Genomic DNA, 72089 nt, shown 5'->3' on the forward strand with positions numbered 1-72089 from the left:
AATATGGTGTATACTGCCACTAGAAACAATTTAATTGAGCAAGGAATCTACTAAGGACAAATAAACCATAATCTCTGTCGGTGATAACCATATGGACATTACATCTCCACTTACGTCTACTGGGCAAAGTGAAGCTACAATCTTGGGGATACGAGTGCCACCATCTTGAGAGTATCACCAAGATTCACTCGCTTTTAATTAGGGAAAAAAGTTGTCAGTTGCTAGTTTAGAGCATTTCCAATCTCACAAAACAAAATTTTAACTTACCAAAAAACTGCAAAGGTCCTTAAGAACTGTGGAGTAGGTCAATTAATTTAATAGGTTTGTAAGACAAACTTCTATTTTGACGCTTACTTTCATGTTCGTGAGCGTTCTGCTCAACAGCATCATGACGTCACGTCCTGTTTTTATAGCGTCAAATAGGAAAACAAAACTGAAAAGCAAAAAATGGACACTTGAACATGCATCTACACTACATGAAATGCATTGAATATCAAAAAGCATCCTTTAAAAAAATAGATTTGACACGTACTTTAGTGTTTCGGTTAGGCCCTATCCCAATTCAGTAACATGGAGAGGTGCTTTAGCTTCACTTTAGCAGAGCGGCCGTGCTAACGGTGCAGTGAACACAACCACTCCAAAATAAATAAAACAAGTGTATAACCTGGAAAGGCTAGCCCGAATATCAACAGATTCATTCATGCTGCATTCAAATGGACCTCGTTAATATGTTAAGCTGTGTACACAAAGTGATTGGCTTTCAAGAGGTCACAACAGCTGAAAGTGACGAGAACGCTGTTGCTAGGCAACTGCTGGCGCCCGGAGGCCACCGAGGCTAACAGTTTAACGAGCCAACAACTGGGTGCCTCGGTACAGGGCAAGAAGAGCTTTAATGAAAGGATGAGGTCGTTGCCCATATCAACATTTTTCTCTGACGAAATGACAAAGAAATCGGTATATTTCTGAATTACAATGTATTAGCTTAACATTCTGTATCCACTTCACCTTTTCTGAGAACGTCAGCGAGCAGGCGACGAGGTGGGAGGGGCCAAAGAAACCAGGAAGCAGAACAAAAACAACAGATACTGACATACGTAACTCGGAGGCTTTTGCCAGATCCATCCACAACACAGCTCCGAGCTATAAAAAATATAATTAGTCTTGAAAAAAATGTTTTCCAAAATATGTTACTGTTTCACTGAAAAGTACTAACATTACTGAGAGTGTGCATGGCGTTGCACAGTGGCCAAAAGTTGAAACTGCAAGTTAGGCCACCGCTGTTGTCAAACGACGGTGTAATTTATTAGATTAACTATAGTAATGAACTGCTAATATAAGGTTAGCGTAGCTAGCTTGCTTCAGTGTATATTTGGTAGTAAAATGTATAAAAATGTATCTATATTTATATTTATGTGTAATTGTCGTATAAGAATAGATAACACTAGTCCACATTTAGTTTACGTGACATTACATTTTCTTATTTAAAATGCCCTCGTCAACGGCATCACAGAAATTTTTGTTAAAAAATAGCATCAACTCAAGAGACTTATCTAAAACTTGGACTGACACACTGGCTGCTCTGTGCAACATTCATGAGGTTTCTTGACCATGTCATGAAAAATAAAGCAGTGGCGCTCTTGCATTCAGAGTGAAACCATCCTAGCTGTGGGTAGCAGCCACCGCAAGCAGCTCTCTTCACCCTCTAATTTCTGTGAAGAGCCCCGGCACTTTGCTGCATTTCAGCGTCTGCAACCCGCATGAATCATTTCCTTCTGCAGTGAGGCCACAGCTCACACCACAGCACTGGCGGCAGCGTTGTCACCACCGCCGTCCTGATAACGTTGTTCTGGTCGAGTGTGTGTGCGTGCCATTTCTTGTTCTTGATTACTTGGAAAGCGGGGTCAGCTTTCACAGAACCAGACCGTCAGTCACCACCGCCTGAACCCGCTGCCTCCGGCCTCACACCTGCTGTCTGACTGCAGGGAGACACAAAGATGTGTGAGCCGCGTTAACAGGCCTGACCCCGCTCCCGCCCAATCCCCGGCCCGGGCGGGAAATCGGATCCAGAGGTGGCCGACAGCTGCGCTGTGGTTTTTCAGCACACAGTTTTACTTCTCTCTGGTGGTGTCTGATGTCTCATGGATGCAGAGGAATTCCCATGCAAACTTCGCGTTCAAAATTAAAACAGACTACTCACCAGTGACACTGTGGTCGGGAAAAGTAGACGCCAACCCTCACACATGCTTAGTTCCCTGACCAAATTGTAGTCAATGAAAAGAATCTGCACTGTTTCTGCACGCACAATAAATACAGTGAATTGTGAATCCAACATGTGAGCTGCAGTTGCAGCCATCTTCCCCTGAAGACATTGACGATTTATTGTTGACACCCAGAAACGTTGACGATGAAAACAACTTTATTTGAAGCCTGCACGCACTGCTGTGATGAAAAAGCCCGCACCAGAGTCAACCTGCAGACTGTGAAGGGGGCCGGTCGTCTCGCTGTTGACTGATTTCTCTTCGGCAGCACAAATGATCCGTGAGTGAAGAATGCTGGCAGTGCTCTAAATTGAAAAACTTTGGGGTAATTTGGCATCTGATGAGATCCACACTGCCGTTGTTATACTCCCGCTCAAACACTGACACAGAACTAACTGGCCAAGCAGATCTTTGCTGGTGCGTAATAATGCAAGTGTGACATGGCTATAGCTTCAATATTTACTCACCACACATAAATTAGAATTACGTAAGTAAAACAATCCATTTTAATTAATTTTGGTGTCATTTATTCATAATACTTCACATAAGAATCATAGTATTAGACCAACTTTGTGTCTAGATGGTTCTCAGACATGTATTAATATTCTTAGTAAACCAATAAACCCATAAAGAACTTCTTCATTTCTTAGTTTCACATCCCTGCAAACACAGTCATTCTGTCTCACACACACACACATATATAAAATATAAAAAACACCAGAGTCTGAACAGTTCACATTTAATGCCCTGGGCTTTATTGTCTTATTTTAGTGAGAGATCTGTCACATTTTTTTTTTTTTTTTTTTTTTTTTAGTCTTTTCAGCCTCCAGGTGGGACAAGTAAACCTCAAGGATATATCCTGCCATTGGACTGGGCATTCAGATTCTGACAAAGACAAAAGCACTACTATGTAATGCTGCCTTTGTGCCTAACTCTTCACAGAAGAGAGTACATTAAATTCCCCAAAGGAAGGCACCCAATACTTGTGGTTTTTGGCCTTGCAGCCGTCTGGAGATTCATTTTTCAAAGAAAAAAAAAAAAAAAATAAGAAAAAAAAAAGGAACTTAAAGAAAATGAGGAAGAGACCTCTTCTTCTCACAACCCCTCCTTCCCCTCGTTAGCATCTTTTGTATTTAAAAACTGGAATGATGAAACACGTACAGCGATCACTGCCCATTCACCTCCCTTATCACCTATGCATGAACAAGTAACAAATTAACAAAAGAATGAAGTCTTTCAATAAACGAAGAGCTTACAATCAAGTTTACCACAAGAAAAAAAAAATAAAAATAAAAACAAATACAAAAATAACTGAATTCTCGTTTTAGAAAAATGTTTGTTGGATAAAACAAATAGAAAGGGGACTGCGACCCCTTTAAAAACTAAATACAAAAGCAGCATTGATAGTTATCAAAACCATGACAAAAAACATCACGAAAAATAGTGCTTGGATCAGAAGCAGCTGACGCTTCTGGGAAGAGACTTCATCCCTGTTTTGTTACTTGTGTTTGGGACAATGTTAACGGAAGCTCCCTGGAAGAGAGGAGCGCCTCTCTACGAGGGATCCAGTCACCTGCCAACACACCACCGCCTCTCCATCCTCCTCCCGGCCTCCTGGTCTGTATGTATGTCACCACTGATTATTCACATGATCCACAGAGAGAAGCACAGGGACCCAAAATAAACATGGGGGGAGGGAACCTGCTTTTTGTGTTCACAATATACAAAAATACCCAGGAGTCCGTAGCTACCTAACATTTACTACAGCACAGGAACCAACGAAGGTACAGTGTACAAATAAAAAAAAAAAAAAAATTTAAAAAAAAAAGGAACAAACCAAACCAAAAACAAAACAGGAAAAAAAAAAACTGTAAACACAGCACAATAAATAGATAAAAACAGCAGGCTCCGCACCATGCACATGATGTGATAAAACTCTTCTCTATACAACTCCCACTTCTTTCCCGCTCGCCACAAGTTACTTGGCTTTCTTTTTTTTCCTTTAACTTTGACTCCCAAGTGCAAAACATCACAAATGGACAGTTCTGTATTCAAGTAATATATACAAGGGGGATATTACAAATATGCAGTTACTGTACAGATACTAATTTTGCCATATTCATAATTTACACGTGTCAATATTTTTATTTTTAACAGTAACAAAAAGCGAAAAGGAAAAACGGCTTAAAAAGGATGAGAGATGAGAATAGTGAGCGAGCGGCTGCGGCCGCTCGTCGTTCTGCCGCTCCGAGTCCCGCTGTCCCTTTTGCATTCCCGATGCTACGATGCACAGCACCTAAAGAGTGGACTCTTCACTGCACCGCTACTACGTCACCTCCATGGCCACTGTGTTGTCTGCTATACTGTTCAGTGCAGGCTTGTCTTCGTCGTGGTTTTCCCTGAGGAGGAGAGATTTGACACGGTTTAACTTTTTATCCTCCTCTGTTTAGACTGCAGTTTTTAAACTGCCCCGGATCTCGGATGCTTCGGCTCCGGTCTCGGGCTGTTCTTGCGGCGATCTCGGCTTGCGTCGTCCCTGGCAGACGCTGAGCTGGCGGCGTTGCGATCGCGTGCGCCAGGACCAGCTGACTACTTAAACCAGGGATTGCGTGTGTTCATGCGAAGAGCTTTACTGCAGATTATGCAGAATAAACAAGAATCTGATACAGCTACAGCGATGACAAACTAACAATAAACTTCTCTCGTCGTGCTAGCGTGTGTTATTATTTACAGTCGTTGCTTTTTCTTTTTTAATGTACGTTTACTTTTTGAGACATTGTTTCAGATGAAAGGAACCAAAGTCTTTCGCTCTGGTTCTGGACTCATTAGAGCCTGTAGCTCAGTGTGAAGTCAATCAAAAGAATCTGTCGTTTTTCTTTGAGATCAAATAGCCGACAGAGAAAAGGTGCTATTGCTCAACTCTATCCTAACTATGAACTGTGTAAAGCTACAGACGGTTAGCTTAGCGTAGCATTTTGGGATAGAACTCGTTTGCTGATGTGTTAGATGAGTGGACTGATAGCGCTGTGGTGCCGTTCTGTTAAATATTAGGCTACGGCTGAAAGCCTGTTTGCTTAGCTTATGCTGACTAAGCTTAAACCTGACAGGAAAAAAAATCTTAGGATGTGAGAGACCAGTTATTTCACTCATGGGTGACGTCCCGGTTGTCCCTGCACTCAATCACGAAATATTCAACCAAACCATCATTGTGTAAACTTAAAACTCAAAGATTAAATAAACAATGAGATATTATACACTATTATACACAGATTATGTCCTCACCTGGAGCTCATGTCCATGGACGACGCTCCAGAGACTTTGGGCATCTGCAGGTTGGTGGTGGTGGACAGCTTTAAGGCAGAGGGTGGCACATTGCCGAGGGTCCGGGGGATGTGGCGTCCAGGCAGGCTGGCGGCCGACGGCACGCTCAGGCAGATGTTGTTCCCGATGAGGACCTGAGTGGTGGCGGGGGTGGCACCGGCGGCGCTGCACCCCAGGAGCCCCAGCGCCGTCGCCGCCGCGTGAGCGCCGGGGGTGGAGTTGAGGGAGGCGGGGACGGCGCTGGCGGGCAGCGGGGTGGCCGAGTTGGAGGAGGGCTGGAGGAAAGTCGGGGCGGTGGTAGTGTGTGACGCCGCGGTGCTGGAGAGGTGCAGACCTTTGAAGACACCTGGTGGGCGGAAATGAATGCGAATGAAAAAAAAAAAAAAAAAAAAAAAGCTGAATGCAGCAGGACGGCTACGGAGAACTGGACGTTTTCCAAAAACATTTTGTTTTCGGCGTTATTCATACAGCAGGGGTGACTTTAGTGCGCGGCGAAAAAAAAAATCTAAATAAATTTCAGATAACAGATGCACCTGCTCAGTCTAATGCAATCCAATACAACAGTGCTGCAATAAATCCCATCTTTGAAGCCGGTTGCGTTTGTTGACACTGTCAGAGACGTGTTGATGCAACACTATGGTAATTGTGAGGTTTTGGTTGTTTGTGTAAGGCAGTCAGTGTTTTCTCTAACCTTCATTTACATGTGAGAAGGGAGAGGGCTGCTGTAGGTTTGTATTTGTGAATATGAACTCCTAAATATATGCTTTTCTTACCTAGAAGTTGATTTAAGGTTATTGCTCTAACAGGTTAATGACTTCCTTGCCTTGTTTTTGCATATTTGCGGCACCACAAACTACATCAGGGTACAAAAGTAAATTATACAGTTGAATCAATGCCTTTGTTGAGTGTGTAATGACGGATGTAATCAGGCTGTCTTATTGTGTGGCTGTGATTGACACAAATAAAAGAGGGGAAACGGTGAAACCCACCTGCCCCTGCCAGGACCCCGTTGACTCCACTCGCCAGCACAAGCTCATCTTTGGACTTGGGAAAAGTCAACAGCTGATCCGTGGTGACGAGAGCTGAAGCAGCGAACTGGGCGCTGGCCTGATCCAACGTCTTGGACACGAGCGCCTGCACAGAAAGCGACACGCAGATTAGAAACGGCGCGGGCCCTGCGCCAAAGACTTGACCGCTCTGTTAAAATGCCCCGAAACGGCTGAGCTCAGCACCCGCGCTGCCAGACAGGAACCGAGCCAGAGGCGTTAATGCCGCTCATGGGAATGAGGATGTGTTCCGTCTCCTATGGATGGGTGAACTGACCTTCAAAATTGAAAATGACTTCCATATTGTGAGAGCTTTGGCTCGTTTAGGTTTTTTGTTTTTGTTTTTTTTTTTGCCATTTACGTTTGTTCGGTCCCGACAGCATTAAGAAGCGCTACGAAATGGCAGAAAATTACACAAATTGAACAAATGGATTCCATCCAGGAAGGGATGTGACACCTGTGGGATGAAACCTCCCTCCTCCTCTAATAATATACATCCATAACGCTCACCGACTTCACTACAAGAGCGCAGACGCAATCCCATCGCCCCTGAGGTGAGTACACGTGTACTGTGAAGGCGTGTCTGTCACACTGACCTGTGCGTTGGTGGACGGTACGGGGTTGCTGGCTTGTTGCTGCTGTTGGCTCTGCTCCAGCTGCTGTTTCTGCATGAGGGCCAGCTGCTCCTGGTGCTGCTGGTACTGCTCAGCCGTGAACACTGATCACAGGACGAGACACGCGAGTCAAAAGCGGGATTCGGGATCGTTACCAACGCGACCGAATTTCGACCTGACGGCTTTTAGCTTCGGCGTCTGACGCGGCCTGCACGGACGTAACTACACGTGGAAATGTGATTTCACATTTGGGAGAATCTGGTATTGAACTAGAGCAACCGTCAGTTCATTCTGGAGTCAGGGAAACACGTTATTTTGAAGCTAAAAGCATTTTTAAACCCATGAGAGGAAACTTCCGACGCCTTTAAAACTTTGCAGTTGCACATGCCTGTACAGCATTAACGATAAAAAAGTTTTCAGACAACTAAAGCGCTGAGGCAAGCTAAAGGTTCGGCGGGTGTGGGTGTGTTGACTGAAGCTTAAGAAGAATGAATAATGCCCTGGAAGGCGCAGACTGACGGCTGAGCGTGAACTCACAGTGACTTATGCTCCCGACTCCTGCGTGACTGCACATCCGTAGCTCATGCCCCCGTAACGGTACGAGGGCCCCGGCCCGTGAGCCGGCCTCCCCGCTGCGCCAGCTTGCACACTTGACTCGTCAGCACAATGCGCTGCTGATTAAACCCAACAAGTCACATTGTACAAAATAAAAGCGCGCAACGGGACGTTTTTACATATTTAAAATGCTTCTATTGTGCAGGTTATTACACACTGTCTAGTGGAAAATCAGTTTTCAAAGAACGAATTTACATGCGGCTACTCGTGATAAAGTCTGGTTGAAATGAAAAGGGTCCTAGTGGAGACGGGCAGCGGCAGACTGACGGCGTTACAGGTCTTTTTTTAAAGCAGGGATTCAAATCGCTACAGTAGACACGTTTCTGATCGATGTTGTTGTTCTAGGGGCTGAGTCTGAAGACTGACAAACTAATGACAAACAAGGATCAGGCTACAGAAACCTTTCAAAAGAAAAGCGCAATAAAGAAATCAATGCAGTTACAATAAAAGTTCTGTCACAACACTGACGGGAAATAAAGAAATGCTGAATTCAAAGGAGGTTATGTGTGTCATAATTGGCCCTGTAGAAACTCAACGATTCAATACCCAATCGTGTCTCCATGCTGTGAGCATAATCTTCAAATTATATATATTTTCACTTCAATTATTTAAAGAGCCCTCGAGGTGGCAAGTTTTCTAGTTTCCCAAAGTTAAGGCATCAAGTTAACAAACTATGGCAGCATCCTCACTACATAACTTCTCCAAACACCTTAACAGAAAACACTCAAAACGCCTACAGGTCGATGTATAAGTGAAGGATTGTCCAAAGTAATTTAAACCCAATTGCTCACAATTCAAACACCTGAGCGGTGACTATTTAGGAATTGTAGTTTGGCATCTTAAGCCCAGACTCACTCAGGCACATACGAAACCATTTGCAACGTTCTCCCCCAAGCCAGGGACGGGGCATGAAAGCAGATGGTTCATGTGATTTAGCAGCAGCATGGGAGGCCAGACCGGGGCAGAGCAATCTGACTTTGAGGTGCCTCATCGAAAAGTGTTAAACGAGAGCAGCGGTAAACAGCGTTGAGATGGTTTTCGAGTCAAACGTTTGCCCCTCACCACTGACTATTCAGAGAATAAAATCTGTAAAACCACAGCTAACAGTATTTTATGCGTGGAGATATTTTTAAATGATGCTGCAGAAATGAAGTGAAGTTTGGTTAATCTCTCATAGTGAACGCCAAATTATGCGTAAACCAAAATAATAAAAAAAAATTCTAGTAACTAAAAAATCCACGAAAAAAATCTATAATTAATAAAACAAATAAACCAAAGATACATTTCAGAGAAAGTAAGATTCCCTAAAGACCTCACTTCATAAAAGTCTCCAGGCTGCAAGAAGATGGATGTGACATCAAACTGATGCAAACTTAATGTGATTTCTTTTACTATTATTCTTATAGCAGACGGCACAAGTCTACGTATCTTTTCGACATTTGATTAAATGACGTCCTTGTGATGCCCAAAAAAAAAGATGGAAAAGGAAACACTAAGCAGCCAACAGAGGAAACGACTGACTCACCATGGACAGGAGTGGTGGCCGACCCCATGCGGTTCTGGGCGCTGGCTCCTCCAGACAGGGTCCGTGTTAGTCCTGACACCGTGCGACTAAAATCTCCAAAACCCCTACGAGACATGTCTCCCCCACCCGAAGGGTGATGGGATAGCGTCCGTGGTCGGAAGTGCCTCCAGCGGCTAGCTTTAATGTTCAAAAGAATCTGGCTGAGGTCCATAGGCGTCGACGACGACAGGGGCGAAGACGAGGGGAGGCGGGTGGAGCGGGTCGGGTCCGAGGTATTGGTTTCTGAGGTACTGGCGTTGGAATTGCGGAGCGGAGAGCTTGAAAGTGGTGAGGCGAGTGGTTCGGGCTCCGGGTCGGAGTCCAGGCAGATGCCGTCTAGATCTGTGTGCGCTCTGTCCAACAAGACCCTAAAACAAAAGCAAAAACCATAACAAATCAATCAACTATTTAAAAACCGCGAGTCGCTTGAGGTCCGTCGACGTGAAAAAAAAAAAAACGCAGTGGCCGTTAGCGGGTCATTAAAATATCTTTTAGTCACGACTGGAACGCTGCGGTTTAGCGCGGCCATTGCTTGCGCGCGCCCTCCGCGTAATTACCATGTCCAGCGGAGCGGCACCAAATATAGCCGGGCATTGCACAGAAAACACAGAGTTCTGCTATGACGGCTCGACGGGACACTTATGTAACAAAACGAGTTTACCGTCACAATATGGCCTCGTGAATCCACCTCATTTAAACCCAGAAACCAGAGACAGCAGCTTTGCTTTTTTAAATAGTTTACAGTCCACATAAGCAACCGTACATGTTAAAATATAGTAAATTGTGTTGTGGGAGTTAATAACACTCCTCATGTCTGGGCTACATTTAAAAGTATTGCCACCATAAGACTCTCTCATTCAGAAACTGGGCAATCCTTCCCCGTGCGCCTCCCTCGGGGCGGCCGATAAGGCCGGCGCAGACAGAAACAGAAACGTTGCTTATCTCGTGTGCGGCCCGTGAAACGGATACTGCGTGACCCAGTTGGTCTCCTTCACAACACCTGGCACTGACGAAGCCACCGGCTTACTCCTCCAGCCAGCGAGCCTTATTCAATCGTCTGCGTAATTACTGAAGAGATATCAGACGAAGCTGCCGGGCAACACTGACGCCGGGGCCTGACTGGAAGCTACGATTTCTGATTCGTCTGCGAGGCCTCGGTGCCAGGTGAATCCCAAAACGGGATTGTCGTGTTCTTCGTTTTACCAGCCGGCTCGATATTTATAATAGGAAGCGTCTGCCAAACGGTGGCTGGTAACCTGCCAAGGAGCTGGTATGGTAAACAACCTCGGCAGATACGGCCAACACTTGGCTGAATTTCTCCTGCTCAGTATTGGCGCTGGCAGCATTCCTAAACACAAATTCACATTTCTACATTTCCTCTGAGTTTGTACATTTTTGGTATTATGAGCATGATAAATGCAAACAGCACCCGGGCAATAAGTTGGTCACGCGTGTCAGAAATGACGAACGAAAACATTATGATCGAGAGCTGGAGACGATCGCGTCGGAGCGCGGATACGAACCCAAGCGTCACGTGACGGAGCTCGGCAAGCGTGACCGAAAAAAAACAGCTCACCTTCCCCCTCTGCCCACGCGACGCCGCGCCAATCCTATGCAGCGTCGTGGCACGTTCAGCGAGGTCAGACAGTATCGGAAACGAGGGTCGCCGAGCCCTCCCTCTGACGGGCTCACCCAGGGCCAGCTGCCACTCTGGTCTGGACGAGACTGACGGGCGGGAGACAGATCAAGAGAAAACAGGAGGGAGACAAACAGCAGATATTAAAAACTCGGAGCCAATAAATAAACTGGGGAAGATTACGGCGGGTTTATTGTTGCATTGTTCTGTCCGGCAGAGTGTGGAAGACTAACAGACAGGGCAGCCAGACCGGCCAGTCTGCTGTTGGCGCTATAAATAGAAGCCTGGGAGTCACAGGAGGGCACTCACAGCGTAGTACTGACAGCCGGCCTTTCTCCTGAACGCATAGCAGCCATCTGGGTCATTCTCCTCTTCCGCCTCCGAGGAACCTGAATAGATCTGTACAGCATAATAAAAAATAATAAAAAAATTTAATTAGCGGCTTGATTTGAACTCATGCGACCGGGTTTATAACTGAGCACAGCGTGATTTTAATACATTTAATAATGTGTATTCATGTGATGACGTTGTGAAAAAGCGACACTGAATCGTCTGAAAACAAACGTCGTCACCTGTGAGAACGGTTCGTCGTCCGAGCTGGGGAAATCGTACTGGTTGAGGTCCTTGGGATTGAACACGGACGGCCCTGAATGCTGCGGCGCTGACGGTGGAGGGATTTTGGGCTTCTTCTCGTATTTCCTTTTGGTTCGCACTGCTTCCGTCTTCTCAGGCTTTAAAGGAACGACAACATGTTTGTGCGACTGTCTGTGTAATCAAAAAGATATTTTCGAATGCGAAACAATAGCGCCGGTGCTAATTGAATGTTGGAGAGTCTGTTCGCAGGCGGCAGAAGTGTGCGCGGCGACAACAGTGAGCGTAAGAGGCATTGATATGCAGATGGAAGCACGTGCCAGATGCCACTGCCTGGCCAGATGGCTGCCCCCCACATCCCCCCCCACCCCCCCCCACCCCCTTCCTCATTCCACCCCACGCCACCTTTCAACTGCAACTTCCCCAGTGGGACGACCCCTCCCTGTCTGAACAGACTCCAACTCTACAAGGATTAGTCAGATTCTATTGAGTCCTTACACTCGGGGGACAAAGCAAACAGAGCGGCAGAGGCTCTACAGTGAAGAACTGCTGCGTCAAATCAATGGAAGGAACGAGGGTTAGAGCGACGAGGGAGGAGGAGGAGGAGGAGGAGGAGGGGCACGGTTAAACCGAAAACGAGCGCCTGTAAACAAAAGGGAAAAAGTCAACCAGCTGGTAGGAGGGGGAAAGAAAGAGGAAAAAGGAGGAAATAGATGTCTCCCCGCAGGGCAGGAGGAGATTTGTTGGACACTGGAGCTAATGAAGTTATAATGAGAAGAGGTGGCGTGGAGTTCACGACAGCGCGGCGTAATGAAGTGCGACGGTGCTGAGGCACACAAAGCTGGGTTTGAAGGAGTCTGCGCATATAACTGGAGGTTCATCATAAAACATCTACCTTTAATATTTACTGCCTGATGGACATTTAAGTATTCGGAATATTCATCAATATAAAAGTGAAGTCACACTGTTTGTGCTTCTTTTCCAATCAAAAGCCAGTGATGGGCTAAAGCGATGCACCTTTTCAAAAATGCCAAGGTTGGATTTGAGTCCGTGCACAATGGGAGACTCGGAACTCTGCATTCAACGGCCGTCATTTATGTTTGAATTGACTCAAGCGAAGGACAAATACAGAATCAATAACATTTGCCATTTCTGTAGACTCTGTTCCAACACCCACACATTTATTCTGGGCTGAAAGGAGAGGAATCATTTCTCGTACTGTCCGTGCTGCTGTCAGGGAGGGGGGGCGAGTGTACTTACTTTCTTGTAGTCCTTCATGTCCAAGTGGTCCTGGTGTCTGTACTGGTTACTGCTGGACAGGGGAATGATGGGGATGGTGTAGACAGGTTTCACTAGAGCTCGCTGCGCCAGTGCTTCAGCCATCACCTCGCTGCCAAAGTCTGGCATCGTGTTCCTGAAGGACGGAGGCAGAGGAACAAAGTTTAGAACAAAAGGGATTTTAGCAATTTTGCTAAAGCTCAACTACCAACATGGCGCCGTCGCCAACGACAACTGGGAACTGGACTCCGGTGCAGCGAAGACTCCACTAAAAGGCTGCGCGCGCACCGAACAGTACACCTGGGCCGCTCCGCGGCGACGTTAATATCATGAAGTGGTCCAGGGAAGCTATTTACTGGGAACAGAGCGGTCCAGTCTGGAGTGAGCGCTGGCTGTGATGCGCAGGCAGAAACCAGGCTGGGATAACAAGAGGAAATTGAAATGTCACTACAAATCAAAACCACTTCAAGGAGAAGGGTCCAATTTAGGCTCACACTGACAGCTACTTTCAGAGGAAATTCATTCCAGGCGGACGTCACGTTTAGATGGATCGCAAAGGCTCCGCCGGGACAAAAGAAAAAGAACAATTCAGAGCGGAGCTCGGAGAAAATCTCTGTATACAAACTTATATTGTATATAACAAACATATTGTCTTCTATAGTGCACTTCACACTGGGGAAAAATGAAGCCAATGAACCAATATCCTGAACTCGGAATTAATAATGCATGAAAAACAGTGTATACAACCGTGCCCCCAATTAACAGAAGCTGTGAACCCTGAAGAAAATATGAGGTTGACTTTGATACAAAGTCATGCAGACAAGTGTTTCCACGCTTTGGATTTCAACGCGATGGGCAGACGCACACGTTCTCCGCTCATTAAGGGTCAGTGATGCAAAATCAGAACAAACAAAAAATAAAATCACGACGTTGGCCCAGTGTGACTGGTTCATAAACATCACATGGGATCAGGTGATATATAAAGCTTTGACGCATTCCCTAACGACCACAAACAAACACTTCCTACCTCTTTTCTACTATTTCCAGTGTGAGGTGCAGCAGTTCCCTCTTGCTCTTTTCCCTCCTTTTGATCATCTCCAAGATGGTGACAGCTCGGCTCAGGTCCCTGCGCAGCTTCAGCATCTTCTCATATGACGCCTCGTCATTCTTTCGGTTCTGAAAGTGGAACGGGGACGATTCGGTGAACTGTTTTCTTTTGTACTGAAACTTTTTTCTGAGACTCTTTTGTCACACAGTATTACAGGGACTTGGAATTACTTTAAGGGTTCCTCAAAAGACCTCCTTTTGTGGAACCCATTTTCAGTCTATTTGCCTTCATCTCCCTCGTTTTCTCACCTTCCTGGTCTGCATCTTCTCGGTCCGTCGGCGGAAGGCCACGTAGGGGTCGCTGGTGCTCGAGCCGTCCCTCTTCTCCTGCTTGACGGTGGGGATGAGCCAGCCGATCTTGCAGGTTTTCCTTTTGCGGCTCCAGTAGTCAAACACCTCCTTGATCAGCTCGTCGTCCTCCTTCAGCAGCAGCTTGGCCTCCTGGAGGCTGACGAGCTGCGGAGCAACACAGGCTTAGTGCGCAGAACTCTGACATAACAGTTCGTAAATTAATAATATAAACACGCAGAAACGAGATGTTTCAACCAAACATTTTAAAGACACAAAGGCACGATGAAAACTAAATCTGACTCTGTGCGCTTTGTTAAATCAAATACCTGCTGTCCGCTGCCTTTCTCCAGTCGGTCTATCATCTCTTCAAACTGCAGGGCCGTGATTTCCATTTTCTTCTTCAGCTTATTCACAAACGTGTCATCCTCCGAATCTAGGTCGTAGTCTGGCAGCTCTGCATCCAAACTGAAAGCTGTGAGATAAAGGAGTGTGAGAGCAGGAGGCATTAACGGCGCCGGATCCATACGAAATAACGGCTTTACTTTTAGAAGGCTAACTCAAAATTTTGGATAACATCTCCTCAGACTAACATAAAAAAAAGTGGGTTGTTGGGAGAGGTTGTTGAATTTAATGCGATGTCTTTCATTTGTATTGCCCAACAGCTCATTACAAACAAAGTCAATAAAAACGGGCCATGTGGTCTGGATTGCAGAAGCCTTCATCACCAGGAAACAGCTGCCAAAGTTTGCACAAATAAACATGACAAAACACTCCGCTCCAGTTTATTTATACGCCTTTACTGGATCTATAAAGTAGTGCTTGAGGATAAACACACTAGTATCAAAGCTGTTATCTCAACCAATCCCTTGTTCATTATTATAGCCTGTGGCTTTATGTTTTCGAACCAAACCAGTCTGACCAGAATTTCCAGAAACGGCCTGGAGAGCCTCCAGAGAGCAGTAAAAGTAAGAATCTGTCAGTTACGGTTATCCGTCGGTTAAAAAAAATATATCCACAGCACAGTCAGTATCAGGGAACCACCGTAATTAACACATGAACCTGTCACAAGTTAAGGCATTTAAAAATTATGCGATATTCAGTCCCGCTGCTCCATTTTTAAGCGATTAAATAACTAAAAAAGATCTAAAAAAGAGCCGTCACGTTATAGTGAAAAATCTGAGCGGTCGTTTAACTTCACATTTTGCATATTTAAACACAGCGTTGTGATGGCTGCAACACAAACCTAACAAATGGAATCTGGTCTGATAATTTTGGTGACAAATTCAGTTCCTTCTTTCTTTCTTTCTTTCTAAAGATGGAGAATATCATATACAAACACTGACCAGGCATAACATTATAACAACGGCATAGATATGATTGTTTACTTGCACTTATACCTTTCAACTGATTCCAAACTCATTTTTACGTAACTGTTTGTATTGTAACTATGTATGCCTCTTGTAAAGCACACTGAGTCTGCTTGTGCATGAAATGCGCTTTATAAATAAAACTGAATTGAACTGAATTAATAGAATATAGCCTTGTGCCTAACAGGACTGTTAGTTGGGGGCCTTGGGTTGAGGATCCTCCCACAGATACTTGATCAGTTTGGGGTCTAGTGAATCAACACCTTGTATTGTTCTTCATGTTTACTGTATTATTCCTAAAGCATGTCTAAGTAACATCCAGATCAATGCCACGTCCGAAGGTTTCCACAAAATGTCACAAAACAGTGTATGTTCTCCACTTCTCCTGTTAGCGGTCATAATGTTATGCCTGATCGATGTATACTGTCATCGTAGCATCTTAGCAAGTCCTTTAAGTGTTTTAATTAGACAGTTTCTCCTGTAAACCTCCAACTGAAAGGCAGCAAATCTCTCAATCGGCAGGATAAACCCTGTAAAAGCCGCGTGGCGCGTCTAACGACGACAACATCGCCACGTGCTCACAGACCACTAACGCGGCTAAGAAGATAATCCGGTTGCGAGCGGCCCCCCCCCCGTTACTCACGCTGTATGTGAATAAGCTGCTTTGGCATTTTGAACTCCCCGGGGTAGAGGGACTCGTAGTGCGTGATGTTGCACTCTGCCTCGGGCACGGGGATGACCATGTTGTCCCGCTTCTCTCCGTACACCTGCTGCGCCGAGATGGCCCGCTGGAGATGGTGCTCCTGGAAGACAGGGGGAAAACAGCTGTTCAAGCTACGCTGTAACGTGAGGGAGCAGAAAGACTTTTTTTTTTTTTTTTTCGATACAGACATTTACACACGAGACATGCAACGAGTATCGGGATGCTGTAACATGAACAGACAAATGCAGTAAAAGATGTGCAAGACTGGTTTAGCTGGTGAAAACAGATTCCTGTTAGACATATATATATATTTTTTTCACAGAAGACTATTAGCTGCAACCCATCCAGATAAGCCAGCCATTAAAACATGATGATGATTCATGTAATTTGCAGCGCATGGCCATTTTACACGAGGCAGAATACGGTGGCAGGAAAATGTCACCTCATGTTAGTTGATCGCAATCTGCTAGTGTCGCACTGGCTACACGAGGAAGCTTCTGCAAAATGCCACGTGATGTAAAAACATGGTGTTAAACAAACTACAAACACAACAACGATGTATCTCAGACAAATGACTCACGGTCGGAGGAGTGTAAGGGATGTCACGGAGCTTACAAAAGCACAATCAATCCGACCGTTCCTTGAAACACTTGCTCTCTGGCCACCGTGTCATTATAAGCCATGTGCATGAAAACCCCACTATCATTCAAAACAGTGAGTCACTTTTTTATTTGCGGCAACGCTCCGAAACAACGCGACTCATAAAGAAAAGTTCAGAGAGCGGCTGCAGAATATTCTGAGGCACGGGAACACGTGTGCAACACCTGCAACTTTCAGGTTCGGCAAATATGTTAAGGGCAAACTTGGCAACGCAAAGCGGGGCCTCGGGCATGAGTCAGACAGTTTGACTCCTGAATTCAGAAAGCACAGGATGTTTATACAGCACATAATCTGAGAGACTCTTTATCTGCTGGCATAACGTCGGCATCAGAAACTCTGCAGCTTATTACTTATGTATGCTCACTTTGTATTACAGTTTTTCCCTCGGTGGTTGATGCAACAGATGGCCAATCGAGTCCAAACGATTTGAGGCCAAACTTGCTCTGACAAGTCTTTTAACAGAGCTCCTACTCACTTTACTTCTCTCGCAAAACTCCCGTTTCTTGGCCGGATATTTAAATGCGGGTCAGTGTTCGGTGACGGCAAATATAACCATTAGCAGATCCGCATTTTTGCTCAGCCAATTTGCCATCGCCTGGAAACGATTCAAGAGTATATCGCGTAGGAAGTGATTAGGGCCCTTAAGTACGGTCCGAAGCCATGAGGGGCTCGGCGTGGAGTAACAGGAGAACCGTATCGGAGCGGTGCGCTAGCATGAAAGGACACGGCGTGCGCAAAGCTGAACCATCTGCCCCCGGTTAAGCTCATCAAGCCGCGCGTAGTGCGCTTTCTCTTCAACCAGTGCGCAAAGAAAGCAGCTCGTTGTGTGTTCGCCACAGACAAATCAGGCAACATCCATAAGCTATTTCTGGAAAAACTTAATCCGCCAAGTTACTCCCAATAAGACTTAACGTGGCATTCGTACTCACGCAAATGTCAACTCACAGGTTTGGGACAGAAACAAAGTGCTGCATTTGGCGAGGTTCAGACTGCCCAGTCACACTTGTCAAAAGTTTTGTGCAGCCATGTTCGCTGACCACAAACACACAATTTCCTGCAGTCAGGCAACTTCTATGAGTCATCGTACACTTAACGACGCCTTATTTAGCGAACCTGTTGGTCTAAAGCAGCAGGCTGTGGTTCTCGAGCCCAAGATCCAAGTGACAAAAGACTTCAAGGGAAAAGGAAGTAACAACTTTAAAGAATAGACTTCACCCATGTCTTATTTGCATTGCACGTTCTGATTTTTGACTAGATTTTCAGCTGTAAAATACTCTCTTTCGAAGCATCTATGCGCCATTTCCCCGTGGACGTTACCTGGCACGGCTATAAAGCCAGCAGATACAGGACTCTGTCTGCAGCCACAAGGGCAGACCTCTTCATCAAGCAGCTGTCGGCAGACATGACACGACCTTACGTAAACTCTACGCACCGATGCTTACCAGACACAGCGAAGGATCTGTCCTCGCGTGTAAACACATCCACAAAAACTGCTCCCTGTGAACCCCGGGCTTTGAGAGTTAAGGAACCTGCGCGAGGAGCGAACGCACTGAGCCAATTAAACCTCAGCCCGGCCCAGACCTGCCTTCGCAGGCTTCTGCGGAGGATATCGCGGCGGCGGTTTGAAGAAGGCTGCCCTGAGCCTCCTCTGACCTAAAGATATCCTGATCTTTCACAGCTGCGATCCTCAAAAACCTTGGTTCAAAGCCAGGGATTTCCTCTGTTGAGGAATTGGATGAGTGGGCATAAAGCGCTTTTGTGAATGGATTGAAACAAGTGAACTAGGATATTGTAGGTCGCTATGCAACCGCGTTTTTTTTTTTTTTTTTTTTAAACCAAACTATTAAGTTGACAGGACAAAATATGCTGGATCCAGACTTTACGGATCATTTTCATCACCTTTCTTTCTTTAAAAGAAAAAAAAAAGAATATATTAATGGAAATATTAATGCACAGCGTTAATAGAGTAGGCACAGATGCTAAAAAGTACATGGCGACAGAACGGTGCTTAACAGCTCATGCTCCAGACAACGCGAAACTAATATCGAGCTTCCTCCGATCCCCCCGTTCCTTCAACACAAAATGTTCTGGGACTGTGGAGACGTCACGGCGGCAGCGACGCTGCGTCGTGTCACGGCCGCAGATGCAGATAGAGCGGAGAGACAAATGAAAATCTATTTTTCACAGCACCACACGTTCCTTCCATTAAATGTTCCCAAGAAAAATAGATGACTCCAATAAAAGTTGCCATGGCAACGAAAGTATGGCCTCCAGCAGGTGTTTTTTTTTTTTTTTTTCCAGCTGAAGCCGACCAGAGGAAGGAAAGAAGTCTGAGGACAACGTGAATCACGGCAGTAACACAGCCAGTTGAAAATCCTCAAAGTGCGGCAATATGAGAATTAAACGCACAGAAGCGCATAAGTCGTGTATAAGTTTTGTGTATAAGTGCTCATCAATAAACCTTATAGGCCCAAGATGTGTTTAGTGTATAAGGAACACTTCAAATCTCAAAAATCTTTCAACCTACTCAATTATGAATAGTAATATATCACAGAGTCAATTTACATAATCAAAACAGTTATGTTCAACACTCTTCCTGCACTACACAATGACTCTATGGTTGAAACAATAATGGTTGAAACAATAATGCTCCAAATTTAAGTATAGCGCCGACATAAAAACACCACAGATGACGATCCACAACCGAGAACCGTATGCTATAGTTTCATACTATGCAACACGTGGTGAATTGTTTCCTGTTCCTTCACAGCGACTGATGGTGCACAAATTGCGCCGTTAGAGGCCAATTATTTCTGTCAGCTCTGAACCTATGAATACTGATTAGGCACACATATAAAGGAAGCTACAAACTACAACACAGATAAACAGGCAAAAACAGCAGCTTGTAATGTATGTTCACGTCACCTACAATAACAAATCGGTCCCGCTTGCTAACTTAAATCAACATAACTCTGGAGCGTGTGGTCATTCAGTCGGCTCAGCAACACCCCATTGTTGCAGGACAGGATGTGGGTCAGGGAGCTAAGCCATGCACGGTCTTGTAGTAAAACTGTCCTCTTTATCTCTTCTGTCACATGGTTATGTAATGCCGCTGTGTGTATGTGTACAGTGGGTGGGGGAGGGCTATGAGGGAGGAAGGGAAGGGGGGGGGGGTGCAGGATTTCTGCTGACTTTGCTCCCTGTCTGTGCTTTTCTTGTGTTTGTGTCTGCTGAGGCATCTCGGCGGCATGCGAGAAGCCTGAGGGGAATTTAGCTGAGCAAACCTGCCAGGGTAGTAGAAAGAAAAAAAAAAATAAAAAAATCAGCTTGTGCAATATTTAACAACAGAATAATACAATTGGAAATAATAACCAGCTGTCGCCCAAAACAACACACTCAAGATGAATCTGTGACATCTACAAACAGTTGGGTTGTTGTCTGTAAATCAGAAAGATTAGTTTGAGAAGTCGACTCGACAACTGACTTGTGGTCCAGGTGTGAGGGTTATATTTGGGTACGTGTATTACTGTTGCAAAGCTTTACATGCACAATCTTTGAGGGCCCAATGCAAATGCGCGTCTTTGCATAGAATTTGAATGTGAGTACTACCAACCCACTATAAACAAGAGTAAAAATAGCTTTTAGTAGCAGGTAAGTTAAAATATATGTATTAACGTCATAAAAATGACTTTTATTGGAGCAACACAAATATGTAAAGAATATAAACATGCTGCAAACAAACTGATTTTACAGGAAAGGCTCTAACAATGTATTAGACAACCATAAATCATTGCTATCAGTTTACAAAGCAGCTTTCCCGCACAAAACACGCACTTAAAGAAGCAGGCGTTTAGCAATTAATCATCCCTAGCACCCAAACTAGATATGATGTGCTGACAACATGAATAAAAGCTTCGTCCGAGATAACATCAGCATGCTACCCACGGCACCAGTCCTGCAGGTGTGATTAAACTAGAACCGAGGCCGAGGCAAGGTTTTCATCCTCTGTATTCCACACACAGGCAAGACAGTGTAGCACACATGGCCGAGCTGGAGCTGTCAACACACAACACCTAAGCTGTCAAAACGGGGCCGAGGGCTCAGTGTCTCCCCCTGGCATTTGTTCTCTGAAGGTACACCACGTTCAAGGCCTATCCCCGCTCGCCTTCACCGAAGAGAAAAGTCAACAAAATGGTGGAACCGATACAAGTCACGTGACGTCTTTGTGCATTCGGCCACACTCTGACCGAAAACTAGCGGACACGACACGGCTTACGAATAAAATATCACAATCCCGCAACCTTATAACGACGCCCGCGGTGGAACGGGCCGGTTATATTCAGTATTCGTCGAGATCTGTCGTGTGCACGAAAGAGCAGAAATGGCGGCCATTTTGCACAAGCTTGCGCAGGCAACATAGCAGCGCCCCACGATGTGAAAACACCGCCAAAGTGATCCACCGCCAGTCGGGCGGCAAATAAAAAAAAACATACCGATTCCTCCTCCTTTTCCATCCCAGTTGGCATCTGCGGCACTGCCCGGTTGATTGAGGCATATTCGTGCAGGTCTGGCAAATCCTCGCAGCGGAAGACGGGCAGGGGCTTACTAGCATCCAGCGCCCGTGCCCGAAACGACAATTTACTCATTTTTATAATAAAAGATGCAGCATAAATCTATTCGATCTGCTAGGAATAACAGCAGGTCTGCCTCGAGTTCTCATGGATGAATCTGTGACGGTCTCAGAGTCAGGCGGTCGATTGAGGGCGGGCTTGGCTAGCAGCGCGAACAGAGCCGGGCAGGCCCGGGTCTCGGTCGCTCTCTGTCGGTCTCTTTCTCTCCTAGGCTCCGCTGTTCCTCCCCGGTTCAATACGCCATGGCCAACATGGCGGACATTACAAACTCATGCAGCTCACCGCTCGCTCCAAGCGGCCCAACCCCCTCGATCACACAAACAGCCATTCCCACGCAGTTTCGCACGCGTGCGCGCTCGCGAAACCCTTGGGGTAGGAGGGAAGGAGGAAGGGGAGGAGGGGGAGCCGACGGAGGGGGCCAGATGCTGGATGCTGATGAAGAGATGAGAACTTCCCAGGCTCCAAATGTTCCCATCCTGTTATAAGCCAGGCTGATGCTGACGCACAAATACGCATTTATTCTCCATGTAAAAAAAAATAAATAAATAAAAACACATAAACTAAAAGATTTACCGCCGACCTCAGCTTTTAAATACAGCTAAACCACGCAGACAGGCGACGTGAAAATATTTTTTAACCACGCTGGGACACATTTTAAACTTGTGTTAAAATTATTATGTGCGTCCAAAAACGTGTCGTGTTCTCCTAATTAGACTCAATTGTCTTGCAAATATCGCCACCCAGTGGCGCAAACAATAACACGCTACAACTGCATAAGGATTATCTGCTTCTGTTTGATGCTAATACATGAAACACATTAACAACCGCCATCTCCACCACTGCACTGTCACTATTACCGTATTTATTCTACACATAAATACAAAGATAGAAGCAGAAAGGGGTGGATGCAATAATAGTTACAGGTCACAACTGAACGATCGTGCAAGACATACCAATTTAGTAAAGCTGTAAACTTGGTTTATGATGATAAATAGGAATTTTAAATATGCTGAGTTTACTTGGAACTTTGATTTAGAAATCACATAACAATGATTAATCAAACATGGTTACTGTAATAAAAATAAATAAATTACAAATGCAAACTTCAGTGATTTTTTCTTTCTTTGGATACCTGGTTGTAAACAATGAAGATTATGCTAAATAAAACAGTGCTTATATGCCGACAACCTACAACACAACCAAGACACAGGAAACACTGTTTAATTTTTGCTCCCAGTGTGGCATCATCTTTATTGTTGATGATGGTCAGATGTTTAAATGTTGATGTAGCTCTTATGCTTCAAGGGAGTGTCCATCATGAGACGTCCTTCTGTCCAGTACTGATGCACAGCAATGTCTTTTTTTTGTTGTTGTTTTACATTTGGTCACCTGTTAGGTGAGACATCTCTTGCTTTTCTATGCTGACAACCTCAGTAACCTTTCATCACAGGACTGCAACCATTTGACAAAAAAAAATAAAAAATACAACTCACAACTTGTCAAACTGGAACAGTGATCACACCATAACTTAATGAAATATAGTAGTTAATAAAACCGTTTAGTACTAAGTACAGTACATGCATTAGCATTGGCATTGGGTTACAGGCATTCAGTTTTACACGTAAAAACACAACTAGCAGTTACTTTTATTATCACTTCAGTGCTAATTTCTTTGGATGGTATTGTCTAAGCACAGCAACTGAGAATCAATACGACTCTTTCTACTTAGGGGATGACAGCCAGCCCGATAATAGATGTTTGAAACTTCACTATGGCTGCAACAAATTATTTTTCAATTTATTCATCTGTCGAGAAATTTATTTAAATGAATGTGTCAACAATTTCCTGCTTAGTTGATCATAGTACTATAATATATCTGAACTTTTCCTAATAAATATTAGTAAAACATAATGATGTTGGGAACTAAAGTTCAGATGTAGTGAGTTTAACTATGTTAAGATGTTTTTACGTTATTTTGTCATTATAGAGCATATATTGAGTATGTTTTATTTTATACTGTAATTGGAAATGCATCTGTATTTTCCTGTAGAGGTTCACCATTTACAGTCACATTAACCTAACAGACATGTCTATGAGAGAGGAAACACAACAGACAGCAAGTTTGAAGCCAGAAACTCTATGCTGCAACCTTAGATAAAGTTCACCCACATAGAGCAGAACGTTCATTGAAATTAGGTTGTTTTGTTTTAGATACAGTAGGTCTGTACGTGCAGAAACAATCTGCCTATAATGTGTGAATGCACTGGACGACTACCAGCCTCTAACCACCAACCAACCAACCATCAGATTTAATTCAGTGACACAGTCCAAATATTCAGCGGCTCAGAGTAGTTTAAATTTTCAGGAAAACGAGGGGGAAACTCCACCGTTTCCCCAATGAACATAAACAGAGAAAGTTATGGGAGCAGAAGATTAAAACGAAGATCTGGATGTCAACTGATTTCTCTCTATTATGTGAGGTCAATGTTAATGTCTCTTTTTGAGAGATTTTATACAGGAAAAATAAAGTCTTACCATCATCAATGTGAACCTTGATCACAAAGACGCCCAACAGAGCATTACAAATGAATTGAGTCTGAAGTTAGCCAAGCCTTATGCTAGCCCTATACTAGTTAGTTATCTAGACTAAAGGCTTAGAAAAATAGCAGTTGCCGTCATATATACTGTGAAACCTACGTGCACATGTAATTAATGTCGATGTAGGTAGACAAATTTAACTGACACATAACTTTGTCTGAGTTACTACCAAGTTATTATGCTAGCACGCTAATGTTATAATAACACTAATTATAATGCTGAATAACAGTAAGACTATTTTAATTTTCACTATTTCTGAGTAATTTCAAACTTTAAACGGTGATGGATGTACACGGGAGAGTGAGGGGGAGGTAAACACAGCTGTGTGACTTATTAGGCGATTGGGCTACAAAGCATTTTACAGGCTCATTTAAGATATTTAACACAAGTAGACGCTGGGATGTTTAAGTGAGGGCCTTTTACATATTGACAGACTCTGGCAATAACATTTATAGGCCCGTTAATGGTGAAAATAAGACATTTATTTCAACATAGCACATCCGCCCCGTAGGGCTACACTGTACAATCTGACCAGACTCGCTCTAATACACAGCTCTGAGCCACTGGTCGCGTTACTGCCCTCTACTGGATAAAAGTATTAATTGTCAGCTTATTGGTACATTAGTACATTGTGCTGTGTCAGCGGTTTGGGAAAACTAAGCGAATGGATACAAATGGAGGACAAAAAGAGGGCAAAGCTTTGCCAACTGGATAACGCCATAGAAGTATTCATGAAGAGGAGAGTGAAAGTATTTTTAAAGATTGTGCACCTCAGATGGTAAAAGATAAAGCTGTCAGCTGACTTGTGATCTACAGTGATCAAATCAAAAGTCAGCTGACTATTGCAACTAGGACAGTAAAGGTACTGCAAATGAGTGGAGCAACACAATCCATGAAAAGATTTGTCAAAATTCATTTGAACCAATCAGACTGAATTTGTACAAGTACATTTCCTTTGAAGAAGTGACACCCGCACAGCAGCAGTACAAAATAGGTAACATCACACAAAAATGCCTAAACGAACATATGCAACGCTAACAAAATAAGAAGTGACAGCAGACATTAGCCCTGTCTTTTTATGTTGTTATATGCAGGAACACAATATATTTAACAGATTAGTAGCACCAGAATGATAAGGAATGTGAATAACCTGTAAGGGTGGGTGAAGATCCATGTGGACATGATTGAAAGATGCAAACGTAGGCGGCTGGCATGATAATCATCATCATCATCATCATCATCCGTGTGGGACCAATACGCTGACATCTGTGAACCATAATGGAGTCCTGTGGAACAGAGTGTCAATAAATACAGACTAATATATATAAAGAATATTAAGACAAGTCAAATTTGCACAAATCACACCATAATAGGGTCTAGTATAGGGGTTAGCATAGAAATTTGATCTCAACTGGACCAAACCAGCAACACAATAGTGTTCTGACATATAAATAACGACAACTCCAAACTTTCCCTTTGTTTTAGTGCAAATAAGAACAAGCACTTTATAAAAAATGTTTACATAACACACTGCACTAGTACAAATGGTTAGCAAACAGACGATCTGTATAGAAAAGAAGTGCAATTTCTGTACAGTTCTAGGTCTCAGCGTTGTGTTACGTCCACAATGTAATTTTTGCCTTTTACCAAATTTAACCCGCGGGCCAGATTGGGACGTCTGGCGGACCGGTTTCCGCCGACGGGCCATATGTTTGACACGCCTGGTCTAGCAGCTCTACAGATGTTGTTACAAATACAGAGACATGACACTTATAGACACATCAACTATTGGTCGTTACTTACAATTAGGACCAGATATGTTCACTGTGGAGAAAATGTCCACACACACGCTTAGCAAGTTCACGTCGAATAAATGCATTAAATAGCTCCAGTGCCTTTAGAGCGCGTTTAAAAATGCAGAGCAAGTTTTGTTAGTACACGACAAAGTGAACATTAGTGCAAACCCCCTTATATGGAAGAGTGGAGGGGGTAAATAGAGCAGGACACGACTGCAAGCGAAAAGAGTCTAACAGTCCAACTGTCTACCATGTCAGGAAATGTGGACGATTAAAAAAAAAAGAAACCACACGAACCCGATAACAGAGCAGCTTTTCGGAGTATTTATCCTTCGCGTCGACCCTTAAGAGCAGACACAGCTGTGTTTGGAAAAGGAGCAGCGACGCCGAGGCTGCTAGCTTTTCAGGCTAGCTCAGCCCCAGCTACCCTGACCCTGCGCCATTTACCAGCCAGCCGACAGCCTGCGGACAGACGAGCTGCCAACAGTTTCATTTGAACTCAAAAAAACTAACTTTCTTTCGACTCCCGCGAGGAAAACGCGAGGAGGAAACCACCCAGAGTCCGAGTTGCAACTTACCTGCTGGTCGCAACGCCACGGGGGGGAGGGGGAGGGGGGGGGGAGAGGATGGTGAGATGGTGGCAGTTCTCCTGGCTGTCATGCTAGCTCGGATGCTAACGCCAGCTAGCAGCTCCCTTCAGGACGCCTCAGAGGGGGGGAAAAAAGGGGATTCTCCGTTTTTAGATAATTTATTTTATTATTATTATTTTACAAAAAAAAGTGCTGTTTAACTCGACGAGAGATGTAAGTGACGATGAAAGGTTAGATAAAAAAAAAAAAAAAAAAAAAAAAAACAGTATCCTTTCGCTGATGGCAAACTTGGATAGTTCGCTGGGGTTACTTCGAAAAAAAAAATAAAAAAATCCGAACTGAGTGACCACCGAGACACTTTGCAGGCGAATTGTGATTGGAGGGTTAATGCCACCAATCACTTGTGGAGAGCTCCGGGGGGGGGGGTGAGCTCACTGGTAAACCCCGCCCCCCCACTAACAACAACAAAAACTATGCCTTTTAAAAAATTAAAACAACAAGACTCATAACAATGCATGTCCTACTTTTATTGGAGATAAAACACACATTTACATAAGCAGAAGAACAAATGGTGTTCATGAAAACCTAAATTCAATCAATCAAAGGCACAGAGAGACATCATTTATTTAAGCCACTCACTGACCAACAGCTACAGTGTTTTCCATCAGGGTTGCAGTATTTGTTATGTAACTGCCTCCAGGGCTGGTCACCTCCCTCCCCCCCAACCCCTCATCTCTCCTCCTTCACATGAGTTTTGTCGCAGGGCAGGTCCTCACCCTCCTCTGTTGCTGTGACATTTGCACCACACGTTTCATTTATTTATTTATTTATTTATTTTTTTTATCATCAGACACAGCTGAAAGCTGAATTGCTGCATAGAGTACGCGGAGCATATGGAGTCATTTTCTGCCATGCTTCCCAACCACCTCCCACCAACCCCACTGGCTGTTAGAGCTGCACGCACGCCTGGTCAGTGATTCTGGGAGTGAGGGGAGGCACGGAAGTGATTAATATCGCTTTGCTCAACTCTCCCAGCAAAGTCATCAGCAGCCATCTGTAGGCAGCGGGGGGAAAAAAACACCCCAATATCGGTTTAAATCCGAGCATCCCATTGTTTCTCGGCGTTTACACGATTCAGACCAGCGCACCGGCAAAGTGGTTTGTCGTTTTTTTTTTACAGTTGCAGTGTATCGGTTTGGGCACACGTGACAAATTCACATATGCCTGCTGGAACACAAACGTAACCGGTGCCTGGCTTTTGCAGCTGTGTCAAATAAAATAGCGTCTTCTCTAAACTGTGCTGAGCAGTAAATGGGTAGGAAGTTGCTTCATCACTTCCAGGAGGATGACACTTTCCCCTCCTCGCATCTAGAGGGCAGTGCAGGCCCATGCAAAAGGCCCGTGAATTCTCTGGAATTACAATGCAGAATGCAAAATGCCCACCTCACTGTGTCATGCCATCTGAGACGCAAGTTCCACAGCTGAGCCAACAGTCAGCGTACATGGGAGATTTCCCTCGCACGTGCCAAACAAAATATTAATATACATGTAACTAGTTAGCGGGTTTTAAAATGTGAGGGCGTTAATGTTGCATGTTTTCCCACAGACGGCTGATCTTAGAGGACGCTCTCGTGCGTCGGATGCTGTTTGAATTGCGGCGCATGCAGCGAAGCGAAAGGGCTGGAGACTGTCAGTCCGGGGTTTTTTTATATTGAGATCAAAGGAGAGCGAGTCAGACATCAACATCCGTTTCCCCCCGCCCTTCCAAACAAGTTAGGCCATCTGCTGGAGACGGTTCAGACAAAGGATGCTGTTTCATTGTGCCTCACAACGGGGATTGTGATTGAAAAGAAGATCTCCCTCCGAGGCTGCTATCACTGTTCTTTATATTTCGGGGTTGACAACTGTCGTGATGGCACTCTTGTAGATGGGGTTGTCCCTCTGCAACAGAGCGGAAATAAGTGTCATCCGTACAAGAAATTCTTTGACTGAATTTTATGTCATCGGCTTTGATTGAACATGTTGCGATTGTGCTGCATTTTAAGAAGACTGTGCGGTTATGTTTACACGTGCCTTTTCATCTGCTCTTAATTCGTATTTCTGCTGCCAAATTTACTTTGTTTATCGTGTTAGTTGTCAGCATTTCCCTGCGCGAGTGTCGGCAAGACGAATTCCCTGCTTTTGCTCTACGTCTCTTTGACAGACAGCCGCTGACAGAAAGATTTGTTTGGGCATGGCTCACCCTGTTCCAGCGTCTCTGCTCCAGCTCTCTCTGGAAGTGGGCAAACTCCCTCCGGTCACGGATGCTGGTGAGTAGTTTCCATAGCAGCAGCAAAGCCACACCCAGCACCACAACAGAGCCCGACAGCGCTGCGGTAATCAGGATCACATTCGGACCTGATGGGCATTCTTTGACAGACAAAGGGCGACAGGGCTCTCTATCAGACACATATTGTCTAGTATTTCGGATGCAATCAATGTACTTGTTTAAACTAATCCTGGCGTCGTTAAGAAACTTTTAAAACGAAAAGAAGCCACAGAAAGTAGGTTACGGAATTCATAGACTGACGAAAATTATATTACAGTGTTTTGCACAAGGGACCAGAGCTGACAACAGACGCAAAACGGAACACTTGAGGAGTTTAATGTAGGAGAAAAGTGTCTCTGCTGGCACCTTGTTTTGTTCCTCATATCGTGATTTACTTTACTTAAGCTTTTAAATAAAAGGGAAATCCCAAGAGACGCGACTACTGACGGAATTTATGGCCCTAATGCTCACATGCCGACGCAGTCACGAAGACTAGAGCTCTCACCACTCTGCCTACCTCGCTCGAGAGCCACGCGGACGTGGGCAAAGCCTTCTTTTTCTCCGGTCCTCAGCAGGAAGTGCACTCTGCAGCCCGCTGCGTCCACTTCCACGCACCTGTGTGGAGGCCCAGAGAAGGCGGCGCTGTTGCTAGGACAACAGTTTAAAAGGAGGTTCAGGTGGGTGCAGCTCACCTCGCACTGCCTTTCGCTCAAGCCCAGGGAGAAGGCCCTGCACAGGATGCATTCCCTGTAGGAAACAGCCATCTGTTACCATCAGAATGGAAACCGCGTTCTGAAAGCAGGTTCTCGGTTCTAACTTGCAGCTGTTTGGGTCCATTTGCATGCTCTCCCTGTGCTTTTCTTGGTTTTCTCTTCATGCTACAGCTTCCTCCCATATTCCAAATAATTTAGGTTAATGGCTGTGAGTTTGTCTGTGTAATAGCCTGGTGACTTGTCCAGGGTGTACCTCCGCTTTTCCAGCTAAAATAGCCCAAACTGCACTTATTTACTATGAAAAATGTAATTTTTATTAAATGTTTTGCATTTGTTATTAAATGTAATCCTAATTTACTCCTATTTACAAATGGAAAAAGTCTGGAGTTGTCGTAACTTAAGGGTTATTATGCTGTTATGACACTGGTCCGGCCCACTTGAGATCAAATTGGGCTGAACGTGGCCCCCCTGCTCGAGGGGTTAAGCGATGATGGGTGCTCAGATTATATATATATATATATATATATGAAGACATTTGTGACTGAACTGCAAACCCACCATCCTCCATCTCAATTTGTCAGACCTGTTAAGGCGCCGCTACCTGTAAGAGGAGCAGACACCGGGGCAGGAAGGGCAAAGCTCACAAGTCGGCCCTAGAAAACGCTTGTCACGGCAAATGCGAGTGCCACAGTGGCAGTCCCCTCTGCCCCCTCAAATCTGTCCATCCTGAGACAGGCACGGCTCCAAGCCGAGGGGGCATTCACACGCTGGACCGTGGAATTCGGGGAGACACGCGCACGCCCCGCGCGCACACCTGTCGTTCCCTGGGGTGGTAGAACACAAAGAGTTTAAATTCAAAATGAGACGCAGTCACCTCTCTGTTAATAGTTCAGCTCGTGCTTATACCTCCACACCGCAGCCCTCGGTGCTGATCGCAGTTGAAATCGCTGCATTCGCAGAACTGGCCGTAGTGGGACTTTTTGCTGCTCTTTCCACAAGCACACCTCCCACAAACGCACTCTCCGTTGCCGCTGCACACTTCTGATGCATTAGCTCCGCGACAAAGGCGCGAGTCAACCGCCTCGCCTGACTCCTCTTGCTCCTCGCATTCGCAAAACGTGCCGACTCTCCCTCCTTCGCACCTGCAACGCGCGCAAACAAATAACCGCCGCTCGCTTCCTCCGTCGGGCCTGTTAGCGAAGCCGCTGCCGTCTCGCCACCTACCTGCGAGCGCCACATTCCAGAGTGCCGTTGCCATGGCTACATGAAGGACTGCGTGGGACCCCGTCCTTTTGACACGAGCACTCGCATACAGGGCTCAGCAGGACCTCAACCTCTTCGCTGTAGCCTCGGGGCTTCATAATAACTCGGGACGGGCTTCGTGAGGCAGTCACGCACCGAGGCGCCGTGATGCTAACGTCAAAGCTCACCTAGAGGAGAGGTGAGAATTCCAGGAGCACAATTAAAACGGCCGCCTAACGAGGTAGTTATAATTAGCGTTACCACCACTTCAATGGCCACGGTTTACCACACGCAGAGAAATCCATTAGGTCACGCACCTCGTCACCTATGGAAATGTTGGAGCACGTCCTTCCCTGCTCGCCGCGCCTCGGCCTGCGGCCCTCGCAGCGCGACGCGTAGGAGATGCAAGACCCCGGCGACAGCTTGGTGTTCTCCATGACAACCTCTGAGGTCAGCGCCTGTGGTCAACGAAGCTGTTAACCTCTTAAACATGGGTATTTGTCAGCGGGCGAGATGCACAAAGCTAACAACCTTTTGTGGGAGCGGAGTCTCGCTTACATTATACGCTTCGACGATTATCTGAAGGACGTTGTGGGAGTTGTTGGAAAGTGTTCCGACAGCACATTTTGGGAAGATGCTGCTCAGGCCCTGCAGGAAAGCAGCAATATCCACGACATAAATGAACGCAGTGTGTGTTTCAGACAATCTACCAGCTACTGAGATTCTATTACCGCGGGGGGAAAAAGAACCGAGGTTAGTGTTCAAGTGGTCAAAATTAGGATAAAATACAAATTTAAAAGTTCTACTTCTAGATGCACCTCCACAGAATACAGCAAAAAATATGAATGAAAGGTGCAGTTTACGCTTATATGGTACAACATCCCCAGTCTTAAATACGTCCACATTTTGGAAACCATCAGATGAAGTGAAACCAGATGAAAGAGGTCAACGGGAGCAAAGGCTCCATAAAAACGGTTGAATAATGTATGCAGCATAAATTAACGTTTCTTTTGCCCTTTTCCTCAGACAAGTAGGAATTTATGAAAAGCATCTGATTAATAAGAAATTAAAGGACGTAGCGCGCACCTCGTATAAGCGTGTGACTTCTTCGGTGGCGGCGAAAATGATCTGGATGTTCTTCCTTCTCAGTGCCTCGGCAACGTGAGCCACGGAGGGATAGTCCTGACAGGTGCAAAATGCAATACATAACAGTCAGGCCAGAGTATAATCAGTAGTTAAGCACACTCTCCCTCTTCCCTATATTGCTGTCCTCCCCCTTCCCCTCCCATCTAACAACTGTTTCTGCTGCTCATTTCATTCACTCTTCCCTGACAGACTTTCCATTCGCCACCGAATAGATAAATAAGTACCATTCAGAGGGGAGCGACACCTGCATCTCGCCCATCTATTTCCAGCCTTGGGTGGCCATTTATTCGGACGGAAATAGATTAATAACCCATCCATATTCACTCCACCTGTCAACTGCCTGGGCCGGAATGAGGTCAGGACATATAACACTCTCACGAGCCTAATGAGAGACCTATATGGATGTTGAACACACGGGGATGAAGACACACACTCCCAGGCAGAAAAGCAGGCGCTCCTTCAGCTCCCTCCGCGCAGCCCACACCCCGCGTAGCCATCATTACACAAACACGGCGAGATTAAAAAAGATGAAAGCTTTGGTCTGAATTACTCCTCAAACACTCCAGCCGTTTCCCATCAGGGTGTGCCTGTCAGCATCTTCTTTACCCAGGGAGCTGTGCTGTTAGTTGTGACCTTTAAATCACTGTCTTTGACTTCTGTCTGCCGCAGCCCGGACCCCCATTCACTGGCGGCATTGCAGATGGGAATCAATTTAGCATGCGTTGCGATATGCGGTCCATAGCATAAACACTGTATGCTCCCTGGGATCGGAGCTGCCCAGAGCACACCGGTGTCTGACACACACATAACAGTGATGGCTTGTTCAGCCGAGCTAGGGCTTCGGTCTTTACCTGTGAATGTCAGTGTGAGATATCGCAAAGCTGCTTTAATTAGATCGTGATCAGCCACAACATTAAAACCACTGACAGGAGGAGTGAATTAACACTGATTATCTTGTGACGATGCAACGTTCCGCTGGGAAATGTTTGGACCTGGCGTTCATGCGGATGTTACTTAGACCCCAGACCGGGCACGCACACCCCACAGCAATGACACTGGTTGATGGCAGCAGGGTCCAGGTACACACACACAAATTCACTAGATACCTAAATCAAGTATCACATAGGCCCCTCCCCTCAACCCATAGGACGTAAAGGTCCCCACTAACAATATCCTGTTGTCAGACACCACAGGAGACCCTCAGAAGACCCATGTCAATTCTCTGATGAGTCACAACTGTTTTAGAGGAACAAGGAAGATCTACACAATATTAGGAAGGTGGTCATAATCCATAGAGAGGCATATTAATGATATGATGGTTTTGGTCCACCTACTGAAAGGAAATCTGGTATGCTCTCCTTTTCGTATTTCTTGTCTCTCCTTTAATCCCTATCCCTGCACTGCATTACTCTTTATATCAACTTCCTTTTAAGCTATTTGCTAACTTCGGGGGTTGGAGGGCGGTAAAATCTAACTGCCAAGTAATACCGCCTTCAAATACGGACGTGTTTAAGACCCCTAGTTCCATTTGAAGGCAGCAAAATGCTGCCATAAAACCAAAGCAACGGGGTAAGGGCGATCAAATTTCTATACTCGGTGTCAGATAACGACTACTGCAAAGGTTTGAAAGCCCAAATGTTACTTTCGCCTCAAAAAGCAGCAGCAGGTGCCACTTCGACGTCTCTGAAAATAGTCCTTTTCCGAGTAATTACACAAATGTACGGACGTATGACGTCTGCAGGTGAACTCGCTTGTGATGGCTCACTGGGCCTGTCCTTGGCTCAGTGATTGGGATAAGAACTGAGCTTACCCAGCCTGGGCCTGAGGGAGGTACTTAGAGAAACACACTGTCGGCACACTTTGACTACGCACCAGCCCACGTCCCAGCCTCGGCGGTTGGGTTTCTCAGTAATCTGTGAGATATAACAGCTGCTTATTCTCTCAAAAGCAACTTGCAGTGTTGCTGTTGTTTACTTCTACAAATATAAAAAGTGATTCGAGACACTATTTTAATAGTCCTCAAAGTATTGTTGTTGGATCAGAATTGATCCCAAGGAAAGTGCCAAATCCATTCAGCAAAACCCTGCTCTGGGTTCTGAAGTAAAATGCTCTGCAGAACTGCAGTCTGAGTTTTAGACGCCGAACCTGGTGGTCTCCTCTGGTGTACGCATTGTTTTGCAAGTGACACCCTCCGTCGTTTGGGAACACTATGCCGCCTAATTTGCCGTCTCCGGCGAAGTGGAAGCCCGCATCTGTGGAGAATGCCAGCAGTCGAGTCACATTTCTCCAGCCGATCTCCTCCTGCGAGTGAACAACATCAGTCAGTAAACTACCGATTGGAAGCAAATCGAGCACCGTGACTGACGTAAGCGGCCCTGACAGGCTTTGGGAAAATAATTTCTGCCTTTGTATGTAATCAAATGACTATGGATGAGCAATACTTTATGCTTTCACGCTCTTTAGGGCTTAAATCTAAAACCTGTCATATGAAATTATTAAAGTCTCATAATGAGTCTAAAATACACCCAGAACTGACTGGAGCAGTTTCCCAAAGGAAGCTTAGCATTCTGAAATAGCCCCCTCATCTATTGTCTGCAGTGTTTCCACTTCCTCCACACAACTCCCACTCGAACAAAAGCAACAATCTCTGTATTGCACTCCTACTCCCCGCTGGGCTTACTCGCATTACCTCACAAACCACGGCCTGCATCAGGGCATCCAGCCCACCCTCCGGAGAATCCAGGTTGCCGGAGATCCGCTGCCCCCCCTACGAGCTCCGTGAAGAGGCTTCCGTTGGTGGTGAGGCTCAGGACGTGTTTGTGATTGAAGGGAGGGGCGCAGGGCCGGAGCTCGGCCCTCTTGCAGGGATTTCTGAGCATGTCCTTCGCGGTGCTGATGTACGGCATCACCGTCTTGTCGACAAACGCGCCGAAGCCTTTTGGAACGGAAATAAACGGCGAGTGAGCGGGCAGCATAAAATTTTGAGAGGCGATTACGTGACTGACAGGAGGAAAGTGAATAACTAATGCTTAATTTTCTCTCGACGGGTTCCGGTTGTCCTTGAGCAAAGCACTTAATCCCCGAATCACTCCAGCCGTGCTGCTCAGCGGACGATAGTAAGATTATGATTGTACCGGGCAACTCCCAGGTGTGTACCTGATAGAATATGACTCAAGGGCTTTCCATGAAAGTATATATAAGAAAATTATTTCATGAAAATAGTTAGCCTACATTTCAGGTAGTAAGGAGACTAAAGCTGAAGCAGGCAAACCTATTCTGAAATCACTGGTGATATTCCTCATCTCCTCCATGAGATCAGCCCCGAGCTTCTTGACGTTGGCCAGGTCATCCTCCGTGGAGAAGGACAGACCCATCAGGTAGTACAGGTCTATAGGGCAGTCCTCCACACGTTTGAACTTCACCTCAAAGCTCTGGGGTTCACCTACGGTTGAGAAACGTGACGCAACAAAACGTAGCACCAAGGGCACGAGAACTTAGGCGCATCAGTCCCTAAAATTACACGTACACACAAATCAGACACAATCCGCCTTTTAAGGCTGACATGTATTGACAGTTTTATGGACGTGTGCTCAGAAAATTCCACATAATCAAATTCCTAGGACTAATTCAATTTAGAACGGCATAAAAGTGACAGAAAATATAATTTCCTCACAGTTAAAACAGTTTATGTATCCTGTGCTGTGCACTTTATTTGTGCTTGAATTTCCTCATCTTGAAGAGACCATTCAGAGAGAGAAACTCCGGGGATGACACAGAAATTGGACAGTAAATAAACAAAATGCATTAACCGACACCACACAAGTCACACAAGGTTAGTTTCTAACACTGATTCTGACATTTGCCTTGACTAAATTCAAAATAATTTCATGGTGAAGGTTCATTCAATTTATATCACCATATTTGAAGTGGATTTTTTTTTCACATTTAAAATAATTTAGAAATCTTTTATATTTATCTTCTGGTGAGTGGTTTATTTAGTTTCTTTGGGAGATTTTTGACTATTTGTTTGTCATTGTGTCATAATTGTATGTCACTGACTTATTTGTGCTTAAAATTCACCAGACTGCACTGATTTTGAGAGAGAAATCCCAAAAACATATTAGAGAAATATTTTTTTTTTAGCCATATTTCTTTACCAAGTGCAAGTACGACACCCACCAGGCCTGAGGTGCAACCAGACCGACTGAGGCTGAAGCTGGGTCACATCTCTGTGCCACAGCTTGTGTCTTTGTTCTTTAGGGTGGCCGCTGACCTTCCGGTTCTTTAGAAGGACAGCGGAACCTCTGGGGTCCTCCAGGCGATCGGAAGGACAGCCCCTCCTCAGCAGTGCCCCGGCCGTGTCGCAGCGCTCCCATGTGTGCTGGCCCACTTCTAAAAAATTCTTTACACAGGTTTAGGTTCAGTTCAACCACTCAAGCGCTGAAAATTAATTTGTTCCCTTCAATTCGGCTAAGACTAAATGGAGTCTACATCTACAGTGGAAAATAGCAATTTGCATGAAGCGTTTGCTGACAGTAAAATAGAGAGGATGCGAGTGTCATAATGAAAAGCAGCCCGTGTGTGTTTGTTGTCTCGTTGCTCGCAACATGGCTGCACCTTTCAAATGCAAATAAAGAGAAAATGACTCAAACAATCAGCTGTAACATACAGTATAATGGCCCTTTTCAACAGTTGCCTTTGTGATATTTACGCTATGACAACATAACATGCTTACACGACTGTCTAAGCCTGCAAATGAATGCATAATCATGTGTGTGTCAAATATAACAGAAGCCGCTATTAACAGTTTATGGGCAACAGATGCTACATCAGAGATGGTGGTTCAGATGTTCTCAGTCTTACCACCTTCAACACGGCTTCTCCATTTATTGCCACAGTTTTATTATTGTCACAGTAGAATATCCAAAAAAATAGGTTTAGGTCATTTACAGAAGCTACGACCCAAGCCATTCATTGCTAATCTCTCACTACTAATTTTGCGTCTGATTCTGCATTAGTAATGTAAGGTTGGTACAGATTAAGAATGCTTTGCCAAACTGGATTTTTCTCTATGGATATAAAATATAGACGTGATCCATTTGAAAGAAGAATCCGTTTCCAAGGCCACTCACCTCCTCAGTGCACCAGGCACAGTAAGGCCCTGATGCTAGACACTCTCCACAGCTCCTGACCCCCTGACTTTGGCATTTGTAATCTGAATGGTCTGTAGGCAGAACGGGAACCAGGAACATACGTTACACTTTCCCGCCGCATAAATGCGCAGCAATGCATACATGTGCAGATTTGGTTTTCAGTTACGAAGTGTAAGGGTTTATCTCGGAAGTGATGGAAAGTGAAGGCCACATTTTCATTTCCTTGGTTTCTTAGCTAAGAGAAACACGAAGCCATCAATCACAGATAATCTATTTTCCGTTGCCAGTCACCTAGCAACGCTGCTCTCGCAATGTGAAAAACGTCTATATCTCGTACTTTTAATACAAAGAATACAACCTTACAAATTCCATTTGAAACCAGGATGTGATCTGAATGACACTGCACCCCGTTTGGAGTTAAACCAGACAAACTGGACAGGTTTGTACATATATTCTGTTTCACATGCAAAAGACAAATATTTTATTACTCCCAACAGAGCAAACCTAGCCGATGTTCTCCATTCTTCTCCCGCCCAAAAAGTTTTTAAGCGTACATGCAAGAAGTGTAAAGTTAATTTTCCTGTAAGTTTTGGTCACAACGCTCATTGTGTGTGATTCTAAATGTATTATAGACTGCTTCACAGTTTGTAAACAGTGTGACGTATTTTGAAGTGCGGGGCTTAGTCGGAGGCAAAACATCTCACACGTTATAGCCTGTAAATGCTGGTTCGCATATTTTTTAGCTGGAAAGAACGAGGAAAGCATATTTTAGAGAATATACTAATGCATTCACTCCCCGAGACCATGCGTGTTATTTATAAAAGTTGACTGATGGAACTACATTCACTGACCCCCACACCCTCACTCACTGGAATCCATCAGCATTAGCATTAGCATTAGCAACATGTAGCAAGAATCCCCCAAATAAGGATTAACTTCACGTAATTTCAGTCAGAATTGAGTGTAACCCATAAAGTTATCCAGGCTGAAACGGATTAAGCATTACATATTAATCTCATCTGATAAGAGGTCGTGGTTGTTGAATGTCTCACTCCATTTCTTTCTTTTCATCGCCAAAGACAAACCAAAGTTGTCTGCGACTGGCAGTGGCTGGTATGTGATGACACCTAAAGTTAGCGTTGTTGACTTTTTGATTTTGGCCCCAAAAAATACAGCAAGACGACATTTTCATGATAGTGACAGTGTTCACTTCAAGCTTCCCTCTGTTTTGCCTCCAGCTAACATGGTGATGTCATAGTGACATAGGCCATGAAGGGGTCTGCTGTTACACTGAAATACTAACGCCTTTGACAGAGCAAAGCTAGATGTTTCTCTTTGTTTCCATTGTTTATGCTAAGCTAGGCTAAGCTAACTAGCTGCAGTCACGACAGTGGGATCTATTTTTTCCATTTAACTCAAAGCAAAAAAAGCAAATATATTTACATGTAATAAAAATATGTATTTTTCTAAATGCTTAACTTTTCCTTTAAGTATATCATGCGTGAGTCGAAATGCCTTAAACTGCTGTTACATTAAAATTCCATCAAAGGCCTTTTTGTGCAGGTACGTGCGATAAGAGCATTTCTGACAAATTATGAAACTACTTTCATTCTACTAACATAACACCTCGCCGAAACGCCCACAGGATTGAATACATGTCCACCTGCTGAGGACCGGCACTGCATTTGAAACAGAGCCTCTCAGCCTCACCTCAGAGGAGATGAGAAGCGCAAATTTTGAGTGCCAAACAACCAGAGGGACCCGGGCTACAATCTAAAGGAGGATTTCAGAGTGGGGTGAATAATGAGACGCTTTACTCTCATCGCATCCTCAATGAGAAAAGTATTGACCCACCTCGTGTTCCTGTGGCGTTGCATCTGCAGCACAATAACAGGACAATAGCAAATAGCGGACTCATCTGAACAAAAAATAAAAAAGAACAGAGAAAAGCAATTTGCCGACACAGGTACGTCCCATTCATTCCCCTCAAATCATTAAGGTGGAGATGGCGTTGTAATTGCTGTTTAAGGAAAATAATCTCTACACTGAGCAGGTACAAAAGACTGTATATCTGACCTTCTGGGTGTCTAGTTTAAACAACAGAAATAAGAGGCACTTACCTCGACTGATTCAACTGTATGTAGTGGTGGGAGGGATCCGATCGTTCCTCCACACATCCTGTGCAAGACATGAGCTGGTAGACCTCCACAATCTCTCCCTCCCTCCGTTATCCTCTTTCTTTATAGCCACCACAAGTGGATCTGTTGGCTTATGTTTCAGGGTCCCGAGCAGCAAATGATCTCTTCATGCGAGGCCAAAGATAAAGAGAATAAGTCCTTGGCTTTCGGCTGAGAGAAGCAGAATAAAAGAGCCCGTTCATACCTTGGATTAAGATCCGATCTGAACTATCCACTCGCAAGTGGTCAGTTTTAGGTGCGCGTCTTCAGAACTTTGCATTTACATGCGTCGCCCAAAGGCATCTCCAGATCCGATCTCCGTTTCAAGCGCTGCTTGCAAATAGAATATGTGAACAGTGTCTCCGACAGATCTTTACTGCTGCCCCAGACCCGAGAACAAGGCTGCTTTATGCATGCAAGACTGGAGGTTTCAATATACACGCACTCATATTACATACTTACTTTGGTAAATTCCTATCCAGATTTATTCATTTTTTAGTTCAAGGATAGAAGCAGTCCTGAGCAGTGAAGAAGCAGTCACACTTGTCCTCATATAGCGCAAAATGCTAACGCTGTGACCAACAATCTTTGTCACTCTCTGCCTTCTCAATTGTTTGGCCTTGCTGACCACTGCATGAGACTAAACCCTATACAGAGAGATATTGACCCAGCGGCTCACAAGCTAAATGAGTTTTTGAAAAACCCCCCATTTTTTTCTGGCTCACATTACAGAGGCAAGAGTTTTCCCTTCTAGCAAGAGCAGATCCTTTAAACCCCTGTGGTCACATCCAATGTCCTGATACAAAAGGGACAGAGAGTCAAATAAATACATTATACCCAAGCTCATGGCAGTTTTATTTACATTCAGCTGGTAGGATTGCAGTTTTATCCCACGCAGGATGCAGAAAATAAAATTGCTGAATGATCCCACAACAACACAGACTAAAATAAAAGAAGAATTGTCTGCAGCACTCTCTGAAAGTAGAGGTGCATTTCCTCAAGATCAGGCAGCGTTCCCTGCCCACTCTGAATCTTCCCTAAAAAGACGAGAGTCCAGTCAGTGTGCAAGAAAGGAGATGGACAACACGCAGAAGCTGGTTTGCAATTTGAAAGATAAAGGATAATGAGAAAAAAAAAAAAAAAGGAACCGCATTGCATTATTGCGTTTAATTCAATCCTTTATCAGTCTGCAGGGGGAATTTTGTTTGCAGAGGTTAAAATAAAAATTCATAACAAAACCGCTCCTCCTCAGCCGTGCAGTCAAACATGATTTGATAGCAGCAGATACGGACTCAGCTGCACAACGCAATCCAAACAAATCAGGCAAAAACGTTAAGTTTTCTCTCAGAACGCAAGGCCGCGTGATTTTGAGTTCAAAAACTAAACGGAGAGCACTCATCAAAGCACAAAGGAAGAAGGTCGCGCAGTGTTTGCTCACGCGGTTTGAGGAGGGTTCCTTTGCTGTGCTCTCTTTCTTTTTGACTTTCTGACAAACGACTTCCATAATACACCAGCGGGTCTTGTGTTCTTCCCAATGGGACACTGCTCTCAGGTCACGGAGTATGGGCTGCCACTGAGAGGCATTATCACCTCTCTGATGCTCCCTGTTGGAGAAATAATGCATGAACCTCCCACAAAAGGCATACATTTAGAAATGCACTGAGCACAGATTTGTTGTGGCGGTAACCAAATGCAGTCTGAATTACAGCAGCAGTTGTATTTATTTAAAAGAAAAAAAAAAAAAAGGACCAGGAGTTAAAATATTCCATAAGCAGAAAATTGGTGCTCAAGGGATGTATTTTCGTCAGCCTATGAAATTCAGATAAACTGAAACTTTAACACGGCTGTTAAAGTTTAAGGATTTCTGTTCACAAGGACAACCGCGCCGCTCGGAAACCCATTATTTCCCACGCCTTTCATCGCGCAAACGCCACGTCGAGCAGCAAAGCGTACGTGCGGCATGGGGCTTCTTGAGCTCGTTGCGCACGCGGTTGTCAAAGTGGCGTGCTGTGAGGACAACCCGTCAGCTGAGAGAGGGTGTGTGCAGCCCAGCACGAAAGGCAAAATAGAGGACAGGCTGATATCGTGTGTGTCTGAATTACCTGAATTATATGAGTGTATAAGTATTCATGAGCGCCTTGTTCTAACCTCTTTTAACCTTCAGAACCGGGCGGATCTTCGGCGATCTGTTAAAGGACGCCGTTTTTTAATTACCGTAACTCACAATGGTAATTGCGTTATTTACAAAATTCAAAGTGTTTCTGAACACTGGGAAGTTGTGCGTTTGTCCGGAAGACTTTCGTGACGTCTCAGTGGTATAACTAACTTCGTGGGACAACTCTCTGCTTCACACCACCTGGTGGACCTTGCACTCCAAATGTTTTCATTCGATGTCGTGTTTTTGAGACTAGAGAGAACTTTGTCTCCAACACAGTGTACAATGGACCGCAACATTGTTTTCTGTAGCTGACACAAACGCAAAATAGTGGCGATATTTCCAGCTGTAAAACGCACATCTCTCTCCTCCCTCCACACGCATGTGGTATAACCTTTAACTGTATATACCAAGTTATTACACTGAGTTGTCTTCATACTGAAAACGCTATAGACACACGTGGCTGTGTGGGTGTACACATACACATACACGCGTGTACACGTAGGCGTCTATACAGGTCTACACACGTTTTCAGTATGAAGACAACTTACGAGCATTACCCGTTAGCTAGCACTGGATGTAAAATTAAAATGTCATGTGTGGTTTTGCTGCTGTACTTTTGAAACCTCTGTAACACCAAGCTAATGTCATTCAGATGTGATTTATACATGTACACATTAAAAGAAAGAAAGAAAGAAAGAAAACAGTGTGGTTTTTCACCTCGTCTGTTGTGATTTCCATGGAAGACATTGTTCAAGGTAACCAGCAACATGCTAAAAAAAAATTGTCATTAAACATGTGTTTAGGAATGAGAGAGAAACTGAAATGTGCAAGAAAGTTAAAGCCCGTTTTGACGATTTAGAGAATCCTTTCACAGTTCTCAATTCAGAATACAACCATCAAAATTCTTATCAGATAAATGGGAACCTGTAGAACCAGCTGAATGTGTAATTGGCTCAAAATTTGACACAAGGCAAAATAGAAAAAGAAAAAAAAGGAAAATATGATCAGAGTCGTTCAACATTAATTCATGTAAGTCCCAATTTTATCTACATTGGAGTCAATATTTAAAAGGCAGTATATCGTAGAAATGTTGAAAAACTCAGCCACTGATGACTCAAGACTGAGATCTTTGCGATGGATCTTTATTTAAGACACACCCTCTTTTCAACTGAAAAGCACGCAGTGCAGGTCCAAATGTTCTATGGAGGCTTCAAGGTTGCAAATCCTCTTGGTTCGAAGTGAGGTATTCACAAATTGGGTACAATATATTTTACCTTAAGGAGCTTGTCTCCAAAATGGAATTCTCTTTTGGCCAACATAAACCTCTGTGCCTTATTTCATGCACAAGATCTAAAATGGTTAGGTGAAATTCTTGCTCCTATTGTTTTCGAGACATTAAGGTGTCAGAGTGATGGTATTGAGATTCCACTATATGGTGGTTGTGTTCATGACAGTGTGATACAGGTTATTGGCGATAATTTGGGCTTACGTAGCTTGTTTGGTTTGGTCTTTCCGTGCAAGGTACCGTTGCAGGTTTTGTTTAGCTGAAATAGATGACTTTTCAAACAGAATTATTAGAAGATTCTTCCAAAACAGTGTTGCGCACCAAAGAAATGTCAAGAAATGGCTCAAAATGCATCTCTTCTTCAAGTTTTTGGTGTGAAGAGTTCATGTTTTTTGAATTCACTGAGTCAAATTAACATTATAGTCAAGGCAACACTTAATAAATTACTGTTACTGTAACCTTGTATGTTTGTGTTTATTTAGATTTGATAGGTTAGAACACAGAAATATAGCATCATAGTTAATACTATCATATGACCTAGAAGTAAAAAAATAACACGGCAGAGAAATGAAAATTAAATATTATTACACATTAGAGTTTAAACTAAAATTAAAGTTTGCTCTTTTAAGTGTTATCATATTACTCTGAACAGTGCGAACAAACCAGTGTTAAATATTTTTACGCATTTCATTGTTAACTTTGACACTGAATTGATTACAATTAACTCAACTCACACTATGTTTTGCTGTGTAGTAACATATTCAGTGTCTGGCGTGAACGTGGTAGCGTTAGCTGTCTCACCTCCACGTTACCTAGACTCTATTATATGAGGTGTGCAAAATGATTTTATGGAAATGGACATTGTCTAACATTGCACCAGTGACATATGAAGTTTTTTTCTTGACCATTACCATACCTGCTACTAAGTGCCCACCAGCAATATGATCTATATTGTCTGAAAACCTTGATTTCTATTCGATGGTTCATTGCACATAACATTAATAAATTAAGGTTCTTTCTCAAATTAAAAGGAATGTAACATGTTTACCGAGTTCAATGTGTGATGTTGTTGAATAGGATTAGATTTATGTGTGTGTGTGTGTGTGTGTGTGTGTGAATATATGTATTTTTAATTATTTTAATTAACTTTTCTGGAAAATGTTCAGCTGCTGTTTACAGCTTATGTAATATTTTGAGAAGAGGAGAGAGCTCTTTATATTCCAAACTTCTTAACTTGATAGGGGCCTGTCACTAAATGTCTGGGTGGTGCTTTCAGTGTACTCGGGACTGCGGGTACTCCTGTGTAGGAGGAGTAACAACAAAGGAAAAGACAAAAGCGCTGTCACACCGGCTCCCTTTCCCCTAAAAATATATTTAAAAAAAAAATTAATCTTCCCACTGTTTGGTGGAGGGGAGTATAAATTAGATTTTATAAGAAAGAAAAAGGGTGAGAAAGGAAGGAGGAAATTTTTTGTTCTACTTTTCCACGATCCAGGCTATAATTAGCCCCTGTTCCTCAAAAGATACATTTCCAAGCTTTAGGAATGAACCTCTTCACAGGCAGGTAATGTCATGACTCGTAATGATCTAAATGAGACCTTGAACCCATTAGTCTGAGCGGTGTGAATTACCAGGGGCTAGGGCTTTTGTGGAGGTGGACAGCTCTGTCTCTGTTTTGGCCTGGACATCACACCTGAAGGATATTCACCCACAAGAAACTAATGGAAGATGGAAATCAGCCTTTAGGGGAACCTGGGTTGTTACCCTGATAAAGAAACCTTGAAAACTTTTTTGTCACACCACCTGTCCCGGTTACTTCACCCCCTCTGTACGCTGCTCTGAGGCTTGTTCTTGTAATACACCCAGTGCTAAGGCAGCTGGTTCCGTCCCTTCATTAGCCTTTCTGTGAGTCTGATGCTTTACCCGGGCGGCGCTGATGCTCCTGGAGTGTTCTGGCTCGGGTTTGCACGTCTCTCTGAGGCTGCATCAGTCCAGCTGCTCAGCCCCGGTGCTGCTCCTGCTTTTCCTCTTCCCTACCCACCCCGCGGCGTTAGCATCCCCAGAGCTCGCGGCGCTGCTAGGGCACCGCGAGGAGCTGCGCGATGCCCGCTGCCTCAGGTTCTGGGAAATAGATCGATGGAGGTTCCTCATGGAGGAGCTGGCTGCCATGGTGACCACCCAGGGATGGCGGACGGCTTGGGCGGCGGTGAGGCGGGCGGCGGGGTCCAGCACCAGCAGGCGCAGGATAAAATCCTTGGCCAAGTTGGACACCGACTGCCAAGGCTGTGGGATAGAAGAAGCAGAGCAGAGCGACTGTCATCAGCGCGATTATAAAATCACTCGACGTAGAAGCTGCCAGCTCAGCTGACAGACACCCCGGAACCCGCAGCGCTCAGAAAAAGCCTGTGCGTCTAAACGAGGCGGATGAACAGATTCAAAGCATCTTTAAAGCGGGATGCAAGATTATGTTCTAACAAAGCAATAAAACTGTGCTCCCAGCGCTATGCAGGACTAACAAGCAGAACTAAACTCAAAGGAAAGCTAAATGTCACCGGGCAAAAGGAAGGCAGCAGCCTGGGCTAAATGAACGCAAAGTCTTGGGAGGTGGGCGTGCTCCTCCATATACGTGGGATTTGGGGTGCATGCGTATCCTCAGCCTGCATTAGCCTCACAACGAAAGGCAACGCAGATGGCCTTCGTTGAGATCCTCTGCTCTTTGTCAGTTCTAATAGCAAATCATTCCCCTTGTCGTGACCCGAGCTGACATTCAAGGCCGCTTTGAAATCTGCCATGCCACCCTTCCAGTGGGAGAGAGGACGTCAGAATCATTATCATATTTCAGAATCATTCAATTATTCATCGAGGCTTTGGTTCTTTGTCATGGAGACAACACTGTGCAATCTTGCCTCCGGAAATTGATGACCTTTGTGCTTCAATCTCATTTTAAATAAAATATCACGGATACATGCGCCAAACTGGATTGATGTGGCATCAGATTAAAAAGATGGCATCTGGTCAAGGAGACGGTGGCACCGCACAATAACCTCTGTCTTAAATGTCATGAAACAAAGCACGTTGCCTTTTCGTTAAAGATATTAAGCTGGATTTGTGTAACTGATGTCAAGGGCCAATAAGCAACATGCAACGGCCGCCGTTTTTCACTCTCTTGGTCTCGCTCTCTCCTTCCACAGCCACCACCAATTAGCTCGGCTACGTCTCTTTTTGGCCGAGGAGCACGCACAGCTAAATACAGTCGAACCTGCGCGCGCACCGCTCTCTCCTTCTCCGCTCAGCCTCGCAACGCGCTAAATTCCGCTCTTTAGGGAGGTCTCGCTCTCCATTTTAATCCTGAAACGCATTGCTCCCTCCCTCTCTCTCTCTCTCTCTCTTTTTTTTTTTTTTTGTCTCTTGTGGAGTAATGACAATTAATCAAGCATGAAATTGACAATCGCGAGACTGCTGCCGGTGAGAGGAATTCAAAGGAGCAGGGACTTGCTTATTCTCGCTGTGTGCTGACTGGAGAGGAGCGTGAGCGTGTAGGCGCGGCGCAGTGCTTCAGAGCTGCCAGCCGAACGAGTCATAAAAAAGCCTCTCGCTCAAAACTTTCTTCTCATTGTGTTGTTATTTCACACCTGAGAGGCAGGCAGAGTGACACTGTTTGATTGCGCTCCCACGACTGGCAAGTCTGACTTTCCTCTTCATCTGGTGGTGATTCGGCGACGCTCCTTATTTCTGCTTCACCAAATACACACTTGATAGCGGCCGTGGCCACGGCAGGCGCCCTTTGTTCTTTATCTGAAAGGATGGGAAGACATGAGTTTAGTGCACGCCGGCTATGCACGAGAGAGAGGCGCTGAGGCTTTTCACTAGGCTGGAATGTCTTTGATGCCTTTCAAAAGTTTCCCTTGCTCCTGCGAAGAAGTGGAAATGTAACTGAATTGGCTCCTCGATCCACCTGCAGGAAGTTTACGTCTCCCCCCTTATTTTGAACATTTTTCACGTCACAGAACACAAAGGCTTTATTGCGTTCGGAAAGAGCGGGCGAGAGCCGGCGTCATACATCACTGTTGAGCCGCAGAGGGGGGGAAGACAGGCTGGGCGTAGGCACGGCGTGAGCCACGGACAAAACCTACAGGGCTCGCATTATTGAGCAACATCTTGTTAGAGCGAATGAGAAGCTCCGCCGACTGGGTTTTGCCGCGCGCCACGTCTCCGCCTGACAAAGAAATAATTGCAACAAATGAAGAAAACGCTAGAAGGCTGGATTACACTAATGTAATCAGGAGGATAATGCACTTTTGAGTAATGAACTGCTCTGCACAAGAGTCGTCTCCGCCACGTCTGATTCGCAGGCCTGGCAGCCCCCTTTTCCCGAGCAACAAAGGAGAGTTTAAATATGCCTCGTCATAATGAGTCCAAGTGGGGACGGCGGCCCGTTGTTAATTCGGGTGAAAGTTGCGGCTAAACCGCTGTAATCAAAATATCAATACTCGGATGCAGGAGAGATTGGGCTGTCATGTACAATACACTGAGGCCGGGGAGAGGCTGGGTTTGTTCGCGCGGCGCTCACTAGGGGGCAGACTGGGCTAACCGTTGCCCAGCCGGCGCCGCCGACGAGAGATGTAGATTATTTGGGCTGGGTCAGGGAAGTGTGGCTTCAGTAACACAACAGCAGAATGCAGAGGAGGTTACCGGGCTACTTGGACACAAGCGAACGCAAGGATTTAAGTCTGCCACGGCGCACATGCATGAGTGAGACACACACACACACACACAGATGAGGAGACCTGATAACGCGTGGTGGGGAAATATTCCTAACGTGCATGGCGATAAGGCGCAAATGGCCCCTGAGGCTACACTCGTTCTTCCCTCTGCCCTGCTCGTCCTCTGTCGCCTCCTCTCTTTTCCTATGCACCACCCTGCCATTAATCCCCGACTCCCCCGCCGTCCTTACCCCCCCCTGCCCCCCTCCCCCCCTTGCTGTTGAGTAAACGCATCAGTGGTGAGTCTGCACCACAGATCCTCGGGCAAAGGGCTGTTGCACCTGCGAGGAAAAGGGGCGCACGCACTTTGTGTGTGTACACACAGTGCATGCAGAGGGGCGGGGAGCGTCAGGGAGACAGAGGGACCCAGTTAATGGGAAGGTGCCAGCGGCCGTTTGCGTTTCCAAGTGAGTCCCACCTCCGTCTTACTCCCCGAAACCCCCAGCCCACCCACACGCACACACACACACACACGTTTGTATGGCTACCCTTGTGAGGACGTTCATTTAAGTAATGCATTATCCAGCCCCTTAGCGAGCTAACCATTTCAACCAAGTGCACAACCCTAATCCTTACCCTAACCCTAATAATGACACTATTGTAACCTCTACCGGCAAAAATGTACTCACTTTGTTGCAAAACTAAAAACTGGTCCTCAGAAAGATAGCTGTACAAGAGCTCTCACACACGTAAACGTACAGTTACCAGATGGCCCCAATGAGCTTTGGTAAACAAAAAAAGGTTTCCGATACTTTGGGAAGTGTGTTTGTGGTTGCAGCCCCTGTGTATTAGTTTGCACGGTGCATGGGAAGACAAAAATTTGCTTATATCCATCTATACCTATAGTTAATCCTTTTTGGCACACAGCACCGCTCAGTACAATATTTACTCTCCCAGCGACGGTATCGTGCAATCTGCTATCTACGCCTAAGAAACTAAGACATGTCTCGACTGTCTCACACAGAAATGAGCTATATATATATTTTTTGACCTCCTTACAGTGAGACTTCAAGACTTTATATGAATAACTCATTCCTGGCGGTAACTCAACAATATGAAATGAAATCATATAATGATAATAATGAAAGTGCTTCACAAGGTTTTTCATATTTCATTGACTTAAGTCATTTTTATTTGTTGTGTCAAAGTGCAGTTTGCCGAATCTACTTTCTAACTCACAGTCCTAGTTAATTCGGACTTTGATGGATTTTGGTTTGTAATATTTTCTGTTGTCAGAATTAGTCTTTGACTTTCTATTCAGCTTCGAGTCACATTTATGCCATTTAGGTAATTTTCGTCAGAAAACACCGGTGATACCTATTCAATTTAGCAGTGGCTCAGTTCCATGTGGCTGTCGTGGGGTCAGGGTCCTGGTTTTGCGGGAACTGACTCGCTGGCTAGGTTTACATGGGCAGGATTTCTTCAACTGTATTAAAACGATTCTAATTTGAGAGTCCAACTTCACCGTTTACATGGATGCTGAATTAAACGATCTGATCCGATATGATGTATGTGTGCATAGATGTGTCAAACCTGTGGGATAGAAGGAAAACGTCTTCTCAACTCTACTGATTGTTTTGCTAACGCTGTGTTTCTCTTCCCTTCTGCAAACTCATCACATCAACTGACGTTTACCCCGTATGTACAGAAATAATATAATTATTTAATACAGAAAGAAACAGTCAGATCAAGCGCTTACATTATTTATTAGATGGCTAATGTATTGATTAAACTATTATATTGATTGGCTTTAAGTTGTTAAAGTTGTTACATGAGGCACTTTGGAAAGCTGGTACATGTTAACACAGATATCATTAAACCGTTGTAGACAACTGGAGTGACTGAATAGCAAGAAGTCATTTCTCATGTATTATCCTGCTGTGTAAATGTCTGCTGCCATTATATTGGCCCATCACATTAATAGCTAACATCCTGTGGCCTTGTGAATCATTTGCTGTAAGTACAGTTTTAGCATTCAGTCTGCCAGTTATTTTCCTTCCTGTGACAGGCCGTGCTGGCATTTTGTGGGTCTCTGAGTCACTTTGTTCAGTTGCCGGACGGCTCGTTTCAAACAAAGCTCTTCAAGTCAAGTTTAATGTGCGAAGGGAATTGCCCGGCCTGTCGAGACTATTCTAATCCCAAAGAGAAGCCCACTTCTGCGCGGCCTGAAGAACCCTTGTAAAAGGCAGAAGTCCACATTTTGTGGCCACTTGTCAACCTTCATCACGCCCTACAACATTATTATGACAGCGTGTGTGCGTGGAGAGGGCGGATGCTCGCGCACGACAGAGAATAAGTGTCTTGTCATCATGGAAATGTGATTGATGGCTCATCTAGCGATCTCCGCGGAGCTACTCAGCCACATATGATGTCTTCATAGTGTCGCCACATGAGTTCACAGAATGACGCTTTGAGACACTATACGTGAAGCCGGATAAAATGCTGTTTTCAGATGCGTTCTCAAGGATTTCTATCCAGCAGTGTGGCCTACATATGGGCAGCATCTGAAGCCACCATGAAAAAATAACCCCTTTCATAAACTTTAGAAGGATTTTGCACTATTGTTCAGTTGGTGGTCACTGCAGTGGTAAACACATGGATAATAGTCCAGGGCCTATGTAAGGGAGCCTCTTGTATGCCAGGCTAAAATGTCAGACTGCATCCCTGAGAACTGGGCCAGGCTTAAAGCCCAGTGAATAATCCAGCCTTGGGTGTAATCAGCGTGAAAGAACAAGCCTGAACTCACCACTGAGCTTGACAGAAAAGGCTGTTAAAAATACCCTCTTCAGTCATATGGTAGCAGAAAAGGATGGGGGAAGAAAATAATCATGCAAGGCCGCCTCTCCCCCAATTTTCAGAGCGTTTTCAAAGAACCAAACCGAGCACAAACTCTGGACACCACAACAAACTTTCACATATCCGTTCATGTTTTTTTTTTTTTTTTGCAGAGCAAGAGATGAAAGGACGGGGAATTCACCCTGTTACCACACGAACCTGCTGCATGTTCAGCTGACTGTTATAGCATGCGGTGATGGAACAGTGTAGCTATTTCTGGTAGGTCTTATAGCATAACGATGAAGGTGAGAATTGTTCTTTCTTAATGGGTGGTTGTGAAAGCGACACATGAACAAATTTGTTGCGAGGAATGGCTAAATGCAAAAGCATGTGTATCAAGCATGCCCAAGACTGTGTGGAGAAGATTAGCATCCAAAAACAAAGTAGTTGCCACTGTGACTACATGACAGCATACTGTGAAGTCTATAAAAAAGTAGCAGAGGCACATTCTTAATTGTTCTTGGGCTTTGCAGGTGCCTTACGGGTCTGTAACACAAAGATACTCTGAAAGAACGTAAATGTCCTTCTGAAGCTACAACAGCAAGAAATTATTTTTTACCATGCAAAACTTCAATATTAATGTACAAACTTACATTTCCGTGGAAGCTGTATTTTCCTCTCACTATGCACCTGAAGAGCCGCGCGCGATTGTCCTCCTCAAACGGCATGGATCCACTCAGCACAATGTATGCAATCACCCCCAGAGACCACATGTCCACTGCGCAGGAATAGGGTTTCCTCAGCAACACTTCAGGGGCCATGTACTCAGGGGTTCCACAGGTGGTTCTCAAAGACCACGACCTGTCTCCTTTAGTTCCACCCCCACTGTCGCTTCCGTCGGGTTTAGAAACCTCTGGTGTGGCAGCAAAAGTGGCCAATCCAAAGTCAGTCACCAGCAATCTTGAGTCAGGTCCAGGGTGGTAGTACAGAAGATTCTCAGGCTTCAAGTCTCTGTGTGTGATGCCCAAGTCGTGCAGGTACCCCACCCCAGCCAGAGCCATCTGAAGGGCCTGGGTGGCATCTCGCTCCGTGAAGTGGCCCCTGCTGACGACGCGGTCCAACAGCTCCCCGCCGGTCGCCAGTTCCAGGACCATGTAAACCCGCTGTGGAAACTGGAACACCTCGATGAGCTGGATGACATTGCCGTGGCTCACCCGCCGCAGCACCGCCAGCTCCGAGGCGCACACCTCACGGCCCTCTTGGGCCTCCACCTCCATCATTTTTATGGCGAAGGGCTGGCGAGTCGCCCTGTGCTCGACGCGCACGACGCGGCTGAAGCCTCCGCGACCGATCAGAGCCTTGATGTCATATCTGACAGAGCAGAGGGGGAATGATGACTCATTACGGCATAAGCATCTCCTGGTACACTGTTACGAAGCACTCGATGTCTCTCGCTGCAGCTGCAGCCGTGATGTATGGGGAGATGGCGGTTGCGGTGTGCTGTGCTGCATGCAAAGCGGATCACGCTGTGATTCTGATTTACATCGCCAGTGAACAAGGCAATACTTGATGGAAGCTGTGGCTTGTCAGATGTACAGCAGGGGATGTGCTTGACCTCAAAAAGACATCAGTTTCCTTTTTTTCTTATTATTTGTTAGCTGACAAGTGTAGGAGAGCTGTCTTCTTCTATTACAGTACTACACCTGCTGAATGAATGTCTTCTATTTTTGCATGGAATGCAGCCAACAACTAAGGACATTAATAAGTCATTTCACACTGTGCTGCAATAAATTACAAATTTTGGGCATGACATATGCAGTCAATAGCCACTGTGCTCGACCACAACATTGCAACAAACTATCATAAAAACACTGTCAAATTTCAACTTTTCCCACTTCAATCGAATCACCCCTGTGAAGATTTACCTTGCTGTGACGCGCGGCTCAAACTTGTCCTTATACCTTTCAGCCTCGTCCCGCCGACACCCTTGTCTGAGTTGCGCCTGCCAGTTTGATGCTAGCCGAGAGTTGTCAAGGCTGACAGAAAACCACAGACCTCTTCGCTTCTCCCTCTGCTTGCTCGGCTCATCGTCTCCTCGCACTTTACTGAAAGCCACAAGTGACTGCACCACACTCACGTAGCCCTTCCTGGACGCCTCAGGCTGCACCTTACTGTTCCCGCAGCCCATAGCTCAGAGGGAATCGATCGCTCCTGTGGAGGGAGCCGACGATTCCGGCATCTGCTAAATGTGGCTGGATATGAGAGGGATTTTCTGCGGAGACTCTGGCAGGTGGTGCTTGAGGTGAGTAAACAGCGCTAGTTGGAGCTCCGCCTACTCAGCAGGTTGCAAGTTTGCAGGTGTGTGAACTCTCGCTCGCTTGTGATGAAAGTGTCGCGCAAACAGAAGTTGTTTTGAAGCTATTGTCACTCCTCACAAAGTAAATCGCCACAATATACCAGGTGGAAGGTAGAAGCCAAAGGAGGGCAGATGTCACACAACACATTTCTCAAGTGATTTAAAAAAGCTGCTCGGCATCTGTGGCTCATGTGAACATGGCCAACACCTATCTACGCGAAAGCATTTCTTTTAAGGATCTGTCTTTTGAATGGTGAAAATTGAAGCAGCGGAGGCCAACATATGGAAACCGTGGGCGGGGTGCGTGAACTCTTTATTAAGATGGACAAATGTTCTGCAACGTTACCCACATGCTTCCTTGAAGCTCAGAGTTTCCTTAATCTCCCTTAATGTCCCTCAAAGCAACCGCAATGTAATTTTAATCATGTACGCATTTAAACTTTAAAAGAGTTTAATCAGATGGGTTTATACAAAACATTCACCCCCGCACTCCTGTCACGAATTTGCTATAGAAACCAGCTAGAACCATCTGTTCCGGGCTGTAAACAATGTTTATTTATGGAGTGAAGTAAGAAATCGAAAAGGTCTATGGGGGCTCACTTTTGGATCCAACCTCAGACTATTTGAGGCTTTTGGGGCACTTAGCAAAAATGTCCACACTAGACTTGGTCAGGGACAACAGAGGGGGACACTGTGCTGTCAGCTAAGTTAAGCTAAAGAAGGAACAAACTATATAAATGTACTTGCGTCATAATATCCTTTTAAAACGTCCTATTCGGTTACTAGTATTATTATTATCTGCTGGACGCCATTGTCATGCTTTAAACAACCAAGCATGAGGGTATAAGGGTACTGAGTGTCCAGAGTTGTATCAGAATGTCACCTACTGTCACTGAAGTCTTAGCACATTGCTACTGTTTAAAGTTTGTCAGCCCTCAGGAGTGGAGGGGTCCCATATTGGCAGTTGCTTGTCTTCTCCTGGACACACTGTGCTTCAGATTTAAGGAGCTGCAGGTTTTCCTATACCAGATTACCATAGGATAATCTCTATGAAAAAAAACCCTGAACTTTGCATGTAAAATTCTTGGTTTTACTGCATTTCTACCTTTTGTTTTTGCGTCTCACTTTGCCAGAAACTAACACAGGCAGGTGTTTTCATTGTACTGTTTGCATTGTTAGGCACAGTATGTCGTACAGTGTCTGTCAGGCTCCGACTAGCCTGAGCTGCTTTCTCTATTTTCTGCATCATGTTGTGCTGCTGTCATGACGTGTCCATAATCTTCTGAGAACTGAACGGGGAAGGAGAAGAAAAAAAAAGAGAAGAAAAGAAAACAACAACATCCATCCTTCTCCTCCTTGCCTGCGCCCGGCCCTTTGTTTAAAAGAGCTTGCAGAAACTGAGGAAGACACGAAAACGTGCCCGTATTTATTCATACGAGACAGCTGAGCAGAAGCAAGGGATCAAAAGGAGGAAAGAAGCACCTTTTTACCACAAGTCTGCTGTACACCGGGTTGAAATTATTCGCTTTCCACTCGAGCAGCACGAAATTATGTGTTTTTACGAGGTTTGTATAATGAGTTCATGTTTATGGATATATTGCACAGCTTGTTTGTGTATTTAGGAAGATATGGAGGCCCTGTTTCTAAAACAAGCTATGCTATATTTATAGTAAAACCTGGCTAAGCTATACTCAGTTCTTATCAGAAATTGAGTCTGGTAACATGCCATTTCTACTTCATGGTGCACATTTCAACTGATAGAGAAAAAACAAAATACTTCCTCGTGCCACCGGATCATCCTGCAGCCAATTACAGCAAGTTTGTAGTAAACAAATTCAGCCTAGATGAAAGGGATGCGGATACATCGCCATTTCACTTCTCTCTGTTGGCACAAAAACTTTCTGTGGGTGATGATGTGAAAACCGTAGCTTAGCCCAGTGTTTTCCAACCCTTCTTGAGCCATGGCACATACACTCACCGGCCACTTTATTAGGTACATCTTGCTAATAAAATGTTGGACCCCATTTTACCTTCAGAACTGCCTTAATTCTTCATGGCATACTTTCAACAAGGTGTTGGAAATGTTCCTCAGAGATTTTGGCCCACGTTGACATGATAGCAGTTGCTGCAGATTTGTTCGCTGCACATCTATGATGCGAATCTCCCGTACCACCACATCCCAAAGGTGCTTCATTGGATTGCTGCTGGAAGTAGCGGTCAAAAGATGGGATGGACATGGTCAGCAACAATACTCAGGCAGGCTGTGGCATTTAAACCATGCTCAACATGTATTAAGGGGCCCAAAGTGTGCCAAGAAAATATCCCTTACACCATTACACCACCACCTCCAGCCTGAACCTTTGATACAAGGAAGGATGGATTCATGCTTTCATGTTGTTAACGCCAAAATCTGACCCTGCCATCCGAATGTCGCAGCTGAAATCGAGACCAAGCAATGTTTTTCCAATCTTCTATTGTCCAATTTTGTTGAGCCTGTGTGAACTGTAGTCTCAGTTTCCTGTTCTTAGCTGACAGGAGTGACATCTGGTGTGGTCTTCTGCTGCTGTAACCCATCTTCTTCAAGGTTGGACGTGTTGTGCGTTCAGAGATGGTATTCTGCATTCCTTGGTTGTAACGCCTGGTTATTTGAGTCACTGTGGCCTTTCTATCATCTCCAACCAGTCTGCCCATTCTCCACTGACCTCTCACATCAACAAGGCATGGGTAGATGGTTAGAAAAATCCCATGGCACACCAGCAAATGAAAATGACCCAATTTCTCACCTGTTTAGTTGAACTTAAAGCTAATATTCCCACAGTAATTGAAGAAAGACAAACACGAACATCTTCCTCAATGACTCAGAGTCTCTCTCTTTTTTTAGTTTTTACATTAGTCATGCTTGAAAAGCCCAACTTATTTCCAACCAGGTAGTGTTATTATCTCTGCTGCTTTAATTTGGTGATGAGTTCAGCAGCTTAGTAGCTACAGAAGCTTTGAGAGTTCTCTCATTTATCTTTGTGGTTTCCCTCAATAAAGCTGCATGTTTCCCAGTCTGCTCACACAGTTGATCAAAATATTCTGTGATTTTGTTTTGAAGGGAAGGTCGTTTTATTCGGAAATGGCGTTTAAGTTTGCTCGGAACCATGACAATGTTTTGCAGCTCTGTTGCTGCATGAGAAAAATGCACCATTTGCCAGCAGGATTTTTCCCACATAAGGCCGTAGCACATTAAAAAAGGCACCAAATGGAAAAGCTTTTGTGATCTGAGCAGGGGTTTAGGTCCATTGGCAATGGTTGTGAAAGAGGGGAATGTTTATTTATATGAAAATGTCAAAAATGTTATTATGAATTGCTATGTCTTTTCAAATGTGTAAATTGTGTTGTCACTGAACAGTGTTGGGCTCCATCATCAGATGCTTGTCTGCTGCAGTTTTCTTCCAGAAGAGCCAAAGGGGATTCTGGGCCTATCAGTGTGTTCCGCTGTCACACACTGTCTATCCCTTCTCAAAGGACTCTATGCACACACATAGATAGGAAAAAAAAGAAGCCCCCGAGAAACCCCACACCTCCTTCATGCACAGACACATAGAGCCAGCAGAGGATAGACATCAAATCAGCACTGAGGTGGTAAATCGCCCTTCAGAAGCCTTCCTCAAGGGAGTCAGCAGTTCAGCGTTTATCGAACCGCTATCTGATTACTAAAAGGCTGTCCTCAGTTATAAATGAACCCACAACATGCGTGTGGTATTGGTAACGCCGGGGCCTTGGGAGTAAAAGCCATTATGGGCTGCTGTGAATCAGTTTAGGCCAGGGGAGCAGCAGAGCGCAGCTGCCACTTGCCAGTCAGTTCATTACTGTTGTTATTGTAGTCTGAGGATGTGATACCTGTGTGTGAGAGGAGTGGACCGGAGCTAGAGCAAACTAAAAGCTGCAAATTGAAGTGGCTCAGAGCAGGGGAGGGGACAGCTGCAAAGGAGCTCCTATTTCAGCCTGACAGCAAAAAAAAAAGAGAAAAAAAAAAAAAGAAAATAAGAATTGGATTTAAAAAAAAAAAATGTTGCAATGAACACTTGAACTTTGAAAATGTAAGCTTTGGGTGGGCGAGACAGCACGGAGCCTATTTCTGGTAGGCACTCGACACGAGAGCTACAAGGGATGATTGGAAGCAGCATATTAAAAAATACTGTACTTCCCTGAAGTTGTGTAACTCATCCTTCCCCACCTTGTCTGGATTAACTCAGTATGAGAGCTACACTCTCAAAAGCATGGTCTCTGTGGCGGTTTTTCATGCATGGGTTAGGCCCCTTAGATCTGATTAGCAGAAACTTTAGTGCTACACTACTCAGAAATATTTTATTTAATAGACATAGTTTGCTGCTATCAACAGGTTGTATTTGGCCATTTCCAAGTTCACAACACCAGTTCCAAAAAGAAATATTTTTCCCAGTTTGATGTAGAAGCCTTGACCTCAACTCCCATCCAACAGCTTCAGAATAAATTGGTGCTCAGACTGAGAGTCAGACCTTATCACCCAGAATCAGTAGTCAACCTGAAAAATGCTTCTGAGTTTGAATTTGAGCCAGTCCATGCAGCCTAGTTTCAGTAAGCTGTTTGAGTGCCATACCTGTATTAAGGCCCATGGTTTGTCTGGTCACAGTAAGGAATTTTGCCAATATTACTGTACTATGATGGATTTGCTGGTTTGTCCAGAGTAGGCGTTAGTTAACTGTATAGTGAAGATTAATTTTGCAGAGGACCTATAATAGAGCCTTGTGGTACTCCACTGGAGACACACACACAAAAAAGCAGTAAAAACAAAGTCAGTTATAAATTTGTTGTTGTACTGACCCAGGTCTAATTGAATCTAGTGACCAGTCCTTGACGAGTATGGATTTGTGCAGGTTTAAACTTTTTTTTTTTTTGCCAATATTCACTTTACACTTTACACAACAATCTTCAAGCTGAGTCATACCCAAATATCACTGAAGTAATAATTATTTTTTAAAATAAACAGCACAATCTTTGCCACAGTTTCATAGCTGTGTTCATCTGCTTACAACCTAGTGTGTCTTCTATTCCATAAACTTAAACATTACGTTTTGTGTGAGTATGTCCACACACTTTCAGTGTCTTTTAGACAAACAAACGTCTGATAGTATCTTGTTTTTTTTTCCGGTTCCCCAATCTTACCATGCTGTGCACTCTAGATAACTATTTCCAGGGAGACCACATGTTGATAGTATGTGATAAAATGACCCTCTTCTGCCACCGCTGATCACTCTCAGATTTACTCTCCCATCCATGACGGGCCAAGCCCCCTTGTGACCTTTTTCATCTGCACTGAGCCCACATGCAGATTTATCCAGCTGATTAATTAAAACCATCCACAATTCATCAATGGAACACTGGCCTGTAATTGCTGTTTTGCAGGGAGAGACACAAACAAGTGGACACAAAATGTGTGTTTGCTTATTACAAGCTGTTGAGAGGGGGAAAGAAATCAGTGGTTTAAGAGAATACTTGTTTTTTTTCTCTTCTTTTTTTTCATGTCAGGGCATTTAAACCCAGCCTCCTCTAATACAACACTGTGGAATGAGGTCTGACTTCACACAGCTATTGAACAATAAAGTAGGTCTGCTGAGCACAATGGTAGCGAAACAAAACTAATTACAGTGACAACCGAGGCAGCCGCCAGGTCTGTCAACAGAGGGGGAGGATTCTACACATCCCAAAGGCAGGACCCTTAGGGACGGCTGACGGATACTCTAATTTTCTTTTCTGTGAAGAGCTCTGAGGTGGCCGGGAGGGGCAAGGCGCGCCAGACAAATTGTCTGTGACGTCTTGATTGAACAAATCATGATCGTTGTGTGAATTGGCAAAATTGGATTCAGCTGACAGATACAGTCACCTACCCTGGCAGCACTCGGATGCCACAGACTCATATGTAATTAATGAACAGCTCCGCTAATTGCTCTTTCGGCAGAGAGAGGGAAGGACGGAAATTGAATGGAGGTCAGGTGGTCTAATAACTTTGATTTTGAAGATGAAGAGGAGCTGTCCCTTGGAAAGAAGCACGATGAGTCATAACGTGAGTCGACTCAGAGCAGAGATGCTTCACTCACAAACTAAGAAACTGAAAGCGAAATAATTACAAATCTTTCAGTGAAACCGCAATAAACTCCCCTTTATGGAAACACACTATTTGACATTTTAAAACCCCTAGAGGCAAATACGATACATAAAATATGTAATAATAAAAAACTAAATTGCAATTTACATGAAAAGAAGCAAAAGAAAAGTCTAATACTTCCTTTTAGAAAATAAATGCCGGTGTAAAAGTGAGTGATTTTAAGGCCTCTTCTTACAAATAGTCTCATCCTCACTTTTGAAGTATTGACTGATAAATTTTGGGAAGCAACATTTTCCTCAAAAAGACACATTACATTTTTTATGGGAGAAGTCTTTAATTATTTAGTCACCCAGTGGCAAAAACTTCAGAGATTCAAGTGATGGAAATCTAATATCTGTATCACATCCATCAAGCCTTGAGGGAAGTTATTCAAAGGGAGGATTTGCTTCCAAGAGATGAGCGCACACACTCCTCTCACCATGAACACCAAAATTTAATTTGAAAATGGGCAGCGGGATTATTCCCATTATCCTGCTCCCAGACACTCATTTTTAAATGACAGACAGAAATATGGAAGTGGCTGTAATTATATTGCGAGCACGGAAAGTTTTTTTATTTTTTTTTTGATTGTACCGGGGTGTTATTGGACACTTCATGAGAGTTTAATCAACCAGGCTTTCATTTTCATATTAACATCTCAGAATAACACAAATAGGGTTTCAAATAATTAATGTTTTTTTCTTTTTTATGACCAGTCTTTAAATGCATTTGCCAGTGTGTGTCTGAGACACATTTATAGGTGCAACATAATTCCTGCTAACTAGAAAACCAATTTTTATTTTGTTTATATATAATATATATATATACGTTTTTGCTGTCTTAACTTTTGTCTCAATTCAGAAACACACACAGCTATCTTCCACTTAATGCGCAATTTCCTAAAAGTGACAGATCGATCAAGGATGCATCCCAGCTGTGCTGATAACTCCTCTTAAGAGCACTGAGAGCAGTGCTTTATTGTTCCCATGCCAACCCCGTCTGGGGAGCTATTGGGTAATCGCTTGTGTTTTCTCTTGTTTTAGTCGGTTTTATTACTGAGGGAGACTTCTCAGTCCGCATTTCAAGATTTGTATAAATGCCTCTGAAGCATCAACAAACTTCACTTTTTCCTTAATAAATTTTATAATGTTAGATTTTTCTTTACTGACTGTGCAATTTTCTTGACTTCCTTATTTTTTGGTGATGTTTAGAAAGAAACGGCAGGAGGCTAGGAGAGAGGAAAGTCTTCTGCTTAACTGCTTTCTCGTCACTTTAAATTACTTCCACACAGCGAAATTCAGATTGAACATTAAAGACGGGTGACTCAAACTGCCCATTAGCTTTGCAGAACTGCGCTTTAAATCAACTTCGGCCTCATTCTAAGTGATGTTTTAGGTGTGTTTTCACATCCTTGGGCTCAGATTACAAAGGGGGTCCACGGAGGTACAGTAGAGGGGACGTGACATCTTTTATGTATATATATATATACACACACAGTATATTTTTTAATTTCCTCTTTACATACATATTAAATGCATCCAACATAGTTTAGATAAGGGATAGCTAATACTGAATAATAAATGATAATAATGTATATTTATACATAGCACTAGGTAGGGGGTGAAAAACACTGAAGACCACTGCTCTAGAACGTAGGTCTTCAACAGGGGGTCCACGACCCCTAGGGGATCCGCAGAGGTACAAATTTAAATTTGTTTAAATACACATTAACATGAATTGGCCTGCAATTGGCTGAGAGCTTGGGTGAAATCCCAGATATTATGGACCCTCTACTATTGCACATGTTTGAAATAAAAAAAAGAAGAAGAATGTTTGAACCTGTGCATTATCTGAAAAGCTTAATATTGAATGCAAAATGATAATAATAATGTGTATTTATAAATAGTACTAGACCAAATTTAATACGTTTGGGGGTCCTTGGCCTGAAAAATGCTGAAGACCCCTGTTCTAGGAATATCCATCAGTTAGATTGGTCCTCTACACCTGAACGAAAGGACCCCACCCTGGATACACTGCCCTGTACGTTCGCATTGATATTCCTGGTCCCAAGAGGATATATCCTGGTGTTTTTTTCTGTTAGCCTGGCTCTTTCTATATTTTGAAGTTTTCCCCCAGAGATACCACGATATCTTCAGTCACACTTCTCAGTAAATAATGAATGGATTACCATACGATTTCACTACTTTCCATACAACTGGTAAAGGGTGGTCTACATTAAATCGTTAACTTCCAATTTGCCTTTTAACATTTATGTCCGTGTTGACATGTCCCCGGGTACGAATAATAAAGACTGGAGCGTGAATTAGTGATAGGAGAAACTATAAAAACAAGACAAAGAGAAGTTTTGCAGGTGTCATTAACAACTTTGAGACCAAACTATCTTTTTTTTTCAGCTGCTTTACCTCCTTTTGGTTTCTAGCACGATATGAATACAGACAGTCACACTTTCAAGGTTATATAGCAGGAAAAAAAGAAGACAAACGCACCAGTGGGAATTCAGACGAAGTACCCGTAGTTTTGTTGTTGGGGACTCACTTGATAAAAGTGGGCCAATATTTATATTTTGAAAGAAAAATTCAGGGAAATGGAAGGAAAACACTGCTTTCTTTCATTTTTTTTAATTTCAGTGTTGGATATTAAGTGTTTGTCTTTTGTGTACAGATGTGTCAGTGGACTTGCTGCCTTGCCCCCCCCCCCCGCCCCCCATCTCCCTGCTGTCAAACCCACGAGCACAGTAACAAACACTCTCTCAGGTGCTATAACACGCCATACCAATAGCGTTATCTCTCCACTGTCTTATCATCTCCCAGCAGCTCTAGCGTGAAATATATGTCTCAGAGGGGGAAAAAATTGACTCACGGAGTCAGGCGACTTATTATCAAGTGAAATCACTGCCGCCCGCCCTGCGAGCGGGAGCTGTCAGCGTGGAGTCTGGAGGAAGCATCTGTCACGAAAGAGCGACACTGCGTGCGAGCTGCGCCGTGGGTCATGTGCGCGGGGAATAATGCGGGCGCACTTCCACGCAACGCTCGCATTCATCACCTCACGCGAAGTGCGCAACTGGAATGCCATTCTGCCTCTCCGGCGGGGAGGGAGCCCCTTTGCAGAAGCTCGATAATCAAGGCACGCCCGTGTTTCCGCTTAGACGTGCCGGACTGGCCTGAACGCTGCAGAGAGGTCTTGCAGCATGCGGCGCTGCAGGGGCAGCTGTGTTCAACGTTCGATCCCTCTCAGTAAGCACAGGCCAAGAAAACTTTAACATCAGCTGAGTTTAGCGTTAACGGCAAGCAAACCATTAATTAGCTATTTCCTAGGCTGCGATTGTTAATCAGCAGCCGTCTGACCCCCTCAGATACATTTTCCTAATCATCTCGCGAACCCTATTTTGCAGCTCACTGACCCACATTGGAGCCCATCTCTGCGAACACTTTCCAGGTCAAAAGACTGGCAAAAGATTGTTCTCGCTCGTCATTTTCAAAACCAGAGTTAAATAATAGCGCTCATCTAATGGTCCTGTGACTGGTTTCTCAAACAGGGACTTTCCATCTTCCTTGTGATGTTACTCTAATCCTTCGCACACACTCCGGCCGTCACATCCGTCAGTGTTTTAGCTAAAGCTGTCAGAAATAGCAACTACTTAATGTGGTTTAGCCGTAATTGTTGCTCATTGATTCATAATTGTTTTGAGTGACATTCGTCGGGACGCTAATTGGGAGCTTCTGGAGTTATCAGAGGAATTAGCGGTTGTCTTTGTCTCTCCTCGCCCGGGGTTACTTCGGGCTTTGATCGTCATGATCCACGGCGGGCTGATTGACGGGCAGATGAATGGAGTGTGCAGATTTGACTCGAGCGCGTTGAGACAGAATCGGCCGCGTGCGCCAGCTCACGTTTGCATGAATTCTTTCTCAGTTGCAAAAGCCGTCTGACAAGACTGACAAGTTAGCTATAGTAGGTCTCATTAGACTTTGAATTTGCTGCAGCATCATCTATTTACCGACATTACTTACCCTAAGCCTAACCTGGACACACCTAAAGATCCATTTTGAAGGTTCTCAATAAATAAATTAAAGATGCCAACCATATTATCTCCTTTAAGTGGATCATTTTGTGTCACTACAATGTTCTGATGGGAAACTTTTGGATCTGGCATTCATGTGGATGCTACTTAGACATGTACCGTCCACCTACCACCAGACCAGGAACACCCACCCCATAGCATGAAACTCCTTAATGGCAGTAACCATCCCCAGCAGAGCAGGCTGCAACCGGACACAGGGACAACTCAAAAAACGTGGCGTTGACGCGGTCTCCAAATTCACTAGATCCCAAAATGATCAAATATCTGAGGCATGCACTGGACCAGGGGCTCCGTCTCTCAAACCACAGGGCCCAAAGGCCCCCAAAGACACCACAGGACACCCTCAGAAGACCCATGTCCATTCTCCGATGAGTCACAACTGTTTTGCAGGCACAATATTAGGAATCTGGTCATAATGTTATGTAAAAGTAATTCGATGATCCAATACAAAAGCCAAACATAAGGGTAATGTGCTGAAATACCTTAAACTAAAAGAATAAGACTCTGATTATCCTCTGGGCTTTTGCTTAATTCATTTAATTCGGTTTGATTTCCATGCGTGGTTTAAAATTGAGCATCAAATTACACATTTTCTTACTCAACTACAAATAATTTACTCGACACCGGTAGCGCAGAAGCACACACGTTCCCCCCATGACTGAATCTCCACATTCACCTGTGCTGGCCCCTCAACTGACACGTACACAACACACACACACAAACATTAGCACGTGCGCATGCAATAAAAACACGAAGGGAAACTCCCAACTGCTCAGCTGCAGCCTTGGCCACAACCTTTCTGAAGCCTCTGCACAATTCATTTGATCCATTGTTCCATGAGTCAAAGGCCGAACGCTAACCTTTCCCAGTGACAGGGCCGTGGGGAGAATCATGACACAGACAGAGGATCATCGCCTGCCACCGCTCACGGTTAAAGACATGAAACAACGCCAGAGTAATCCTCAGCCCTGTCTCACTCTGACCTTGTTTTGCTTTGTGGAAACATCCCGTACTTATAGATTTAGCTTTTCACCGCGCTCGTTTTCCAGCAGAATCTCAAGTGCTTGGCCTCATTCAAAACTAAGCTTAATTAAAAATGTTGAGGCAAGGGCAAGTTTTTATCCTCTGTTTGAATTAAAATAAGAAAACTTCTCTTGAACAGTTTCGAGTGGAAGGTGGCAAGGCGAACCGAAAAACACCGTATTGTGTTCTCGCCGTCTAATTTACTCTCTTACACTGAGTTTAGCTCACACCGTGCATGAGCTGAGGACATGCTCCTAAGAGGGGATATTCTGACGCCCGGTCTAAGTAGCAGTGGAGCACAGATTGGCTCTGATGGCATCCGTATGGCCGTGCACGCACGCGTTGCACGAATTATCCGCCTGCCACGCACCCAAACAAATGATTTTCTGATTCGTTCGTTTTCCAATTTAGCTGGCTGCACTCGATCTCAGGTTATCATTCTTCTTAAGTGGGATAAAACCACTCTGTAAAAAGGCCCTCAGTCAAAAATTATAAATTCACGCAGGACAAAGTCACATTCTGAAAAGCGTCATTAGTTAATATTGTCCTCATTAACTATGTCGGCCATCATCTCAGCAACCTGCAACCCGTCTGCCATCAATCCATGTCAAATTTCGTGACGTGGATTAACCGTGACGCCTGCGGACACAACTGAGATATGTGCATCACTAACAAATACGTGCGTCATCCATCCCGTTAGAGACAGCTTGGACATCTCGGTTAAAAGCCTGAACATGCTTCCAAGTGTAAGTTTTATTCTTTATATTTCAGAATAGAATAGAATAGAATAGAATGCCCTTTATTGTCATTATAAAGTGTAACAATGAGATTGGAGAGCTTCTCCTTTTCAGTGCAAAAACCCAAAACACAAGTATATACAAAATAGTGCTAAGAATGTATTTACATGCTAAAGTTAAAATGCTAATTCTAAAAAAACACTGAAGTATTACAAAAATTATAAAATGTATATAGTTTTTTATAGCAGCGGTGGTAAAAGTGTAAACATGTATTGCGCAAGGTTTTTAGAAAAGACAGAATGGAAATAATAGCAGCATCAACGCAGTTAGAATTAGTTTTGTGTCTCTGCAGCTCTACAGTTTCTGAAATTAGTGTTTTAATTCCTGTTCTTGTGGTGTTAATCTCTTTCTACTCAGAGAATCTATTAGATAATCCATTTAATGCTTTGGGAAATGGCATCTAGTGGAGAATAACTAAGTAACTACTCATTTACTTTAGCACTGTACTCTGTAATACATTTCAGAAAAAGAAAATAAATATCCAAACGCTGTACTTTGCCGTTTCCTCTCACGCAGAATGTTATTCTTTAATTAGAGGCAAGAGCCAGTCTCTGTTCAGCTGTCAGTGTTTGGTCCAAGACGTGTTCAGACATCTGGGTTAAAACCTGGTTCACTGTCCTCAAAGAATTATTTTGGTCATGAATTGTGTGTTTGTTTTAATTTATATATTATATTTTCTGGTTAATCTCAACTCCTCTATAGATCTGGATTTCTTTTGGCATTTCTCCAACTCCAGAAACAGTGTAGTGTTTCCCAGATAATCACCCTATTGTTCATATAAGCTCGCCCATATAAGTGGAGTATCTCTTGCAGAGCTCCATCTCCTCCATTTATGATGTGGATGTCTATCAATTGTTACATTTCTATTACCCCTAGCAAAACCCAAATATCACAATAAAAAACTGGTCATTGAAACACCTACATTACGAAAAACCTCCCATGAGGTGGTTCTTCAGACGTATTGACATAAAAGTGTACCGCAAACGTGCACTGGAAACAGTTTTTTTGCAATTCCCCATCACCAGCGTCACCGGAGATGATGCAGGGCGACATGTGACCAGTGTACAAAGTGAATGGTACTTTATCGAAGTACAATTCAGAAATATCGCTTTTATTTTGGAAACGTAGCTGCCATCAACACCAACAATTACTTACTGTAACTTCAGTAACTTTATTTTTTTTAAAAAGTGGGCATGACTGAACCATTTTTTGAGTTGTATGCTTCTTCATGTGTAATATTTCCTATGTATAGGAAAACTAGAGTCTTCAGTGAGTGTTTCTGCAGGACATTCTAATTTCCCACTGAAGCTGACCTTTTAACATTATGAAATTTAATGCCATCGCATCTTGACTTTATTAATTAATATAGATATTTATGTCAAGGTTTGACATAATTAGTACATGAATCCTTAAGTTATGCCCAGAAAACGGAGATCACCGTGACCTTTGAACACTGAAATCTAATCAGCGTGTTCTCAAGTCCAAAAGAGGCTTTGCGCCAAATTCATAAGGACGTCATCAAGAAGTTCACGGAAGATACGAACAAAAGCGCGCTGTACGTTAACGAACAGACGGGCAAAAAAAATACCATTTCACATTAACATATGGTTTACAATATTTAACTTTCACTTTCACTCAGCTTGTAAATCAACCTCAGCGTACTTAGGTACCGCAACCTGCTGGAGGAATAAAAAGCCAACCTTTCATCACTTTCAGCTCCACATTATTGCTGGGGATAATCCTGTCTGCTAATTACTTGACGTGCTGTCTGTGTTGACGTGCTAATAACCCAATGAAAGCTTTCATCGAGAGCAGACAGATCAGTAACTTGCAAAAGCGCCTGAAGCCACAGCTTTTTTTTCCTTTTTTTTTTTTTTCAAGATCAGTGGCGCCAGTGGAGAAAAAATAAGTGTTCACCTATTGGTGTGTGTATTGGGAATCATTGCAATTCTCATCCTTACATCATTACGCTCGGTGGCCAGTTTTCCCTCTGTAAACTATTTAAAGTGGAATTGATGAACAGAAAGGGGTGAGTGACACATGGGGGCTGCCTGGGTAATGTAGTTTAAGTGCCATTGTGACTCAACAGACGATGACACTGGCTGCTTGTGAGGACGCCCAATTCAATGGGAAAAGAGAGGGTAACCTGGGGTAACCTTTAGCACGGCGACCCTCTCAAAACACCAGGTGAAGCACTGCTACTGACTGAAAAACCGAGTGAAACACGACAATCTTTTATTCTATTTTATTTCATTTTTTACAGATATCCTCACTTTAATAATTTTCAACTTAATTTTCGTGTTTAAATTCCACAAAGACAAGTTTTACTGCGGATTACTCCCTCTGTTTGGTTTACCTCAACGATAAAATACAGTTCAGTTCAAAAGAATATATACACCTGCCTGGGATGAAATCTAATTAATTTTGTGCCGGTGACAGTGCAGGGTAACAACACACTGCAAGATGGAGTGCTGAAAATAATTTTGAGCTAAATTGATATTCCGCGCTGTGAAGGTCATAAACCCTCTGGATTAAATGCACACCACATTGTGTTTGCTGATTGATTTTTGGTTGTGGCTATTTTTCTTTTGCGAGCGTTGACATACTGTGGGCCACCAACAACAATAACGCACGCACACGCACACACGCGCGCACGGACAGAGAGCTAAAGGAAACGGTAGATTGAGCAGTGTTGAAAAGTGAAATTCATTTTCAGATGTGGTTGTACTCTTGAGACTGAGGCTTACTCACCGGTGCCCGTGAGTATACATCAAAAAGAAATGTTGAATGGGATGGTTTTCAGCTTTAGGAATATCGGTCTTAAAGTTTGAAACTTTACTTTTTGATTAAGTGCTTTAATCTTAAGTTAAAGTTTTAGATTCTCCACTTTGATTGCAGTATTGTTTCCCTTCTTCACAATTCCACTCTGCTCACGCTACCTGCACATTTACTTCTTTTGGAAAAAGGGACCAGTTGCTGTAGTTTCCTCAGCAGTGGGAAGGAACTCGAGTACATTCAAGTGCAATTTTAAGGCTTTTGTTCTTCATTTGAAGGTTTAAGTTTTATGTTACTTCTTTCTCCATGTTTCTAGTAAACACTAGTGGCACTGGTTCAAGAACATAGACTGTACAAAAGAAAGTGGATGACACATTTCCACTCCTTCCTGTTGGCCTGTTGTAGGAATTCCCTGGGTGAGGATGGGGGCATGTACAAGTTTGAAATGCTGGATTATACACTGTAGTTACTATAATTATTTTTCCCCCCTATGGTCATGGTCATTCTCATGGTCATTTCACAGAGTGGTTGCCAGTGGCAACTGTCAATCATTATGATGTCATACCCTGTTTTTATAGCGTCGCATAACTAACAAAACTTCTGAGACAAACTGACACTTGGACATACACCGGCATTATGACAACAACCTAAAATGTCGGAAACCATCCTAGGAAGTAAATAACTAAACAGACATATACTTTCATGTTTTAGTTTGGGCCACGTTCCATCCATTAATATGGAGGAGGTGGATCTCCTGACCTGTACTGCTGCAACCAGCCACCAGGGGGAGCGCCACATGTTGAGGAGCTGTCATGGCGTACACTTTTTTTTTTTAAATGAATATGTCAAAGCCTTAACGCAGGGGTCTTCAACGTTTTTCAGGCCAAGGACCCTCAAACTGATGGAGAGATTAAGTTGGGACCCCCTACCTACTGTATGTGCTCTATATTATAGTCAGCCTAGTGCCATTTATAAATATACATTATTATTATAATTTTTGCATTCAATATTAAATATATCCCTTACCCCTTTACTAAAATATCTTGGATTCATGTTATATATATATGTGTGTGTCTAATCAACCAAAGGTTTTGCGACCCCCCTGCAGTGCCTTTCCGGACCCCCTACGGGTTGCGGACCCCCCATTGAAGACCTATGCCTTAGCACACAAAACAGAAAACATATTCTAAAATATGAGTCCAAATGTTGTGGACTAAATTCCTAGCTTTAATTGGCTCAAATTGCAACAAAAAATTCTTATTAGAATGCATCAACAATGACACCGTAGGAAGATATTGGGGGTTTTCTTTTAGTTTTGTTTTTTTTACTGTAACAAACTAATTAAAATAAAACTGGCTTGACTCCGTGCTGTTAGGAAAGCTATACCTTACACAAATGTCCAAGAGCAGCCTGATTAACAGCCACGGTGATAATTCCCATGACCTGCTTTATGGGTTTTCGCACATGAACTCTGGTCACCAGGATGGAGTGACTACTCTCTTATTCAGCGCACTACATTACAGCCCGGATCCGGCGAGGACGCTGAATACAGATAAAAATGCTTGCATGTTTGCTCCATTCTTAGGGAATCAGTCATGCATTTTCCAATTACAGCCCTACAGTCAGCGGCCCATTCATAATCACCAGAGCGGAGACAAACAAGAAGATTACGAATAACTGATATGACACACAATCACATCTCTAACCAGACCATGACAGGACTAGCCAACACAGCCCTCCCTTCAGAAAGGGGACAATCTTTTTAGGAAGGCGAAGTGAGAAATAGGCAAAAAAAAAAAAAGGGAGGAAAAAGAGAGAATTGTGGCCACTATAGAAGTTGTTGTGATTGATTACATGTGATGTAGAGCAATTAAAAGAAATTAACAATTTGCATTTTAATAACATTATTATCATCAGTTAAATGAATTCATTAGTCTTGATTAGTTTGGTATCAGTATGACAAGTGCAGCCCAATAGAGCGTGATGACACTAATAGAAGGCAGGGGAAAGCAAAGTGAGATGAGAACAGATAGACGGGGCGATAGCAGGGTTGTGATGATTGGGCTGTTGTACTTTATGTATGAAGAGGAGGCTTAACACAAGAAAAAACATCAAACTGTGTAAATTTAAAAGAAGAAACTAAATGTTGGGTTCAGTTGCATTTGTTTTGCACCACCCCATGCCGCTTCTGTCTCAAGCTAGAAGTTGCTCTTGAACCTCCTGTAAAGTTTGCAACCACACCACCAGCTACCAGACCACGTGCGCGCACGCAAAGCTCCTCTGCACAGCCTAATTTACAGCTTCACGAACAGGCAAAGTAATCTGAGGTTTCACAGGATGATCATCGAAGGACGGAAGAAGAAAAATCTGTTCTCATGCCCTTTTTCTTTTTTTTTTTTTTCTGGAGGAATTTGATCATTTGTAGGAATGAAAAGATGTGAGACGTTCAGGGTGAAAAAAAAAAATAAATCAATAATTGGCGGAGCTGTTAATGACTTCTCGACATCTGCGACGCGACCCCGACCAAACGCCGCCTTTTCGGAAGACACGAGAGGCCGAAAATCTTTGCGACCGCCCGTTTTAATCTCTGCTGCGTTGTGTTTCATTAGCTCCCGACCCTCATCTCGTCATTAACCGAGGTTGTCACAGAAATGAGGTGGAGTAGGAAAGGGTGACATTTGCCACACGCTGTGAGGAGGAAAGGCACCACAAAAAAGAAGTACAAGTGCTTCAAAAGAGGGCTCAAATATTTGAGCAGATACACGCGAAACCAGTTCAAACTTGAATATAACAGGAGCGCTCGATCCAACAAATGCGGTCATTTAAACAACTCCTTATTAGATTCTCTGTCAATATTCTCAACTAATATTTTAAAACTAAAACTCACCATGTAGTATTTAGCCGGGATAACACAAGAGAAAAAGTTCAAGTTGACCCATCGTTGTCTTATGTAAAGTCCTTCTTCTCTGGTGGGAGCATCTGAGGTATCATTTAGTTTATAGCTAGAGCAACTATAGCGTCGCCATGACAACTGAACAACTCCATGCTCTGTGAAGACCTATGTGATTGAAGTGACGTATATCACGCATATATCGTATTATTTGTTTTCGCATCTCTCCCAAATCTTGTTTTGCACCACCATGTTTTGCCTCGGTTTTGCCGTCTGATGAGAATTTCACCTTGTGGACCTCACAAACTGTCAGTTTCGTCTCTTCAATTCATAAAATGTTGTGACACCTCTCACAGACTGCCGCTCCATGGCAACTGTGCCTTTATAACGTCTGATCAGACACTGGAAAGTGAAAATAACACCCTCTGTGTCCATCTGAGCTGAGCGCTGCCCCTGACCGATAAACTAATAAGACCTTCATGATCAGGCATAACATTATGACCGCCTCACCAGAGGTCATGAAACCAGATTGACAGCTAATGTCAGGTATCTCCGAGGGAAGTAGGAGCCATTTCTCCTCAATCTGTAGATGAAGACACACACACGTCTCATGAGCGCTTCATAATTACTTACCGGGGTTTTCCATGCAACGTAAAACGTCCCGATGGGAGATGATTATTGCTTCCACCGAGAGCCTCAGATGTTTCTCCCTCACATCTTCAATCCCAAATCAAACCGAGAATTTCATGCATGTTTTAACTGCAGCGTTATTTTTTCTTTCTTTCTTTCTTTGAAAGCGTTGCCCAGGCGTCGTTTCCCCGGTGCCCGGGCTTAGTTAATTAAGTTAAATCGAAGGCTATGCTAATTCTCTTTACTGATCATCATCAATTAATTAATGGTTGCATGTTGAGATAAGGGAACAGTAGCCACAGTATGGAATAATAACACAGGGACTGTTCAGCCACAGCCTGGAACAGCAGAAATGTCCTTCTCCTGGGAGCTAAATAAACAGTCCAATCTGTCTGGGCTGCAGCACAGTGTGTGGCGCCTGCATGAGCGATCATGTGAGGATGTGTGTAGGTCTGTTTTGTGCGCGAGACTACCAAAACAGCTTCATTTTGATATAGTCGATACAGTCACACCATTGTCAATTATACCTCTAAAGATGTGGAAATAAAAATCTGACCCAAAGGTTTGTCTTGGGGGGGGGGGGACAGATCTGTTCTGTTGGGTACAGATCTACGGGGCCAAATAGATCGTTTGGTACGGCTTTATGTGGTACACCGACGTGCACCTCGTTTGACGGAGGTTGATTTTAATTAAACTCAGTGTTAGAACTATCCAGTTGGATTTTATACACGGTATATAGTGTGAATGACAATTCAGCGCAACTTCTGAGACACCACAGAACCCGCAGCCTCAAACTCTTAGCACTGAGGCGATGGCGGCAAGGACAAACGCCCTTTTAGCAGGGAGGAACCTTGAGCCGCTCACATGGGGCGAGCCATCTGCTTGAGGTCGACCGGGCCGAGAGAGAGATGAAACAGCGAAGTAGAAGAGGATTTGGGAGAGGTGCAGAGAAGCAGCAGATGAA

General features: G+C 44.1%; 2 protein-coding genes and 1 pseudogene across 3 annotated transcripts; all 3 read right to left on the bottom strand.

Annotated features, from left to right (window-relative positions):
- Nucleotides 1–2990: 2990 nt before the first annotated feature.
- On the bottom strand, nucleotides 2991–26644 carry LOC124995580 (enhancer of polycomb homolog 1-like). Of its 2 annotated transcripts, XM_047568069.1 has the most exons (15): nucleotides 26374–26644; nucleotides 25431–25566; nucleotides 16332–16491; nucleotides 14648–14793; nucleotides 14280–14486; nucleotides 13951–14099; nucleotides 12906–13059; nucleotides 11627–11785; nucleotides 11364–11453; nucleotides 10995–11143; nucleotides 9380–9786; nucleotides 7222–7343; nucleotides 6569–6713; nucleotides 5541–5925; nucleotides 2991–4657 (listed from the first exon to the last, which is right to left on the bottom strand). In XM_047568069.1, the coding sequence occupies exons 2-15, from the start codon at nucleotides 25452–25454 to the stop codon at nucleotides 4585–4587; spliced, it is 2370 nt and encodes a 789-aa protein (XP_047424025.1). In that variant the 5' UTR covers nucleotides 25455–25566; nucleotides 26374–26644; the 3' UTR covers nucleotides 2991–4584. The 2 variants fall into 2 exon arrangements, with proteins under 2 accessions (XP_047424025.1, XP_047424024.1); XM_047568068.1 differs by lacking the exons at nucleotides 25431–25566; nucleotides 26374–26644 and adding an exon at nucleotides 21545–22036.
- On the bottom strand, nucleotides 26388–39419 carry LOC124995974 (annotated as a pseudogene).
- Nucleotides 39420–44120: 4701 nt separating this feature from the next.
- On the bottom strand, nucleotides 44121–52574 carry LOC124995975 (serine/threonine-protein kinase H1-like). The gene is made up of 3 exons (XM_047568756.1): nucleotides 52312–52574; nucleotides 51040–51757; nucleotides 44121–45131 (listed from the first exon to the last, which is right to left on the bottom strand). The coding sequence occupies exons 1-3, from the start codon at nucleotides 52572–52574 to the stop codon at nucleotides 44835–44837; spliced, it is 1278 nt and encodes a 425-aa protein (XP_047424712.1). The 3' UTR covers nucleotides 44121–44834.
- Between the last annotated feature and the right edge of the window lie 19515 nt (nucleotides 52575–72089).

Source organism: Mugil cephalus, chromosome 18, assembly GCF_022458985.1.
Source record: "Mugil cephalus isolate CIBA_MC_2020 chromosome 18, CIBA_Mcephalus_1.1, whole genome shotgun sequence".
Classification (NCBI taxonomy): Eukaryota; Metazoa; Chordata; class Actinopteri; order Mugiliformes; family Mugilidae; genus Mugil; species Mugil cephalus.

Excerpts from the sequence above, each read along its gene's own strand:
- LOC124995580 (XM_047568068.1), bottom strand. The coding sequence starts at position 21,697 with ATGAGTAAATTGTCGTTTCGGGCACGGGCGCTGGATGCTAGTAAGCCC. Across the intron at positions 5,926-6,568 it reads CGGGGTCCTGGCAGGGGCAG|GTGTCTTCAAAGGTCTGCAC; the intron begins GTGGGTTTCACC and ends TCCGCCCACCAG. Across the intron at positions 4,658-5,540 it reads TCCATGGACATGAGCTCCAG|GGAAAACCACGACGAAGACA; the intron begins GTGAGGACATAA and ends TCTCCTCCTCAG.
- LOC124995975 (XM_047568756.1), bottom strand. The coding sequence starts at position 52,574 with ATGGGCTGCGGGAACAGTAAGGTGCAGCCTGAGGCGTCCAGGAAGGGC. Across the intron at positions 51,758-52,311 it reads GAGCCGCGCGTCACAGCAAG|ATATGACATCAAGGCTCTGA; the intron begins GTAAATCTTCAC and ends CTGCTCTGTCAG. Across the intron at positions 45,132-51,039 it reads AATACAGCTTCCACGGAAAT|CCTTGGCAGTCGGTGTCCAA; the intron begins GTAAGTTTGTAC and ends TCTATCCCACAG.